The sequence below is a fragment of the Culex pipiens genome, chromosome 2 (assembly GCF_016801865.2).
Source record: "Culex pipiens pallens isolate TS chromosome 2, TS_CPP_V2, whole genome shotgun sequence".
Classification (NCBI taxonomy): Eukaryota; Metazoa; Arthropoda; class Insecta; order Diptera; family Culicidae; genus Culex; species Culex pipiens.
In genome coordinates, this window is record NC_068938.1 from 149,735,327 (window position 1) to 149,801,964 (window position 66,638).

General features: G+C 41.4%; 1 protein-coding gene across 5 annotated transcripts; it reads left to right on the forward strand.

The window, feature by feature from the left end:
• The first annotated feature begins 9,171 nt into the window (after nt 1–9,171).
• LOC120421448 (uncharacterized) lies at nt 9,172–60,299 on the forward strand. Of its 5 annotated transcripts, XM_039584654.2 has the most exons (21): nt 9,172–9,553; nt 25,673–27,266; nt 27,366–27,609; nt 30,797–30,851; nt 30,962–31,852; nt 39,210–39,392; nt 39,451–39,609; nt 39,671–39,880; nt 39,946–40,099; nt 40,163–40,333; nt 40,422–40,599; nt 40,657–40,822; nt 44,310–44,741; nt 45,893–46,874; nt 46,981–47,294; nt 47,353–47,468; nt 47,822–47,909; nt 52,707–53,457; nt 53,522–53,654; nt 58,751–58,895; nt 58,964–60,299. In XM_039584654.2, exons 2-21 carry the CDS (start codon nt 25,685–25,687, stop codon nt 59,048–59,050), a joined length of 7,041 nt encoding a protein of 2,346 aa, XP_039440588.1. In that variant the 5' UTR covers nt 9,172–9,553; nt 25,673–25,684; the 3' UTR covers nt 59,051–60,299. The 5 variants fall into 5 exon arrangements, with proteins under 5 accessions (XP_039440588.1, XP_039440590.1, XP_052565002.1 ...); XM_039584656.2 differs by lacking the exons at nt 53,522–53,654; nt 58,751–58,895; nt 58,964–60,299 and adding an exon at nt 52,042–52,072 and having other exon boundaries at nt 52,707–52,832; XM_052709042.1 differs by lacking the exons at nt 52,707–53,457; nt 53,522–53,654; nt 58,751–58,895; nt 58,964–60,299 and adding exons at nt 52,042–52,072; nt 52,185–52,552.
• Nucleotides 60,300–66,638: the final 6,339 nt, after the last annotated feature.

The following is a 66,638-nucleotide window of genomic DNA, read 5'->3' on the forward strand; positions in this document are numbered from 1 at the left end:
TTATCACAATAAAGGCGGAATCTAAATACTTCACTCTTTAAAACTGATCATTTTTTAAATAAAGTACATTCATAATAAAAATAAAACTTTTCTGGGGAATGGGTCTTTCTGGGGAATGAGTTTCTGGGGAATGGACCATTCTGGATTTCTGGGGAATGGCATTCTGGGGAATGGAATCCTGGGGAATGGTGATAGAACCTTTTCGAAAATATGAAGTATTTGAAAATTTTGAGTGCTTTCAATAAAAAATTGTATTTTATTCGAAATGTATGGAGAAATTCCGATCATTTGATACCCATATTGCAATAACAGTAATTTTGAGTATTTTTTCGAGAAACATGGCATTTTCAAAATAATTTTAAATGCAATGAATAGACATGACATCATCCCGATTCCAAAACACTATATTTTTTTCATGTTTGCATGATTTTTCATACGATTATAGCCAATGTCTCTCATATAGAAAAAATCCCATAAGCTCTGTGCTTCAGTTAAGCACTGGACGGTGCTTAACCGAGGCAGCTGAACGAATCAAAACCGGGGCATGACGTTCACACAAATCACACTAAAATCAGTTAAAATTTTGCTGATATTTTTCTCATTTCGGTTCAATGTTTAAATTAATATGCAATTCTTTCAGAAATTCAAATAAATCGCTGAGTAGACATGATTTTTTTGTAGTATAATATTTAATTAAAATTAATATTAAACATAAATTAAGGATTCAATTTCAAAGAAAATCAGTTACCTCATTGTATTTGGGAAAATGACAACCAGTTCAGTCTTCCTACAGTTCAACTGAATCGATAGATCTTGGCCCAAGTATTTCCTGAACAAATTAATCATTCAAAATAGAAGCATAATTGTCATTGCATTGTCATTTTCATGATGCACCCTCGCTCATTTGGATGCACTTTTTTGCTCCTGAACCGGAGCAATTCCCCAGAAAACCTCGAGCGCACCCAAAATTCCAAATCCCGGAAGACATCCGGGACGACAACAACAACGGTGACCCGCTAATGATGCCTAAGGATGATTAATAGATATTTGTAATCAAAATAGACGACAACAGTCACATGTGGTTTTTTTTCGGGTGTCCGGGTGATTCGGGTTCAACGAAACTTGAACTTCCAGGGCCAAACAGGCAAAAGCGTAGGAAGAAGGACCTGGTGACGATTTTCTGACGGCGATGTTTGCGCTACCGTTCGACACCGTCAAGCAAAACAGACAGCAAGAATTTTAATGGGACACGAAAGGCACTTCCTCCTTTATAGCCCAACCGTACAGGGCGGCTATAGGGCTAATTATGTTGTGCATTCTCACCTGTTTCTGTTTTTCGATGAATTTTCGTTGAGCCCTTGCTGGCTGGAAGGTGGATTCACGGTTCTTCTTCAAGATTTCTCAGTTAATTAAGCGCGGCTGAGCTCACCATAGTCTGTAGTCTATATAGGGCATAGTTCAAAGGAGAGAGAGATTGTTCAGCGATTAGAAACGGCTTGTTTTATTTTCTGATGTTACTATGTGGCAATTAATTGAAGCAATTTTAATTAATAGGCGATGAGGTCATGATTTCACAGGGTTTTATGTGAAGGAACCAGAGTAAAACGTGGTTGTATCCAAGGAGAATTTCTTAAAAAGCAAAACAAATGGAAGACGATAACTTTACCTGTAGACTAGAGGGTGACGAGCGGGAATTCCCGGGAAAAATTCCACGGGAAATCGACCATTTTTGGACCTCTCGTTTCCCGGGAAATTTGGTCGAGAGTCCCGGGAAATTGTATACTTATAAATATCGAAGCAAAACTTTATAAAATAATTAGAAAAACATTCGAAAAATTTGAAATGGTTTAAAACATTGGATGTTAACTTGTCGAATGTTCCAATTACTTAAATTGAGAGAAGCCCAAAACATGTAAACCCGAAAATTTATCTAAAAGCATACTTAACAGTTACATCATTATAAAGCCTTTTTTATTATTATTTGTAATAGAAAAAAAAACCCTTTACTTAAAGTTCAATTTCCATATCCTCTCTCGAGCATAGCAATTTCATTTTTGATGTCAATAAGTCATGTGATGTTTCGCATCAACCTCAATATTAGAATATATTTTGGAAGAGAAATCTCTGGCAATTTGTAAAGATGGCCCTTTGTTAAGGTCCGCCAATTGTGAACATTCGGGTTTTCCTGATAAATGTAAATATTTCTTCAATGAATATTTTCAGTTGACCTTAAAAAAAGAAACAAATCAATTTCAATTGTTGTTTTGAGTTGTTATGTAACATTTTGCAAAAATCCCGATACTGGGAAATAATATATTTGCTTTTTTTTACTTCACAAAAATCTAATAACAAGTTCATGCAACAAGCTTGTGCAAATTTTGAAAAATCACTCTTTGCGAATTAAGACTCGTAAACATTTTAAACTACAATTTTGAGTCCCAAAAAGCTCAAAAAACGATCTTGTATTTGCAGATTAGAAAAAAATCTAAAGGTTGAAATAGTTCCTTGAAATAATGAGACTACTAAAATAAACGTTTCTTTTAATAAGTATGAATGAATTGTAACAGAATTCATCGTAAAGAAACAAATTTATGACCTTTCCCTTTTAAATTGTTAGCACTATTGGCACACTAAAAAACTCCCGGGTCCCAGGAATTCCCGGGAAATGGCCAAATTCAACTCTCGATTCCCGGGAAATTCAAAATCTCGAGAATCGTAACCCTCTACTGTAGACTGAACAGACCTTCCTCGCAAAATGATTAGTGTTTTCACTTATTCAAGAAAAAGAATTATTTTCTTCAATGTGTTTGTATGATGGATTTATTGTTAAATAAATTAAGCATTTTTATTTTACTAAATTTTGAATTAAACAAAAACAACAAATTATTTACGATTGGTCAGATTGGATAGATTCAAAGATGAATTGTAGGCCGTTTTGTCAATCGAGAATTGTAGGAAAAATAAGTAATTTCCCAACGAAAATGTGAAACAATGTTTCGATTCAATTGTTGTATAGATGTTATTATTCCATTTTTTCGAAGAGTTTTTTGAACGTTGCTTGGTTTGTTTAATTTGACCAAAAATCATCGCTGTAGTTTGATTTTACCTGTTATGGAACTTATTACTCTTCTTTCTGACCTTTTTTTTATATCGAAGGTTGTTCCAGACTCGTTAACACCAATTTAATTCCATTCTGTTTGCTCGAAAATAAGCTGGAACCGAATTGAAAAAAGTCTTTAAATTGTAGCTCAATTTGGCCCAGTACAGCCCGATGTCGTTATTCTCTCCAGAGCTAATTAAATCAGTTTCGCCAAAACACACACTCTAAACATTGCCAAAAAAAGAAACCAGTTTCGGGCTTTCGTTCTATGGCCACACTAGGCATTTCGGCCAACGACACAAACATTCTCAAAAGTTTTGAATTTTTTATGCCCGCAGGGTCCACCGATAGTCTCCGCGTAGAAGAAAGAAGAACCCCAAACACAACCGCGAACTCGCGCGACCGCGCCTAATTTCGTCGGTTGTCTCCTCTTTCGTTGTATCTCTTTTCTTGAGCGTTTCAAGGCCATGTTGCGCCAAATTCTTGCCAGATTCCGACGCGTTCTTCTCGGCGTCCACCGATTTTACCTGTCTGTATACCTGTACGGCTAGCACTAACATTACCGGAATATTTTTTTTTCTAAAATGGTAGAGTAGATGGTCAAATATTTGACCAATATTTTCAAAGTATATTTTTCGTATTTTTATCTTCTTTGATTAAAGAAATTGCGAAATAATTAAAAAGAAAATTGAATCGATCAAACATGACATTAAGTTCATATATTTAAACAGTTACCCTAATTGAATAATACAACTTCTTAAATTTTGACTGTGGCATACAAATAATTACAGTGCGAATGTGTTACTGGAGAGGGTCACCACACTTGAGTTCGTCTCTTGCTCTTCAGTAGCACACATATTCAAACAAAAAAACGAAGCATAAAGCATAAATCGGAAGAATCGCGTGAACTTGTTCCGTTGCCGTCGAAATTTGAATTATTAAAATTCATTTATCAAAATCTTACCCTTTGTGAAAAAGCCCTACATTGCTGCTTTGAATGTTATGCTATGCTCGACGAGTACAATACCGTCAAGAAATATGTATGCAAGCACAGTGCACAGAGGAGGATCCTTGCGGAAACCGCGCGGACATATTGTTTCCACCATGAGGATTATGTTTTTTACGGGTGTACTTTATGTTTCGCAAAAATATTGTACGCTCGATGATTTTTCAGGCTGCAAAAAGTGGATTTTTTCAGCACGAGTCGTACATTTATCCAACGAGGTTCACCGAGTTGGATAAATACGAAGAGTGCTGAAAAAATCAAGTTTTGCCACGAGTTCCATACAACATTTTTTGCAATTCCAAAAAACACACACTGAGTGAAATTTTATGTCAAATTTTCATGTATTTTGTCAATAAATCGATCAAATCAAAAAAATGTTGAAAAGTGTTACTTTTTGAAACACGCATTAGAGTGCTGAAAAGTATAACTTTTCAGCATTTATTTTGAAAAGTGTTGCTATTCGATTCTGTTATTTTTGGTACAGAAAAGTAGGCTATTTCGTCCTTCAAGAATGACAGGATAAGTAAGTAGTTTCACGACGGAATTGCAAAAAAAAATATATGACACAAAACTTTAAATAATAGGGAAAATTCTTGATAGTTTTGCAGGTGAACGATTCAGTCCTAATTCCGTTCAATCACCGATTTTCACTATTTAGAAAACCAGTTTTAAAAAAACTATTGAGATAAAGTGACTTGATCACTTCCCTTTCAAGCTATTTACTATTTCTATTTCTCGTTGATTTGTTTTTCTATATTTGATAAAAGTTGAAAGTCATATTCAAGGTATCATGTTTAATAAAAGTTGGGAAAGTAAACAATCTGTTTTTCATAAATTTATTTTTACTGGGTTCTTATAAAAAATTATATGTACAGCAATTCCATTTGAAATGGGCATGAGCCAAAAAAAAGTTCGCGTATTCCTCGGAAATTTTTACGTAACATGAGCATGAGCATGAGCATGAGCATGGTTGACTGCCAATGAGCTGCTACTCCGTTATTGACAGATCAGCTGAAGTTAAACAATGAATCAAAAATGATCAGTGGGAGCCAACCATCCGTTCACTGTTTAACCCCTGAAGACCCCGACTTTATTAGTCAATACCGGCGCCCTCCCAAGAAGCCTGCAGTTCAACAAAAGGGAGGAATGTTAGTCCGATAGTTGAAGTTGCAGACTCATCAAGCACATAGTTTTTCGCTATATACTTGTTGATACCGCTTGAGACCGTTGAATTCACAGCATCTCCTTCAAGCATCACGTGATTTTTTTTTTGGGTTAGTGGGATAAGGTATTGGCTTTTCGATGCCTCCCGAGCTACGACGCTATGGGGAGGACTTTCATAACAGACCCGTCGGCGAGCCTTCCGAGCAACGATGCTATGGGAAAGTCTTTCTAATTAGCACACCAAAACACTCGCGCACAGGTATTTAAATACTGAATAAATGTAATTTTTTATCACGATTACCCAGACGACATTGATGATATAGGAAGAACTTTTTTACAGTCATTTACAGTAATACTTAAACTTATTTTAATGCAACAATTCACACGACGTCGTGCCTCCCGATCAACGATGATGTAGGAAGGACTTGAGCAAGCCAATCAGGATGAAACACGAAATAAAATTCTTTTCTTTTCACACACAATGCCACATAATTGGCCGCGCGTCACCACCCAACAAATTGAACTGATTTTCTTCTGCTTGTGGGCAAGCCAACCAGGATGAAACACGAAATAAAATTCTTTTCTTTTCACACACAATGCCACATAATTGACCGCGCGTCACCACCCAACTAATTGAACTGATTTCTCGTAAATTTTTACGTAACATACTCTAAAACTGGAGGCTTTCATAAACAGGATATGATTTTTTGAAAGTTAAAACTGAGCTTTCGGCGCGGCGCGCGCTGAAACAGAAAAATGACGAAACGAAAAAAATCAGCTTTTTTTTTTTAAAACTACGATAACTTTAAAATGTTTGGTACCCAAACATGTATAGGTCATCGCTGAAATTTTCAAGTTATCGCAGTTTTAGTAAAAGGTGGATTTTTTTCCCCGTTTTCGTCATTTTCCTGATTTTGCGCGCGGTGCGCTGAAAATTCCAGTTTTTATTTTCAAAAAAATATTTCTCGGGATCCTGTAAATTACACCTCCAGTTTTTAAGTATGTTACGTAAAATTTTGCAACGATTTCGATAAACACTGTCAAAATGCAATTTTAATGTGCCATTCGAACTTTTTAGATGTTGGGCTGGATTTATCGGTCTAAAGGCTATTTTTCCTAGAAAGATCAACTTTTCACCTTTAATTTGCGTTCAAGAAATGGCGTGAAGTTATGATTTTTTGAAAAATGTGGTTTTTGCTAACAATGACGAGAATCACCATTTTTTGGACCTCCCTAGCACGATGTACGTCACCCTAATGGCCAAACAAAAAACACAGGTCTGATTATTTTGGCCCCACACAATTTTGAGCCCTATCGGAGAACCTTCTTTTCGGCTTGTGCCCTTTTCAAATGGAATTGCTAGTGTTGCAAATAATGTTTATATATCTTGATTTTTAGGAAGAAAATCAACGATTGCTTTCAAAAATGTGTTTATTTGGATTATTTTTATTTTGCTCTGAATTGTATTTTAATTATTAATAACGATTGTAGTTGAAAACCTTGATATCATCTACATTCAAATATCATTGGTCGTTACAAGTTATCTAGGGGAAATATACCCATTTTAATCACTCTAAGCCGTTCGACCAATTCTCATCACTTTGCCGTTTTCCGCTATTAAATCAACATTTACAGATATTTCAACAATGGAGAGTTGCTTGCTCACTTTAAATCGAGCTATTTATCACTTTGGAACAGTCAAAAACACTTTTTGAAAGCCGTAATTCATGAACAAAGTGCTGATAGGCCGATAATAGAAATAGGCTGAAAAAGGGTATAGTTCCCCTATATATAAAAAAAATGAGGCATGATTTCATTTATTGAAATGAAATTCGAATTAAAATCTTTTTTACATTAAAACACTTTGTTGTTGTTGTTGTTGTGCATTTTTATTTTTAAACATTTACATAATGTTTTGAAATGATTTTAAATAAAATTAAATCAAAATTAATTGTATTGAAAAGTTTCCAATTCGTCTTTTATCGATTTTTTTAAACTATTGATGTTCTAAAAAAATATAATATGAATGTCAAATTTCTTTGCTCAGTATTTGCAAGGATCTTTACTTTCAGTTTGAATAATTTGCTTTTTTCAAATAAAACTATATTACTAAAAAGTTGTCCTGAAGAAACACTATTTTTCTTACTCATTAAATAAAAATAATTCAAGTTTTTCAAACAAGAAAAATTCAATTTTAAGTATAGACAGTGAATACTATACGCAATTTATATTTAGTGTCTTTTTGTATATTTTTAGACAACAATGCAAGATTTTTCAAATTTTTAAAATATATACAGAGTGTTTATGTTTATTGTTGTTTATTTGTTTATTTTCGGCAGCTTTAACCTTCGCGGTCATTCGCTGCCATATACAGAGTGGTTATTTTTGTTTTCTTGAGCTATTTTTCAGTTTAACAATTGATTCTGAAAATGTTTGCGTTTGATACAAAACCATTAAAAAAAATACAAAGGCAAAGTCCAAATAAAACGCTTGATTAGAAACATTTTATTGAAAAACAAGCAACTAAATGTTCCTTATTAAATTATGTTATGTTTTGTGAAAATGTTATCTAAAGGTATTTTTTTTTTTCAATTTAAGCACTCAATTTATTTACTGAATATTTCATGAGCAGCCTTAAGGGCCGGTCAAAGTACTATTTTGAGAAGCCATTATTAACACTAATTAGCAAAAGCCTTGAAAAAAATCAAACCAATCCTGGAGGTTTATAGCACATTTTGAAGTGCTTTAAAAGACCTTTCGAATGCAACTAAGAGAGTTCGAATTGATGAAGTTTTACGCAAATGCGAGCAATTTGCAGATTTTTGATCTTTTTTGGACCTTAAACTTCAAAGACCGTAGGGCTTTTGTTAATTTGATTTGGTTAACCGCGGTGGATTTTCTTGAAATAATTCGAACTGTCAAAAATCCACCAGAGCATCTACCGGTGGATACTTCTCTACCACAGATTTTTGTGCGATCAATGTGGTAGATGCTTTGGTGGATTTTTGACAGTTCGAATTATTTCAAGAAAATCCACCGCGATTAACCAAATCAAATTAACAAAAGCCCTCGTTTTACCCCACTTCCCTTTGTAGTAGAGGGCTCATACTTGGCATGAGTTCATCTCATATATAGACAAACAAACGCTGAAAGTTTCATCCAAATCGAAAATCTCGATCTTAATAATCTTTTTGGTTACAAAATGATTTGAAAAATTGACAATTTGGATGGCAATAGCACCAATTCCTTAGCCGGTGAACTCGTAGATTTCAGAAATATGAAAATTTGCCTTCAATTGCAACAGTCTAACCTTTTGAAATCAAATCCTCCCCCACCCCATCGACAGCGATCTTTGCCAATTTCAATAACTACATGCTTCCCCTTCCCACATTTCCTTGACTCTTTTCCTCTCGTGCGCGCTAGCGCACCTCTTCCTAAAAAAACACGTGGTCGCGCAACTCAGCACTCGTAACATCTTCCCATTCCTTACCCCGTATCGTCCCAGCATGTCTGATAGGAACCGACGACTGACTGCACATCGCAACTACCTCTGCCCCATCTTCGTCGCACTTCTTGCGCCGTGTTCTGCGCAAACGGGCAGAACAACCCGGAATACCTGCGCGCAAAAAGCAACACAAACCCAAAGCCTTGCGCGCGCACACAGGAACCTCTACGCTTCAAGTATGCGTGCGTGCGCACCAAACTCGGAAGCAAGCAAACGGGAAATGCAATACGACGACGAACCCCTCCGAGAGGTCCTTGCCACCACACACCACTACACCGTCAGCTGCGGACGCACAGCTACAGCGTTGAGTGTGAGTGTGCGAGGTGAGGCGCGCGCGAACCGGCTCGGAACAGAACCTGAAATCGGTCAGCTCACCTTTCATACGAGTACGAACCGTCAGAGCGTGCGGACGTGTGTCGAGAGAGAGAGAGCAGAACCAGCTCCGAAGCGAGAGATATTATTTCGAAGAGGTTAGAAAATTGACCGTTTGAAGTGAAGTGTGTGGGGAGTTCGTCGAAACCTTTTGGATTATCAAAATTTTGGGTTTGCGAAAAAAATAAAGTGCGTGCGAAGAACTGTGAGAACCAGCAATATCTGAGACAGTGAAGAAGTGCTACTGAAGAGGTTCAACACGCCACAGGATTAAGTGCAACTACTAAACCAAGTGCAAAGGACAGAACTCTATGGAACCCAGTGTGTAACCCGGCGGTCGGAGCAGTTTGCAGATTACCACATGTGCGGGATACACGCACCGGACAACTTCTAGCCAAAGCCAAAGGTAGGTGTAGACCCCAAGTTGCGTGTCGAATCAAATATTTGCGAAACGAAACCCTTTCTTGGTAATTACGGGGATCCCAAAGTACCTCGCGCGTAATTAACGATAATTTGTGCGCGAGCACACATAACACGGAACTGCTCAACCAGCAGTTCCTGACGTTCTCGGATCTTCTTGGTAGAAAGTCCGACGTCTGGATGGCTCGTAGAGGTGCGCGCAACCATCTGTTAAAGGCTCGCACGCAGTGCGGTTCGTTTCGCATAAATTTATGGAATATTTACTCTCTGTATTAAATGGGCCCCCATAACTTCAAGTCTCCTCTGGATAACTCGTACCGACACGTTAATGGAAATGTAATGCTGAACCCTTCTCCGGCAGACGCAGACTTCCGGTGTTACCACGCTGCGCTGCGGGTTGACGCGAAAAAGTTCCAAGTCATTTGGCGGTCATTAGTGAACGTCCTCCCTCTCAATAGCTGCCGATCCGATCGAATCGAATCTTCCCTCGATCCGCTAAGCGGATTAGAGTCGGATTAATTGGGTTTGTTTTGATTGCGCTGGCGATTCCGGGCCAGAGTTGTCTCCAAGGATTAATTGAATAAATTGAACAGCGGGTGGTCCCCGACCGGGACCGGCTCAAATCTTCATATTTATCTAATGGGTTCGTGCAGGATACACAGGACCAACGTGTGGCGGTGAAAGCAACAGCGGTTTGCCGGTGATGAGTTCGCTTTTTTTGTTGGTCGGGGAACCCCTACCGGGACGGATTTGACAGCGTCCCGGGACCAAACAACAACAAACGCATAGACAAAGTATCATTAGCTGCGCTAATCTGATGGTCCCGTAGATTTTTTGCTTGTACGCCACCAAACTAACGGACCACTATGCAAAACAAAGATTTCAAAAACAAATTTTGTGCGTAAAAAATGTCATAAAAAAAGTAACGAACCCTCATTGATACCGGCGCAGTGGTACTCGAGGACTCTCGAGTGGTTCCAACCGCCTCGTACTCACAGGTGTGACTCCGCATCTGTCAATCCTGCGAACACTACTTTTTTACGACCTGCCGATCGGACCGACTACCTAACGAGATAACACGCAAGTTTTACAACACTCACTCGGTAAACCACCACCGCTGTGGAGAGTGTCCCACCCCTTCGGTTATCCCTTTTTCCCGAAGTAACAACACATGTAATCTCCGGGGCGAAAGAGTCCTCGCGATGACCAACTCTCGCCACGGTCGATGAAAGTCGGGCGATAAAAATGGAATTAGATTCGCGTTGCCCACCGCTGTCGGGTGAAAGTCAGCTGACCATATGGTCTCCTGGAACCTCCGGTGTCCATTTCCATCGAGGGGTGAAACCGAGGATAATAAATATTCCGAGACTTTGCGCGCAGCGAAAGACTTCAACTTTCTCCGGCGATATCAAGAACTTAGGGAGGGAAGAAAAGTCGAAGGTCAAACCAGAAGTCGCGTTGGGAGATGCTGGAGACCCTCGAGGGAACAACATCTCAGCATGATTTGGATGGTCAGCGCGACTTGTTATCACGCGACTCTGTTGATTTATGGTAATTCCTCAAGACAGAGAGTTGAAGAGGTTAGGATGACGCGTGAAGAATCGCCTAATCTAAGCTAGAAAAAAAGGGAGCGGAGCGTGGGTCGAGGAGTTCAACGACGCGCGATAAGCGGTTATGCAAACCCTTGCGACGACGACGACTTCCCCCTTCAATTGTTTCACCGGTGTCATGTTCCGTTCAAATTTTATTACTTTACGGTATGGCCATTGTTTTTGACCCCAATTGTGCCAAAAAATGAGAGCGAGGGGAACGACACTTTTAATGATCGATAAATTTCCAGATTAGGCAAATTCCGGCTGGTGGAACGTGCAGCGGAATAGAGCAGGATTAAAAACTGGTCGCGCTCGGTGTTTGCCCAAGGACTTTTTTAACCAGAGCAGGACGGAGAAAAAAAATCAATTCACTCGACGACAACAATTGAGAGAAACTGTTTCAATTTAATTGAAATATTGCCGCACGTTGACGCACTGGTGCGCGTTTATTATGATTAATAATCGTTTTATTGTCCCGCGCGAAGCACTAATGGACCGATTAGGAACGCAGGACGGTGTTCCGTGCAGGGAACCACCACCCGAATTAGCATACAAATGACTCATGAGTGCGCGTCAATGTTCGATGCAATTGATTTTGATGCGTTTGACATTTGACAGCTGCGAAGCAGCCGCAGGTCACCTGTGGAAACCGTTGCGTTTTTCACGGGTTTGACGTTTTCTAAGGGTACTGAAAAGTGAGGTTAATTCCACTCCAGGCCACATCCTGCGCTTTCGGCGATGAAAGTTTTTAATCACAAATGTAAACAACGCGCTCGCTCCCTTTCCAACTGACAGTTCACGTCCGTGTTTACCTTTCGCGCAGATTTGCCCACGCGCGCTCCTGTCATCGCTACCAATCGAATGCGCTATCAAGCGTGAAAATTCATCAAAAATGTGCTACTTTTACGCAATTTCAGTACCCCGAGGGCGCACTTTCACGGGTTCCCTAATCTGGCCCGGAGGCGAAAACTGTTGCAACTCCGTCCCTTCGACCTTCGGCAAAATAAAGAACGTAAAAAACAACATAAATTGCGAGCACAATAAATACATTACGCACAATTATATCCCGGCTTTGGGTCCCCTTTGTTCTTCACCAATCATGGCTTGCTTTGTGCACGTCAAACAAGCAAGCTGCGCTAGCGATTGATTCAATCACTTTCTTTTGTGACGCGCCATTGTTTCATCTCGCCACCACTTGTTGGTGTTGGTCGGTTTTCGGCAGTTGTTTGACAGTTATTTATCGCCCAAGCAGGCCACTTTTCCGAAGTGATTTATCGCAAGGGGGCAGACAACCCTTTTACCCTTCGTCCGGGTACCGGGAAATTATGTCATTTAGCGCGATCGCGGGACCATGCGGGACAGGTTTCGCAACCGGCTCTCGACGGGACACTACCCTCGAGAGGGTGACAAATGAGTCGGTAAACACTGGAGGCCGATTCTCCGCTTCGACGCTTCTTCAGTGTCCGGTTTCTGTCGGAAAAATTGATCGCTACGGTAAACACCGGGCGTGCCGCTAGCCGGACAAAACAACAAACAGTAACCGGTCCGGTCGGCATTTCGGCAAAGAAAATCGGCACCCAAATCGGCCTCAGGTGTCCCATAACCTTAAGGAGAGGCCCCGATTTGCATATCGGGTCTTGCGAAGGGATTACGGCGTGTTTTACACGTGGTGTCCCGGGATAAGCTACCGCCATTTGCGATCCGATCGGATCGGCAACAATTTGTAGTGGCCCAAAAATCCGACCCAAATCTGGTTCTCAAGAACCAGTCCAATCAAAATTCGCTCTACGACACCCCTCGTAAGATTTCGCACACTAACAGCGTTGTGGTTTTCCACTCGTCCGTTCTCAGGATGAGACTCTATCAAAAACTAAAATTTTCGGTTTCCGCATTGTGCGTTTCTTCCCGAGGCGCTTGTTAACCTCTCGGGGTCTCCTCCGGAAAGACAATGGGCCCGTAATTAGGCTACTCTTTGAGGTTAGGCATGTGTAACAAACGACACAATCCTCGGAAGATTGCGGGGCCAATTTTCCCAAGACTTCGGAAGCTTAATTTATGCGACCGTTCGGAAAATTGAATCATTAGCTCCGTACGCCCTCCTCCGGAACCTGGAAATTCAAAAGTCGGTTTGTAACCTATAATTTGCACCCATTTCTCTTGCTTTCTCCGGCATAATTCTGCCTGGTTTGTTCCGCACAAAGCCCGGCAGAAGTAAATAAATAATCAATATGCAACTTTACGCTTGAGTTGCCAGAATTATTAAATTTTGGGCACACACTGAATGTGCCTACATCTTTCGAAAAGGTTAGAAATTCGATATTTCGCCCATTGATCGAGCTGAATGCGTGGTGTGATATTGAAACCGACCATCACCCCGGTGCTAAATCGAACCTAGAAACGTCAGTCAAACGTCACGCTGCAACCCTTTTTGCTCTCCCAGAAAGTAAATCTAAAATTACAACCCTTTCTCCTTTTGACATTTCTTGGGGGGGTTAAATTTTGCATGCTGGTGCGCAAAGTTGGCTATTATTTATTATTTCCAATTCTATTTGCGACACAAATGTCTTTCGTGTCACCCCGAAGAGTGCGAAAACGTGACGAAAAAAAAACATAAACACTCCTCCTCATTACACGGTGCATTTTTGCGATAGGAAGGGGCGAAGCGCCCCTCGCGCTCCGTACTGACTGACAGGAAAGTGACATTTCGACTGTTGGTGAATGGGCGCCCCTAAACGGAACGCCAGGGTTGAGGGCTGCATTTATGAATTAAAGAGTTAATTCTTTAATCATTATCATTCTGGAGTGCGGCGGCCCAGTGACAACCTGGTCATAAATTGGTCGGAGGTGCGGCGGTCAGGATTAGGAGCCGGGATTTGGGTTGGTGCGCGAGCATGAATATTTTCTGAGGGCGATTTGTGGTAATGGCCAATAATTTACTCCAAGCGGCAGCAATTAAGTGCACTTTAGACAATTGTAGGCATTAAGGACGGAGAAGGTTGGAGGAAGGGCTAGCCGTGTCACAACGGTTGTCAGTCGCAAATTATACGGACTTACGTAAATTTACAAGCCGAAATCAGAATTTAAAGCAGTTTTGATAAAATGGGAGTGTCATTACCCTTGGTCGACGTTCCCCGTGGTCGCCAACTGTCAAAAAAAAGCGCGCAGTTTGACAGAACCAAGGGGGAAGACACTCTACAAAAGCGTTGGCGCCCATTAGAAAGCGTTTAGACGATGAGCTCGCAGCGCATAAACCAGATTAGCCAAAGTACATAAATTCCCAATGTAAACAAACCCGTACCGTGCCGGCGAACGGGTTGTCCGCTACATCATTAGGATAAGCCCAGAAATTGAGGATTGTAGATGTTGTGTTTCTAAATATTGAAAGTAATTTATTAGCTATAAATTGTCCCTTCCAGCAGTGAAAGTAGAGCATCTCTCCCTGCTAAGACGCCCTAATGATGCTGCCTGAAGATTTATCTCCAAGATGCCATCGTCCCAGGGATAAAGGTTACTCTTGTATCCTGATTTTTTCTTCACGCAATCGACATACCACGTTCGGGACGCAGAAGTGCAGTGCTTAAATTAAATTAAAATTATAATATTTGAATAAACATATCTCGATTCGGGACCTACCCCTTTCTCGGCATGGTCCATGCCCTACTTTTGAACCCCTTTTCTAGGACAAACAGTGTAACGTCTTATCGGAGATGAACCCCGGCTTCGGCCGTCCCAGATTGTCACAATATCCGATACGACTTTCGGGAGGGAAAATTTATGATCTTCCGCCAGAGAAAGTAAGGGCCGCGGCCTAAGAGTCAACAGGATGCTGCCTCATTTGAATATTTCATACCGATCGATAAATTTTCACAAGTACTTTCCCGCTGGAAGGATTTATTTTCTTCTGGAGATTGAGATTTTGCCGATTTTCTTTCTTGTGCGACCAAAATCGCTTCGGAAATTATTAAGAGCATTATCGGGCCTTCATCGGATTGAAATTTGTAAAGCAAACTCTGTTGCGAGACCGAAAACCCAAAAAACAGGCTGACGCAAAACAAAAGGGGGCTTCCTTAAGGCTATTAACAAAACCTAAACTGTTTTCTTTACGCTCGCCATGCCCATTCAGTGGGACTTACGAGGACCACTGCAAGGGGCAGGTGCGAGAGCAGGACGGGCGGTCACCGCAAGCCTAAAACCGTCCTAAACAGCGACAATCCCGAAACGGGACCAGCAGCAGCAGCAGGCATAAAAGCCATTAATATAACGAACTATTTTTTAAAGGGTCATCCCTTCTTCAGGACGATAAACCCTTTACCGGTTACACTCTCCCTTTCTCCGTCTTCTTTCAATGGACCGAAGGTGTCCCGTGACGACCTGCACACAGGAAGATCGCCTATCGGACCTTCATTCAATATTTGTTCGCCGTGTCGAGTCGCAACACTAAACAAACATCCGTGAACAAAGACGGGGACCCGGGCGCGATGCACTTCGAGATGAATGGCCGCGCGAGATGGTCTTGGGATTACAAGGCGCGCTGTGGTCCCTTAACGGGTCGCCGCGACTTGGGAGTTATCAACCGGAACGCGCGGCTCTTACGACGACCCGCCACTTGTGGAAGGATATTAATTTCCGAGGACCGCGCTCGCGAAGACGAGGTGTGAACACTTGAAGGTCAAAGAAAGTGGTGGACCCCTCCGGGTAAACAATACTGTAAGGAAGAGGTCGCGGCACCGCGTGATACCCATTAAGTGGATTAGCGGTGGTTGCATTTCACAGCCACTAAATGATTATGGGCCGTGTTGGATTCGGTACTTGAGGAATGGTGCGGAAGACGCGGTTTGCGCTGAGGGGACCCAGGCCAAGATTTTGACAGGTCGCGCTACTGGACAGTGATTGTTTGCGGTCATTAGTTGACCCTTTCCGCGGGTCAACCTGTAATTGATGTCCTGCCACGTGGGCACTTTGCACCGCGTGATTTTCATCAGCGCAGTGGTGAATACACTCAGGTGTGTCAGTGTTGTTTACATCTTCTGAGTTTTAGAACAAACCAGAGCTTAGTCTTGGTAGCTTCAAAATGGCAAAAACAACTCAAATCTGCTTTCTACTTAAATCTAGAAATAAATTAGTTGGACCAGCCCGAAAGCTCGGTCAGTGCAGTCAAACTGCCAAAACCCAAGAAACTCAAGAAGTGCTGCCGACAGGGCAATAAAATTTATTGCACTAATTTCGATTGCCAATCAATGCCGGTCTGGGTCCTGCCCCTGCCATTAGAAGCTGCAGTTATTGCATAACATTACCGCCTAATTGACCTGCAAATAAACATCGCCGCCGGATGCGGACCCATGCAAAATTTAATCGAAATCTGCACAGAGCAATTACGTCACAGCGCTGCAACCCAAGAAGGGGTTCACCAATCCTCTTATCGTGCCCCGTCATCATTGCGTAGCACAAATTAATTCCTCGAACCGAGACCGGCAACGACGACGATGGCGTCCAAAACGTGGGAAATCCTTCCGCACCAACACATCGAACGCCTAGACAACTTGGCATGTTCAACCGTGTTCCGTGGTGGTGGTCTTCTTCGTCGTCCTTCTTCAAGCAACCGTCTGTTTTCCGTCCGTTTGTTCCCCCTTTCAGGATCTTCTTCCCGATACGGGACAGTCTGAGCAAGCTGATGTCGGGTTCTTGGCGAAAACATTTCTCCCTTTTTCCCTCCTAGGAAGATGATGTCCCCTTCGGTTACACTTTCCAAGGTTCGGAAATCTAGATCACTCGTACACACTCGCTCTCTCCGAGAGTTGCCGGGCCTGACGTGAGTGACGTGACGGGAGCATGTCAAGAAAAATGATTTTCTTCCGACGACGGTTGAGCCCAACTCGAATTGCCCCGAGGAGAATGTTGTTTTTAATTAATTGAACATGATACGGATAAAATTATGTATCTAAATATTATCCATGCTTCGGGAAAGGGGTTCCGGATTGCTTTCCCAAACGTATCAAAATAAATGTATCGGATTTCCGAATCGATCCCGCACCGCGGGATCGAATCCAATGTGTCACAAATCCCAGTTTTGTTAATCCGCATAATTTGAGGTAGATTCGAGAGCTATTCCATCAAGCTAGGATTTGTAATTCAAATTAGCCGTGCTTGACGAGCTCTTGACGTTTTCCGAGGTGTCCGGAATCCCACGAAGATTCGCTCCGTAAGAGAACCCAATACTGGGAACCGATTGTCACGCGGCGAACTGTTTGGCAACACACCTCGCAGGAAGTCATAAATTTCGGCACTTTTGCTCCGCAAAAATCTTCCAAACCCCGCACAGTAGGTGTCATTCCCCTTGGTTCGGCCAGATCCCGGCAGGGAGTCTTGTCTCCGGGAACTTTCTCCAAACCTTTTCGCAAGTGATTTCTTACGACCAACCCGGCAGCTCAGTAATTATCGATGGCCATAAAAACATTACTTCCTCCGTCGTGGACGCAAGAGTGACGACCCCCTCGCTCGCTGTCACTTTTGTTCTTCCTGGTAGCCGACTCTATTGTCTCGAATTTATTACGATAAATACGGTGCGCGCACCCTGGCAATAAAAAGAAAAGATGCACTTTTTGCGTCTTCCTGTGTTTCTATTCTTTTTTTTTTCAGAACAAAAAAAGAAATAATACAAAAAACCTCTGATTTAAGTGCATTTAGTCCTATTACGGAATTAGCTACGGACAAGTTTTTTTTTCAAACTTTTTTTTCTCGAATCTTGCCTTCCGTGGGACACCCTGTCCCTTTCCCGGCAGGGGTATAATTTATAAACTTCGCCTCTTCCGATGCAATTTGAGACAAAACAAAAAAAAAAGACAACGGTGACATTAACTCTTCCGACACTTCCGGAGAATGAAGTGACACGATATTCTAATGTCAAGAGCGTTCGCGCGCGTTTTTTTTCGTCAAACTTCTTCAACCCTGGGAATCTTCAGGGGGTAGCGTTTTTTTTTTGCTCTAATCCGGGTTGTTTTTTATCTTGTCAAATGTCATCCCAGCGGGACTGCTCGCGAGATGCGCCTGATTTGCATTCGAAACTAATTATAATAAAATAAATTTTCGTCAAACCCTTCGAACCCTTTTCCGAAGATTAGGCGCATCTTCAGATTAGTTGGTACAAGCAAAAAAAAATGTCACTCTGACCTCTTTTTTCGGTCCTTGACTGCAAAAAAAAGAGTGTACACGAACGTCAACAGCTCTTCGCGGTTCCCGCGAAGGGGCGGCGACGCCTATCGGTAAAGTAGATCTCTCCGGGGGCAATTTCTCACCGACAGACAAATGGCTTCGAGATTGATGATGCGACGCGACCACGTGGTTCGTCTGGATCGCAACTCGATAACGGTTCGGTCCGAAGGGTCTAATCGCACCGTAATATGTTTCCAATTGCAAATATCTTGGCCGCCGGGGACAATGGACGCCAGGGTAATGCAAATTCATGCGATTGTTAATTTTCTGTGTACGACACGGCTAAGCAGAAACTGGATTCGGAAGGAACAGGATTCGCCCGGGTAGTCGGTGCCTGACGCGCATAAATCATGATTTTCGCGGCGATCCCCAGCGGATACACCGGGAGATCCGAAAGATCCGGCGCGGTGGCCGCATGGATATGTAAATTAGGGGCTCCGATTGTGTGCGCTCTTTGTAATTTGATATATTTTGCTTGCCGGACAGGCTGGCCGCCGTTCTGGACGAACGATTCCTCGCGAAATTAAGTCAGCCCAAGATTTGCTCCTTTTGTGCTGGCGAAACCTGTTTCCACCAGTCTACAATGTATTCTCGACGTTCGTCTTGCGCTGCAGAAACGAGATTTGCGCTAGAACTAGTTTCCCGCGCATTGCACATCTTGATTTGGATCTGACAGCCGACATCTTCGTAATCAAGGCCGGGAAATCACTTTCTCCTGCCCGGCACCCTCGGTCATCTCGCAATTTACCAGCCAATTGTTGTGTTTTGCCTCGTATTTTCCGGCCCAATTTGTAGCCACTTTTTTAAGGTCGCTCGCCCAAAATCGGCCTCAAATGAAGTCTATTCATTGAACAGGCGTGAAGCTTCTACGGCCTGGTGGGAACGATCACTTCCGTGTGTTACAGATTTCGAAGGATTCCCCCTCGGTAATGCAATTTTTAATTTCCGAAGAAAAAGTCTGCTCTACTTCTCCACCTTTCCCCGGCACAGATCTCCGACCTTCTCAGCTGGTTTTTGCCAGTGCAAAAAATACCTCACCAATACTGCCTCGTTCGGGAAGGTCTTGCTCTTCCTCCTCTTCGACTCATTCCGACGGGAGCGCAGCTGCTTTTTACGCAACGTCTACGACGACGTCTTGCCATTTCTTCCGCCGCGCACACCCGGTGGTTTGCATGGTAGACGTTCCTGTTCTGAACTTCGCGAGATACCTGACAGTTGACAGCTTTCGTGCGCGCACAGCGCGAATCTTCGCGTTAACGGATTCTGGTCTTCGTTGTGACAGGAACTCGTCGAGACGAAGTCTTCGCCGAGACGGCGTCCTCATAGATAAGGCGTATTAGTAGGTATGAGGTCTCCGGTCTCCGTTAAAATGCAATCTTCAGGTCGAATTCCTGCGCTGTCAGGACCTGCACGACCCCCGGGTCTGTGGAACTAATCAAATAAATTAGGGGTTTGAATGGAATGTTTCCTATTTTCTCTTCTGCTACGTCCAGCTCAATGAATGGACACGGTCCTGAGGCCAGCTGACTCGGGTGAAATTTTGTGCAAAACACTTCGTCCTTCTTGCGTTCCCTGCTTCTTGCGCAAACAATCAAGTGATAAATTTCATCCTATTTATCTTTTCTCCCCGTCTACGGATGCTGTCCTTGGGACACGAAGCTTGCCAAAGGAAGAAATCGATTCGGCGCGTAACTCGATAGTTCAGCTGCACCAAGTCCTAACCGTCTTCGAGTGTTCATAAATTTCTCACCGACGAAGCCAACACACTTTCCGTGTTCTCCCGCGTTTAATTTGCATTTTACAAGGCGCTTCCTGCGCGTAGCGCAGTGCAAATTGTGAGTTACAACCTCGCGAGGAGAGTTTCAGCTTTCGCCGCGCACCAATTTATTGAACTCCGGGCGTCGTAACTCAAGTCTACGATGACGTCTGCAAGGTTTCGTCTTCCCGTAGGTACAAAGAGCTGCCGCAAAAATATTGATATATCGCATCCCTTTGGGTGCGCTTTATCATGCAAAACTCTGCGAATCGTCGACTTCTTTTTTCTTGTATTTCTCAAAGGGGGTAGGTAATGTGATCCTTTTAGCTATGAAAAACTTATCTTTTGCGAGCGCCATTGTCTGTCTCAAGTGGTTCGCTGATGGGATATGGATGAAGGGGCTTGAGCTGCGCTGCGATACGATTTCATCGGAAGAACCCACTTTAATTGGATTTAAAGTTCGCCTTTTTTGCGCGCTCCCTGGGAAGATTTTCCCCGAGAGCATCCTTTTCTCCATTCATGCGTAATCAATTTTTGCTCTTGTGCTACTCCGTACAATTGCAACACTGATTTCGCTGCAGAGATGCTGCACCTTTTCTGGGCCCAAAAAAAGGAAAAAAAGGTGCACCTTTTAGCCTTGGGAAAGGTGTTCAACTAGAGCTAAGACGGCGAGGCGCCTTTGTGTTCCAGGGTATGGAGGAGGGGTGCGTCCCGAAAATTGGATCAGAATCTTAGACAAACAAACGGAACTCTACCTTCTTCGGGGAACATCTGCTCCTGCTTCCACAATCCGAGTTTCAACCGAGTTTCTGAAATGTGTCAAACGAAAACAAACCGCGTCAAAGATCAACTCCCCGGAAGGCACTTCTTCTCGTCGTTGGCGCGCCCTCGAAGGGCGCTTTTGTTTTTAAAAGATCTCTCGCCTAAACGTCAAGAGATTGTGCAGAAACAAAAGGCGTTTACTGCTGAAAGGCCCACTCGTCGTAATCGCGCGCGCGGCGCGCTGAAAAGTCAAGAGTCTCGTACTCACACTGTGGGGAGGATCCATCCCTTTTGTTCTTACGAGAAGCTCGCCTTTTATAATGAATATGTGTGTGCGCGCGCTCTCTTGTACGAAAGGGTGCACTCGCTTGCGCGCCTATTGTTCCCCACACTCTCGTTCTGTTGTTTTTCTTTTGTTCTCCGTCCGTGTTTCTTTCTGTTGTTTTTTCAAGGTTAATCGATCGAAACCGGACTGAAGATGTGGCGCAAAGAAAACAGTTTATCAGCTGAATCGTCCCTTCCTTGCTGCACTCACCTCTACAGACGAAAGTCCGAAAAAAAAGTTTAAAAGTCCTGTTGCATACAGCGAATCTTCTTCGTCCTCTCGCTCTCCTTCGGTCGATTTCGGGTTTACCGAAAAACGACTCACGTAACGTGCTGCCTCTCTCCATCTTCCGCTTCCTTTCCAAATTTCCTCCGGCTATTTTCCTTTGTTATTATCGCCAAGTCGCTCCGATGTCCATCGTGTGTGTGCGTGATTTCAACCTTATTTAAATTACCGGGTCGCCTTCTCGCTTTTGGCAGCTCCGGCTGTGAACGAATTTAATCCGCAGCAAGGAGCGCCCGACTAGACGCCGTTTGTTCCTTAGAATTTGGCCTCTCGTTGCGCCAAATCGCCCGAAGGCAATTGCCTGCCTCATTTGCGTGCGTACGTTGTTCGGGGGTTCCTCTGCGGTATTGTTTCCTTCCGCGAATATTTTCAATTATGATTCCCGTTTTCGCCGGAGGCACCGTTCCAACCGCAGCGTCAGCGGTCTTCCAGACGATTTCAGGTTACTGCAGTGCGAGACGCCAAGCTTTGGCGTCTCCGGCTGAGGAGGTCAAGTTCGCGCTGCCTCGCTGAACGTTTTGACCTATTTTTAGCGTAATGTTTGATTAGACCTGTCAAATTGACGTTCAAGAGCCTACAACTTCGGTGTTTACAACTCCCAACTTGACACTGCGCAACCTCTAGACCAAAACAAACCAGCAAAAAAAGCATGCAATTCCGTCAACAAAACGCCACTAATTGGTGCTACTTGTAAACAACCAACCCGGGTGCCAAACCCCGTCCAATTTCCGCCCGCTCGCTACGAGTGACGTGCCCCTCGTGTGCAACTGTCGCGTAACAAAGGTTGCAATTTGCAACGGTCAGTTCCGCTCGATTTTTGCGAGGGTGTCCCACCCAAAATTACACGCTTGCACCCGAATCAGAGTCGCGTGGATTGAAACTGTTTCCTTTCGGTGAGCAAGTTGAGTCGGTAGACCCCTCGTCACCGCTGACCCTTCACGCACATTTCTTGAAGGCGATCGTAAGCGCGCGATAGCGTCAAAAATTACAATAATATGTTTTATTATTTAAATTTGTACCTCAGGGTAGGCCGGCGAGCAGGGTCTGGATTCTGGTAAACCACACGGTTTTGTTTCGAGGGAGGCGCCATCTGTGACCTCCTCGGCAGATCGATCCGTCCGATAAAGCGCGCCGCAGGAGGTCGCCAGCGCGGGTTTCTTCCCTGCAAGGACAAAAAGACATTAAAAAGGCGGAAAAAGAGCGAAAGCGGTGAGCGCGGCGAGCAGCTCGTCGTAATTACAGGATGCGGTATCGATGTCAACCCGCTGAACCGTATGACATGTGTGTGCGCGCTCCCGGCTGATTACACTCCTACGGGGCAGATGTAACGCGTCACCTTGGACTAGTTTGCCGCAAATCGATTCGCGATGAACTGGGAAAGGGTTAGAATTTCCCACCGCGGGGACCGGAATCTACAAATTGAATTATTCCATAATAACAGGCCTTGCGGGGGCATCAAATTAAAAACTAATTACGGAACAAGCTCGCGTGATTTTTCCCTGTTCCATTTTGTAGCGTTAGCACCTGCTAACGCTAGAAAATAGAGCTTGTTACCGCTTCTATCGGGTCGCCGCAATCAGGGTTTGTGGACGACTCCGGAAGCAGGATCTCGTTGCCAGTAATTACCCAATTTGTCCGTTTCCGCGATTGAGTCGGCACGATAATGGCTTCATTCTCTCACGCCACAGTTTTGAGAGGTAACGGCCGCTTCGTAACGACTTGGGCGCCTTCAGGCGCTGACAGTTTTGATCTGCGGAACAAACAAATATTAATTCGTCCAAAAACTTCATTGAAATTCACTTGAACCAGCTGGTTCTGCCATAACCAAATCCATCCACCTTCAAGGACACTAGCCCCGAACGGAGGCATAAGTCTCCCCAAACGCCGCAGACACAACACAACAGCTGACCGAGGTGATTTGAATTTCAAATTTCTTTAAAAGACCCGCAACAATACCGGGAACGGGAAACAATTAAACGGACGGAATTTTATATGAGCAACCGTTATAAATTGTGAGACGAAGGCGGCGTCACAATGTCGACCAGGAGTTGTTGAAAGGACGATTGGCATCGCTGCGGAGCAGCGGCAGGTCCTGGCCGATTACGTAACAGACAGTTGGTTGGTACTCATCGCCGGAAACATAACTTCCTACTCTCGCTGCCTGACCCCGAAGGACCTCGTAATCGATAATAAACACTTGTTTATTCGAAACCCGAACGACTTTTACGGCCGTCAATAAATAATCAATTAGGAGTTGTTTTGCTACGTTCTTCGACCTCTCTCTCTGTGTGCTTCGTGTCCTTCTCCGGATCTGTTCCAGGGCGCCTACGCGCGCCTCAGGGCTGATAAACAAAACAGAGAGCCCAAAACAACCTCTTCGGGCACGCTTTTCACACTTGTTTCGACGAGGATAACCCCGGGAAGAGGAGAAATCGATAAACGAGGACACCTGCTACCCGACGGAGTCGGGCAGCAGCCGGGTAGCGACTTGTCTTGCGTTTTTCCTTTTTTTCGGGGCTCTCGACAACAGTTGGTTCTGTTTATTTACGCTAAGCTCCTTCACGGGTCAACGTTGAGACGGTGTTGACGGCCAAATTGGCCGAGTCATGGCGAGTCAACTTGTAACGGCTTGCAACAAGTGTGAAAATCGATTAATTAGAGCTTGAAATGTCGTCGCGTTGCGACGACTCAATCCGAGTCCGGAATCTCCTGCAGAGTGTGCGTGGCCACCTGGCGTGAACCTGGAGTCGTCGTAGACGACGACGCGTCTCACTTTGGTTTTGTGTAAATATTGACGCACGAAACGTTTGGCACTTAACCTTTCGGGGGCACTTAACCTCACTTTTTCGATTTTCTTCAATGACGGGGAGTGTAGAGCCCCTCGGGCCGCATGCTGGCAGTCATTTGAATACAGTGCCGAACGGCGCACTGTTGCAACTGCCTCACAATACCTAGTGCAACATTCTCGGTTCTACCCGAGGGACCGAGTCCACATCGTCCTGCGAGACCTTCAACAGCTGACAAACGAGCGCGCGCGCTTGCAACAACATCACACTCCAAGCGATGTTTATTTACCACTTGAGCCCCTCGAGTTGTTCAGCGCAAAACTAAGCCAACACCGCCTCATTCCGGGGCGGAATTCCAGGTGAGGGCGCTCTCCGTCAAAAAAGTCAACGACGAGCGCGCTGCTGACACTCGACGCCCACTTGGGCCCAAAGTTGGTCCTAAATAAGGCACACAACACACGAGAGGAGCTCCGAAAAATGGGCACGTGCGGAGTCCTAATCGTGGTGTACCGCAAAAATTATGACCTCTCCCCGTTGAAGAGGATTCGTGAACAGTAAAAAAAGAAGTTCATGAGCGGGGCGGATAGAGCACGACATAGAGCTGGAATTAAGACGAGATACGGAACAACTTTGGTTAAGGCGCCTTTCAAAATCTGTCATCCCAAATTTTTGAAGGCGCCTTTCAAGAATTGGTCTGCCAACGCCTTTTAAAGCTATTTTCATATTTAGAAACATTTACCTTTTGTTTACTAAGGGCGTCAGACCTCGTCTTCAACTCCACCCTATGCCACCCCGCCACAAATTCGCGCTGAATAATAAAAGCGCCCTCGTGCTTCCCCCCTCTTGGACGCACACGTCGTCGTCCTTCACGAAAGAAAATGAGAGAGCCCACAAAAACGGTCTGCCGGCACGTCGTTGTTCTAAATATTTCAATCCAACACATCATCGTAATCATCCTTTCGGCTCGACCACAAAACCTAACCTCACTTCGTGAGCAGCGCCCGCGTGGTTAGCCTCAAATTTGCTCTTTATTTTTGTTGGTCTCCGTCACTTCGTACGCGCGCGGGCTTATGAATGTAGATCACGTTTCGTTGATACGTTTTTTGCGCCTCTCTTCGTATACGTTCTTCCTTCCGAAATGACCGTGGGACTTGCTCCTGAATCCTGCAAGGGCCAAGCAAAAGCGCAGTCCAACGCGTTTGTCGCGAAGAACTTGTTCTGGGGGCTACCACTTTTGTGTTATCTTGATCCGAGAAAACGGAAACCGGATGAAACCTTCTCTCGCTGAGGACATTTCAGTTTAAATTAGTTTTAATTTCCGTCGTTGCCCTTTTGTTTCGTGTGAGCAAACACACTAACGCGTCTTGCGTCTCTTCCGCCCTCATTACAGAACCCCATCAAGATGTTGAAGTGGACCGTTACGAAACGCCCAGAGGGCGCTACAGCAGCCCTGGTTGCGCAGCGACAGCACGGTCACCTTAGGACGCACGCACGCAGATCACTGGGCGCGCTGAACGAGCGGGTCGTCCCGAATGACAGCACCAACACCACCGCAGCAGTTCACAAAGTTAGGGCGCGCCGGTCGTTGGGCGCCACCATGCACCGTCACGCCCACGTAGATAAGGAGAATCAGTGCGTCACGTCGACGCCACACCACGTCGCGGGAGGAAAGACGGCGTCACCGTACTCGATGGCGCTGCGAGATGTAAGCAATATCACACCCAACAGCACACCTCGGCGGTTGTCGTCAACTCCACAGAGTCGTAAGCGGGCGTTTCCATCGTCTCCGACGACGGTGACGTCTACGGCGAAGAAGGACGTGCCGTACGCGACGACGTTGCCGACTTTTGACATTGAGTACTCTCCATGCGGGATCAAGAACGTGCCGTTCTTGGCGTTGAGAGGGCTGGGACTTGGGGATTCGTACTTTGACAACCCCGGTCGGTACTTCCACGATGAACAGCCGGCTTCGAAGAGGCCAAAGCCGTTCGCAGAACCCGCCCCGGTTGACAAACCCGTTGAACCGGGCATGACGCCGCTGTCTTCGCGACTATCCGAACTGCGGTTCAGCAAGCTTAGCTTCAAGCGCCACGAACCTAAAACTGTAAATAATAACCAAATCTTCAAGGACGACGACGAGCGCTCGCTCAACTCGTCCGAAATGGGTGATATTACGCTAGATAAGATGATCGATGCAATCCTGGAGAGTGCAAAGAAAGACCCGCGGCCGAAGCGTAGCTCCAGCGTCAAGTCCAAGCAGGTCAAAATTCCGTCCCCAACGTACACCCCGGCGGATGATCCCGCCTCGGATCTGTACAAAGACACGTTGATTCACCAGTTACCGCCAAAACTGATCGAGCAAGCGGAAACCACCATCATCCTGGAGGAGAGCACGGTGGTGAACGAGCGCGAGGTCAAGACCCCGGAACCCATCAAAACCACCAAGTCCCTGCGGCAATCGCTGAGCCGGTTCGTGCTGGCAAGCCCGCTTGACGCGTGTCACCTTCGTCGGCAAAAAGCCGTCCGTCGAAAAAACAAAGCCGACGGCCCGGAAGAGAAGAAACCCTGCCGCATCGGGCTAACCCTCCCCAACGGTATCCCCAGCCCGGAAACCCCCAAAACCATCACCCACAGCCAGTCCAAGCTGGAGCAGCTGGCACAGCTGCAAACCCCAACCGAACTCGCCATCATCGTCGACTCCGACATCACCGCCGCCAAACCTCCACAAGACGAGATGACCCCAAGCATCCGCTCGATCGACCTGCAGGGAACCTCCACCCCGACCTGCATGGAAGCGGTTTCGTTCGACAAGACGCGCAAGTGCCTCGCCTTCTCGCCAACGCTCAGCGAAGACTCGCTGGAGAAGCGCCGCTCAGTCGCTTCTTCCACCACTTCGCGCTGCTCGCGGGGCGTCTCCATCGTCAAGGGTTCGCTGGATCTTGCGCTGAACCTGGAACCGGACACCAACCGACTGCACGTTCACGGTGAGTGGTGGATGGTATGACGTCGTCATTTAGGGTTTTAGCAGCGCGTGCGGTCTTCAAGCGGACAAATCTAACCTCAATCCCATTTTTTGCTTACAGTCATTCGCTGCAAGGATCTCCAGCGTGCCAGCGGCAACACGATCAACGCGTACGTCAAGGTCGCCGTAGTGAACCCAGCCACCAATCCGGCCGACGGCTTCCAGCGCACGGCCGTGCACCGGAACTCGAACCGACCACAGTTCGACCATCGCTTCCAGTTCGAGCTGGACCCGGTTGGTGACGACGACTCGAAGGAGGTTCGCCGCATTCAGCTGGCCGTTTGGCACCGGGACCGCGAGTGCAAGTAAGTAGCCACCATTGACGTACCCCTCGTAACGTAAACATTCCGGAACAGGCAAGCAACAACGTGCTCGGTCGCGTCCCCGTCGGCGGGTTCTCACGCCGAAGCTGGCCAGCGCTAGTGCGCATGACCGGTGCAGGTCGGGACGCTGAGTGTCTCGCGAGGCAGATTTTCTCCCCAATCGTGTCGCAGTTCTGCTCGAGGAAGGTCCCGTTTTTCGTCCGCGCGTCGTCATTCGAGGGTCCTGAAGTTAGGGGGAAGAAAATTTTCCTGCTGCAGTCTTGGCTGGTTTTTGTGTGCCAGGTCGCGTCCAATTAAGCTGCTTTATTAGCTAGTTAGTCGGTGTTTTTAGATAGTTTATCTTGGGCGTCGTGAGCTGGAGACCTCCGGAAGTCGGGTTTTGTCAGCGTCCCCGTGGAAAGTTGGTCTTTTTTCAGAAGTGCGTGCGCGTGTGTGTGTGCTCAATCGATTCAGCCATTTTGAAACCAGAGGAATCTGGTGGAGTCAACGGTTGAAAATTGTGCTGTACGGTGAAGAAACGGGTCAGCAAGTCGACGAGCTTGGATTACTCTGCTGGCGAAATTGATTAGCTTGGTGGGGGGAAGCAAGCATGAAGGAGTGAAAAATCAATCACTGAAGGATTAATTTGCTGTGTGTGTGAGAGTAAGTGGCCCTGCTACTGCTGCTGCTGCTGGTTGGTTCCTGTGGCCTGGTGGTACACTTTATATAACCGAAACCGTGTGGATAAGGCAGGTCGAGCCGCCCTTGTGAAGGAAGAAGAGTGGCGGTGAGTGCGTCGTCGTGCTGAGTGGTTCTGCACGAAGAAGTGTGCACGAAGTGCTATCAGTCTGGAATATCTGGCGCGTCAAGTTCCTCAGTTTCCCGCATTAATCACTGTGCATGCACACGAGACTCGACTGGTCTCCGTGGTCAGCGGCCTTGGTAGTGACGACGCTGGGGTCGTGAATAATTGATCTAGTGTGAGGATTAGCCGTGCTCCAGATGAACGCCTGTGGATTACCGTCGGCTTGCCGTACCTAGGAAGACCCCCACGGACAGAAGTAAACCATTTCCTCCTTCATTTCCGGTACTACCGTTAAGCACTCGTTCCGCTCTGCACTGCGATCCTTGTTCGCGGAGCGGCTTAGTTTGCAACGAAAATGGCCAAATTCTGAACTCTCTTCCGTGCACTGTGCTGTGGTGTAATTACGTGCAAGACTCTTACCGTCTGCTTGCATTCGCCTTTCCTGTACTTGAGATAAATTGCGCCGCTTTTCACCGTTGGCTGCACTTTCGAAGACTCCCCTTGCTTCACAGGAAAACTCCATTACGTAACACACGCTATCAGTTTGGGGAACAGCAATTGGGGCACCTCTCCCATTCCACCTCCTTCCAATAGTTTGTTTTATTGCTTCGATAACGCTGTGTTCTTACTTCAGCCCTGCCGGGCAAAGGTTGAAAGGTCATTGAAACCTGTGCTGCAGCACGCGAGGACCAACCAACCAACTTCTACGAACCTACTTTCCATTACTTATTGGGAACACTCGCGTGATTACTTTTCCTCCCTTTGGTCGGTACGCCGAAAAAATGTATCTCGACAGCTTGCTGCAGCTTTTTTGTACTGATTTTCTGTAGAATTACGTGTTTCGAATTACTTACCACTGATGTAAAAGCAGTCTTCTTCGTTTTGACGTTAGCGATAGCGCGCTAACGCTTCCCACTCACTTGACGATTTCTTCAAAGCAGTCGTTTCAGAAATGTTATTAGCAAAACAAAATACGTTGTCATTCGCTGTCGTCGACCAGTCGGTCGGCATAATCCAATTGAGGGCAAAAACAATTCCCACTTGCGGTTTGCTGGACGCTTGCCAGATTCCTGGTTCCCGTAGTCCGTTTGGCAACGAAGAGCTGTGCTCTGTATCAATGCATCGTACAGCTCCATAAACAGCGAGGCTTTGCATTTCAATTTCCGTTTTATGGACTGTGTATTGATTTGGGCGCGCATCTGCATCGGTTCGGAATTTGGCCATCCTTCTCGATTACCCTCGTTTTGTTTTTGTTCCGTTTAGTTGTGCATGAGCGTTAACTCACCCTTTAGCGTTGCTTTCCTAGCGAGCGTTTGCCGACTGCTTTGCACAAACACTCTGCCCACACCCACACAATACACATTGTAGTACAACTAGGCACTAGAAACAAAAAAAAACACTAGAGCAATGTCATTCGTGCTGCAAACGGTGGCCGGAATCTTGCGGGGTTCGACCGGCGGTACGCCGGGTCGCCCCGGCAAGAAAAAGGTAAACTTTGACAACAAATGCTGCAAAAAGGGCGCCGACTGCTGTCACCGGCTGTACCTGGAAGAGATCCAGCGTAAGGAGGGCTTCCGGATCTGCCAGCAGCTGCTGCAGAGTGTTGAGATTGCCGAGTCGATCGGGCGACCCCAGGAATCGCTGAGTGACGCTAGCGACGCTGGATGACAGTTGGCGTCACGTGGTGACGGCAGTGCTGCCAGTAGTGGCGGCGCCGACGACGACGACGACAGCAAGTGAGTGCCTTCGTCTCGGTGTCACTCTCTGTGTGTACTCACACACACTCGCGTGTGTGTGTATTTGTGTTTTGATGTTTATCTGTGTATGAAATCAAAAGCGTGCTCGATTTGATTACCGATAATGACGATGATTACGGCGATGTGAATCGCAAAGGTCGCACACACGCAAAGCGGGGTAATTCAATTTCAAGAAACTTAATCAACTGTTTTGGGAGCACTGTCCAGCTCCGCTACGAATATGTCGTTAAGGGTCCACTACATCCCGGCAGTGTGCCCAACCAGCAGTGGACCATTAAAGATTCACGAACCTCCCTGGAGGATGCTCGTCGCCGGCTGCTGGATAAACAAACAGAAGCAAAAAGAGATTTCTGACTCCCACGTGGTCCGACGGAAAGTCAGGTGGACGATTCCCCCTCTAGTAAATCCGTCAACACGCACTCTTGCGCTTCTTTCCAGAACATCGGACAGAGGAGCTTATTAAATATGGAATATTAAAGTGCTTTTCCTCTTCCACGTTGACTCTTGCCGTTGTGTTGCTTGCTTGTTTTCCGTACATGTTGCAGGTTCCTCGTTCCGTTGCGAGCATGATTAATTGAGTTTTTCCTGGCACATTTCTTACGTTCTTGCTTCTTTCCTCTCTTTTCAGGCGCAGCGAGTTCTTAGGATGCATGTCATTTCCACTTAGGAATGTTATCAAACAGGTTAGTATTCTCACTCTTTTTGGTTCTTCGCTTCGCGTAGATTGCCAGACTAACAAGTTAAGCACTCTTATCTGACGAAATTTTACTTTTCTCTCGTTCCTTTTCCGCAGGAAATTAATGGCTCCTACAAGCTGCAGCCACAGTCGTGTCTGACGAATCCTACCCCACCGATACCCGACATGTGTGAAAACTCGCAGTCCAGCGTTGACGAGATAGTCAGCGTAGAGGACGCCAGTGCGACGACAACGACGGTGGCCATTGGCACGGCCGCCGCTCCGGAACCGATCAGTCTGAGCAAGAAGGCCCTGCACCAGCGGGATGCCGACGAGAATCTGTTCCTGCGCTTCCTGGAGTTGGACCCGCCGCTGGAGAGTGCAACCACCGCCAACAACACGAGCGGTGGCGGTGGTTCTGCACCTCCGGCCATGCCGGCCACTCCACGCCGTAACTCAATTAGCTCCAACAAACCAAACGCGGGCCGAACGCCGTTCACGATAACCAAGCGACTGACGCGTTTCGCCGACAAGGGCTTCGGCTTCTCGATCGTGTGGACTCATCCGCCACGCGTCGAGAAGGTCGAAGCGGGTCTTTCCGCAGAAAAAGCCGGCATCCTCCCCGGCGATTACGTGGTCTTCGTCGACAAACACAACGTGGTCACGATGCCCGAGCTGGACGTGCTGAATCTGATCAAAACTCAGGGCAACACGTTGCTGCTGGAAATCTTCCGCCGGCCGCAGCGACCCACCAACGGGATGCGACCGGGCAGTGCTGCCAGCGCAACCGTCTCCACCGGAAACCTCATCAACTTTGCCCCGTTCAGCGCCCAAATGAACAACGTTCAACAGCCCTCCTCGTTACCGCAGCCGCTCCTCCTCCACGACGAGGAACCCTCGCTCAAACCCTCCATCGCGCCGGCCCGCTCCTCGACGGCCTGCTCGAACATCTCGATCGAGACCGCCAAGCGGAAACTGAACCTGCCCCAAGTGACGTTCAGCAAAGAGGTAGGCAAGGGAGTTCTGGTCTGAGACCCTTCGTTGACCGCCAGACAAACAGACATGAAGCTTGCCAAGGTTTGGTTGGAGATTTTAACCACATTTGTACACTATTGTTTACAAAAGTTATGTACCCTTTTGAAATGTTAGGCTCCAATTCACGTGAACTGTCAAATGTCTATCCACAAAAATGGATCAGTGTTCAACCTGATTTCAAAATGACAGTTTTTCAACCACATTCCAATGCGAATCATATCTGTTTGTCTGAGCCCATCTATAATACCAAATAAAAATCGCAAGCTTCTAAGCGCGTCCTCTAGTGAAATTTCTGTCAAACAGATCCACTCTCGAAAAATAATGCATAAGATTCTGTACATATAACAAACCTCGTGACAAACACACCCCAGTTCCAGAGAACGCATCGATTCTCTTCTTTTCAAATCTATAAACGCTAACAAAAAAATGTCCTGTAAATAAAAAAACTCATTTAAAACCACTCCACACTCTTCATGGAAAAAAAAACCACTCGGAAAGTTACGCTTCATTTTACTTTTAATTTCACCTCTTTTTCCTCCCACCCAACACCTATTCTCGACCGTTTAGAGTGACTCAAAACGGGGGTTCCAGTCCCTAGCTACTTGAAGTCAACCCATTTTTTTCGGAGCATTGCAATAAATTAGGCGCTAGAAATTATTTTCGTTTTTCTTCTAAGTTGTTTGTTAGGCACCAAACAAAACTCGAATCGGCTAGTAAATTTCTAAAATTAATACGTGTAAATATACTTTGGAGCTAAGCGTAAGGCACAAAACAACCTCAAAAAACCAATCAAAATTAATTGCTAAGTTTGTGTGATTCTTTAGGGTTTCGAAAACGAAATTGTTTCAGCGGTTGACTGCAGCGTGCAAAGAACTGGTTCCCCGAAAGGTCACTAACGATGAGATTGTAAATAGCTAGGAAAAATTGTAGACTTTAAGCTTATCATTTTAAGTTATTAGTTTGTAAGACGAGCAAATTAGTTTTCGGCTAGTTAATTTGGCGATACCATGGCTTTGCAGATTTTTCAAACAAAACTTGCATCGCAACATTTTTTTATGTTTTAATTATCTGTTTCAGTTTTATTCGCGATCGTTTCCTCTTTTTTTAGTTATTATTTAAAAAATCACTCGTTAATATATTATACTGTTTCTTTTTTTACGAATCATTAGTTTTCGCGTCGTCGCATTATATCATTGTCCTTTGTCCGTGTTATCGATTTTATTGTATTAATTTATTGTAATGATTACGCGTTTTTTATTGCCTCGAAAATCGTATATTTATTTTGCGCTCGAATCCGAACCGATATTATATATTATTTGTAAGTGTAAATAAAATTGACAGCATCGTTGTTTATTGAATAAATACTTTTGTTGTTTTATTTTTTTTAAAACCTTGTTCCCTGCATATATCAACTCCACAGAAAAAAATTGCTACCATTTATTTGCTAGTTGTCTTGTTTATTTCGAACGCAATAAAATCTCATCCCTCATATTCGGAACAGTTTACAGATCGGCCAATGTTAACAAAATCATAGTAAATCGATAATTGAACTTAATGATTCGCTTTTACCTTCATTTGAAAGCTTTTCTTGCGATCTTTCGAATGCTGTAGCGAACAACTGCAAATTTTAACTTTTATATCAAGTTTTTGAAGAAAAACTTTGACCCTTGAAATCCACAAATTCGGAACACTTTTTTCTTATGGATGTAAACAAACTTTGGATCTCTCCAGGAGTACAGATTTGTAACAAAATAATGACTTTACACACTGCAACCAGTGAAACTCGAGCTTAGTGATGTTTTATCCATGGTCTGATAACTTTTTTTTTGTGAAAATATCAGTCAAATTTAGATGTTCCACAATTGTGGGAGGCACAATAACATCCCACAATCATGAAACAGGCAATTTGGAGGCAGTGTTTTGCTGCTCAGGATAAAATAGTCTTGAAATGAAGTGTTTCGTTCAAAAAGTTCTACTTTTACTAGTGAAATAGCAAGAAAATGTTCAAATAAAGGTCCTAAAAATAAAAGGGTCGAGAGAAAAGCTGCATTTGGCATGCTATTGACAAATTATCACAAAAGTGTTCTGAATTTGTGGGTGTTCCGAATATGTGGGATGACTGTATATCAACTCCACAGAAAAAAATGCTGCCATTTATTTGCTAGTTGTCTTTTTTATTTCAACGCAATAAAATCTCATTTCACTATTCCTTTGTTCACCTTTGATTTTACTCCAACATTTTAAAATAGAATCGAAAAACGACACAATTTTAATAGGAGGAAACATGGTATTGCCTTGACTTGCGAATAAACCTATCGTACGCATTACCAAGGATTTTGTTAATTCGTTCAATTCAACAGTTCATCCAATTGACAAATTACTAAATTATATATGTAACACCGTGGTGGCCAATTCGTCAAGGGCGCGTATTAGATATCTATAAGATTTGGGTTCGATTTTCGATATCGGCATATTTTTTGCTGGATTTTTTTTAAATAACCCATGATAACAACACTCTCGACAATCTCAGAATATTCACCTCTCCGTCCGTTCACAGTACCTTTTTTCTACCACATCATTTGCGCGAAAGGATGTAAAATAGACTGAAAAATCATCTTTGATTCAGAATGTCCATCATATACTATTAGCATTTAAAAAGTTAAGGTAGGCCAAATCCGGGTTTCCCTCTTATTTGGTTGCCTATCAATAATACCACTGCGACCAATTATAGGAATATTGTGGTGATGGGTTCCCACTTGCTACCCCATGAAAACATAGATTAACCCATCACTAGGCCTAATTCCAAATTTAAGCTCATTGACAATCTGAGAACCTTTTTCAGAAGCTGAAACACTCTTAAGTCGATACAGTCAAGACGCGATAATCTGATGTATCGATTGGGGACCATCCATAAACCACGTGGACACTTTTTTAGGAATCTGTTACAATGGCAATGACTGTCAATGATGAAATCAAAAAAAAAAGTCAAAGTAGTTATGTCACATACATAACCGGAATGGCGTAGACTACGTAAAGTTTTGAGATGTGTACATTGAGTTTTCCATATCTTAATTTTGAAGAATTAGCTAGATACATGAAATACATTAACGGAATAAGATCGTAAATGGGAGATGGACCCCCCGACAAAACAGAACTTAACACTCCAGTCAACTCAACTGTCATGTAACCATACTTTGAATGTGTTGGTAAATCTTTGACTAGAAAGCCTTATTTAAACAATGGAATCATCGAATGGAGGAGAGAAAAACGAAAAACGATTTTTTCGCGAACCGAATGAAAATTTGGTACCAACATGTGGGGGAGAGAGGGGTTCAGAAAGCTGTGCAATCCGTCACCCCCGAAGACCAACACTAGTTCCTGAAAGGCATTTCACCGACTCATCACGGGTGGGACGAGAGACGGGGAGTTAGGCAACTCTTTCAACAGTTTGGAATTGGACACGACGCAATTCTTTCAGAAGCGCTCGCCGCAAATGCGACGAGCTAGTTGTTGTTTCACAACCACGGCTTGACCAACGAGAGGCTCTTCAGCAGAAGGCAGCAGGCGCGCGCCTCATCTCGTTGATGCCTCGTCCCGGGTGGGACGAGGGACGGGAAGTGAGGCAACTCCGAACCACGGCAACCACGAAAGATCCAAACGGTCCGGCCATCGAGAGGCAACTGGCTGACGGTGACGACGAGAAGGCGATGCGCTCTTCTTTTCCAGTTCTGGTCCCTCTCTCCTGCTGCTGCTGCTCTGGTCTCTCTCCTGCTGCTGCTGCTCTGGGCTGAGCTTTCCTGCTGCTGCTGCCGGTCCGACGTCTGAGACGTGAATGATAGAATGGGCTCTGGCGCGCGTTCTTATATAGCCTTTCGGCCCGCTACTTCCCTTCCTTTTCGCGACCGACACTCGGTCGCGTTGCTCGGATAATTTTCCCCTCAAAATAGGTACTTGACATTCCCGTCCGTGAGTGGGAAGCGCTCATTTTGCTTACAAAATCTGTGCATTTTGAAAACATTTTAAAACATTCAATTGTTTCAATAGTTAAACTATTTTTCCAACAATGAAAGTTTTATAGCAAATTGCTGAATAATTTTCGAATCGAATGGAACATAAATCGTGTCGATTCAATTAGAGGGAAGGAAGATATAAGCGTTTGACGGATGACACCCCGGTACCTTCGACAAAGACGTAAGTCTACGTCAATATCACAATACAGCAATTCCATTTAAAAAGAGCCTAAATCGAGAAAAAAGTTCTCCGATCGGACTCAAATTTTTTCTTGGGTTTCCTTGGCCGAAACAATTAGACCCGTATTTTTTTTTTTTTTGTTTGGTCAAAGTGTTTTTAAAAAGGATTTTACCATTTCCCAGATTCTTCTCTATTTAACTAAATTCTGTTTATATTTAATATGTATAATATTTTTGTTAGAATTGCTCAAAATGTAGGCGCTTTTTTAATTCAAACTCAGCGCGCGAGTTGCAAACTATTCTTGGGAATTTGTTGTTGTATGGAAGCATGGTTCCTGATATCCTAATCTATCATTCTAGGGGTGAGCACAAAAGGTTTGATATCTATTTACAGGTTTTTGACATGGACGCTCTACTGACGACCTTTGAATTGCGAGTCGAACTGCCGACCAGTGACTTTAACAAAGCCGACATTTTTGTTGTTGTTTTTGTTCTAGACCTAAGAGACGACTCCTACACCGTGATTGCTTCAATGAACGATTTGTGTGAGCAGTTTTATCAATACCTTCATACAAAAATTTGATGACCCAATCTCACCCCCCAGATCCAATGTCACCCCTGATGACGGAATGATTTCGAATGAATTTTGAACCACTTATGACTATTCCATAACATCTATTCCCTCTATTACTGCTCCCAAATCCGTTAGATCTCAATAAGCATCAATAAAAAAAACTCCTTTATTCTGTTAGGTATTATGTTTGCCCTTCGAAAGGATGAGCAAACAAGCGAGCAAGGAATCTCGGTGGCAATCAATTCCGCCCAATCAACGCGTGTAAACACGGATATAATGAATTTGTTTACATTTCCCGTTCGGTTCGGTTTCGATTTCCTTGTTCCGACGACTTCGACTTTGAACTACTGACTACTGACTGCTCTATAATGCAAATAGCTCGGGCTTCCTAAGGAAAATGTCGATATAGGTATATTCTTTGAGGGAGTTGAAGGCGAGTATGAGGGAGGCCAACAAGACAGGTGATAAATCGAGTGTAAAGCTTTTTTGAGAGCATTGGTTCGATACGTTGAACGTACAATTTGTAAAGTGAATTTGTATGGGACAGTTATCGAATGCGGACAACATAATTTAAAAAAAAGTATTTAGATGTTGGCGAGCAGATATTGAATTTGTAAATTTATCGAACAACTTAACAAACAATTATTAAAATCTTCACAAAACAATTTAAGATGTGTGTGAGTATTATTTAAGAATCTGTTTAAATTTAATATTGATGATTTTTCCAAAGAATTGATTTATGTTAACGAAGATTTAATTTTTACATTATTTTCGTATTGTACAACTTCCTAAAACATTTCCAATATGAAAACGTTTAATGTGAATGGATAAAATACCCTCATACAACATTAGTTGCGCGTATGTAGCATAATTTCCAATAGGAATTATGCGGAAACATAACGCCTTGTTGGATGCAATATTGTATGCAGCCGAATGCATCCGTGAAACGAACTCAGAAATTTAGTACAGTTGTCTTCTATCAGTCTAGATCACAAAGCGGTAGAATATCTATTTAGAATAACTTAAATTGTTTATTTACGAGTGTAAGAAATATTTTGTCAGATGCTGTGCTTTTCAATTTTATTTTATTTATTTTTTTTTTTGGTAATTGTCTAATGTCAAGATTTTCTACAGTACAAATGAAAAAATGAGCCAGTTTTCAAAGAAAATATTTTATTATTAAAGGCCACCAATATTTCTGGTACGGTTATTCTATAAAGTAGTTTTTAAATTTGTTTCGATCATATTCTTTTTCACTATAATTTGTTTGCAGTTGGAAATATTTTTATGGGTGTATTTTCACAAAACCTTATTGAGAGCTGTTTTAATGAGTTAATATGTTTGTATCATGAGTTTGGGCCATTTTAATGAAATGAAAAAACTAAAAAAGAGAGAGATACAGAGCATACTAAACAAAAAAGAACGCGAATGTGGTTTCAAAACTTATTATTTTTATCGTTGAATAAATGTAGAAACATTTTGCTCTAATGATTTATGATTTATGATTTATGATTTATGATTTATGATTTATGATTTATGATTTATGATTTATGATTTATGATTTATGATTTATGATTTATGATTTATGATTTATGATTTATGATTTATGATTTATGATTTATGATTTATGATTTATGATTTATGATTTATGATTTATGATTTATGATTTATGATTTATGATTTATGATTTATGATTTATGATTTATGATTTATGATTTATGATTTATGATTTATGATTTATGATTTATGATTTATGATTTATGATTTATGATTTATGATTTATGATTTATGATTTATGATTTATGATTTATGATTTATGATTTATGATTTATGATTTATGATTTATGATTTATGATTTATGATTTATGATTTATGATTTATGATTTATGATTTATGATTTATGATTTATGATTTATGATTTATGATTTATGATTTATGATTTATGATTTATGATTTATGATTTATGATTTATGATTTATGATTTATGATTTATGATTTATGATTTATGATTTATGATTTATGATTTATGATTTATGATTTATGATTTATGATTTATGATTTATGATTTATGATTTATGAGTTATGAGTTATGATTTATGATTTATGATTTATGATTTAAGATTTATGATTTAAGATTTATGATTTATGATTTATGATTTATGATTTATGATTTATGATTTATGATTTATGATTTATGATTTATGATTTATGATTTATGATTTATGATTTATGATTTATGATTTATGATTTATGATTTATGATTTATGATTTATGATTTATGATTTATGATTTATGATTTATGATTTATGATTTATGATTTATGATTTATGATTTATGATTTATGATTTGTGATTTATGATTTATGACTCTGACCTATTGGTCATTCGCTGCGCTGGATAGGAATATCTTTGGGACTCCTGTGATCGAACTAAAACTTGCAATAGAGACCGTTTGTTGATTGTTTCAAGAATTGCCTAAACCATTAGAACACATACAAAATTTCACAAAGGACGTTCTCTAAATTTTTATTTCTGCTTTTCTAACAATTTTTCAACTCTCGTTCCAGTCAATTCTGCAACAGCTGCCTGACGACCATCGGCGAAAGTTCCTGTACCAGCTGATCAGCCGTGAGCAGCACTTTGTGACGGCTATCAACTTTGGCATCGATCGGTTCGTGAATCCGCTACGCGAACGCAAGGATCTCATCTCGCCGAACGACCACAAAACGCTCTTTCAGAACATCGACGAGGTTTGTACTGATTAGTGTATTTTCGAGAAAGATATTTTTATAAAATTTAGTATTACAGCTTTCGCGGATATCGGAGGACATCCTAGAGCAAATCATCCAAGATGAAACCGAGCCTCAAATCCACTTCGCTTCCCGCGTCTACGTGTCCAAGTGTACGGCCCTGTGTGCGGCCTACAAAAAGTACTGCAATGGCCTGAAGAAAGCGGACTGCGTGCTGGTTGGTTTGAACATTTGTTTCAAAATTATGGTAAAAGTAATTGCTGACTTTTAATCAACAGGTGAACAAATCTAGAAATTCGAGCTGTGATTTTATGAGTTTTATTACGGAGCCACCGGTGCCACGGAAGCGTCCGGACCTAACCACCTTCATACATCGACCGTTGCAGCATTTTAGGGAAATCTTAAAGTTAGTCCAAATGATCGCGTCCAATTGCCGTGTAGATAGTGAAGAGCATAACAATTTTAACAGCATCATCAACGAGTTGCAGGTATTTTAACGGAAATAAAAATGCTTAAAAATTTAAATTTAATTAAAATTTCTATAAATTACTAGGCGGCGTATCGAGAGATCACCGTCGGCGGTGGACTGATGGAACCCATCGGAGAGGGTCGTCCACTGTTGACGTTACAAGACTTGGAAGCTAGGATGGTGTTCACCAAGTGCAAACCATTCCAGCTCGCATCCCATGGAAGGCAGTGGATTTTTGGTAATTTCTGCGAATCTTTTCAAAATAAAACTCTATTCTAATGGTTTTCTAAACCGTCACCAGGGGGCGACTTGTCCAGGGTCGAGGGTCGGTCGGTGAAACCGTACTGGACGCTGCTGTTTAGTGATATTCTGCTGTTCGCCAAAGTGAGCCGGGACCGGGTGTTGTTCATCACGGAGGAACCGATCGCGCTTACGAACATTACGGATTCGTGCTTTAACATACGGAAAAAGAGTGAGTGGATTTGATCAAAAGAGGTTTATGAATCGGATCACTAACTTGGAAGTATTTTTTTCTTGTTTTTCATTTAATGCCCTCCCAGACACCGAGTTTCGGATAACGATCGACCCGAACGGGCGCCAAATCGAAAGCCCGACCGTCCATTGCGCCCCGGACCTGACCCGGACGCCCAAGCGCAACTCTAAGAAGCGTTACATTGTGCTGCGAGCACCGTCGGCTGAGCTGAAAGCCGTCTGGCAGAACCTGCTGACCCGGCAGATGTGAGTCATGAAGAATTTGAAGAAAATTGTTAGAATCTCTAAGTTGGTTCTTTGCAGATTCCTCGTCAATGCCACCTTGGGGTCGACGCCGTTGAGCAGTCCACTGGACTCCCCAGACATCCTGCAGACGCTGGTGCCCATCGGAGACATCGGTACGACGGCGGCCTCGATGGCATCAGTGAAGATCCCTTCGCTGGACAGCATTCATCTGAAGAATCAACAGGTGTGTTCTAGTTTAGGGTTAGCGTCCTCTTACAGTAGTGTTTCCTCGTTGCAAAACAACTTGCCGGTGAATTCGGTGTCCAGCACCAACACCACGTTAGGGTATAGCACTAAGAAGTACACTAGCATGTCATCGGCGGCTCGCAGCATCACGCTGGAGAACAGGAGCTACCGGTCGTTGTCGACCGTTCCGGGATCGATTTCGGAACTGCCCGAACTAGCGTTGAACAATGGTACAAACTATGACTTCCACAAATCACAACCCACAACCCAGATCGACGACGTGAACAGTAACTATCTCCCAAAAGTACCAAACAATCCAACCGAGAGCTCCAGCGAGGACACTTCCTCGGAACAACCCGCGAAGCAGGTTCAATCGACCCGGGAACGCATCCTGAACAGTTTCTCGCGCGGATCTCGTGACAACATGCGTTCCGTGGTAGAGTTCAGCCTGAGTTCGGTGGGCCGCTCGTTCATCGACAGTGCCGAAGATTCCGAAGACAATCACTCGCTCAGTGGAGACTACGTCAACACGCCAGACACTCCTCCGCCTAACGTGTCGCCATCCTCTTCCCACCGGAACTCGGAAACCTTCTCGAACGACTTCAAGACGTCCTCCGCGCCAAGCGCCGCCGTTTCTCCAATTGAAGATGACTGCAGTAAGTACCTGCTGGCAAGCGGATACGGCGGATCCTGGGATCTGCTCGAGCTCGATCTGGACTTTCACCAGGTCAACTGTGACCCGTCGTTCGGGAACGACGTAACGGAGACCGAATTTATGGGAGATGACGAAGATCCGTTTGGGATGCTACCGTCGCAGCCGACGCCACCCAACTTGCTGGATCTATAGTTATTCTTGCAAATCTGCTTCAATAGCAACGAGATCTGGGCCGGTTGTGCGCTGCTGCTGGAAGAGCAGCAGCAGCAGCAGCAGGTGACCGAGAACGTGTAACCAAGTGGCAATCAGCAGTGCAGTGGTTTTTGCTGTCAAGTAACTTTGTGCAATCGAAATTGAACTTTTGGAATACTTTGAAGACTTTAAAACATCTCATGCATCATCCACCATCACATAACATCGTCAAATTGCTGATTCTACACTCAAACATACTCGATTTGGTTGAAACGTTGGGCAAATAACCTTCAAGGATAAGGTTTTTATCATACAATGATTTTTTTTCAATTTAACATACCTCAATCAACACATATTTTTTTATTGGGGCGGATCATTTTTCAAGGAACATTTTTCGTTCCAAGTATTAGAAATCATTGACTCAGTGCTGATTAAAGCGCGCGACCAATCATGATTCACATACAGCCAACGATTGGTCTGATTGCTATCGGCATGGCACTCGTTTTGCTTGTGTTTCAAAGTTTGCAGTCAACTTGAACTTTTCGTAGTGAAAGTTACCGCAAATGTGTCAAAGAAACGCAATGCAGTTACAATACAGCCGATCGATATTTAATCTACTTGGAGTGACAGGGCCTGTCGACTACAGACTGTCCAGGGGAAACTGTCCTAGACAAACTGTACTGTCGACCTGTCTGAGCCATTCGAATACCATCCAACAAAGTGGATGAAGAACAGAAGAAAACAAGCAAAACAATGTAAATGGGCCAAAGTCAAAGTATAAACAAAGAGTCTATCCTGCTCATGTCAGTTGATGTTTATATTAGGAACGAGCAGGATAGACTCTTTGTTTACCCTTCGGCTTCGGCCCTATTGCAATGTTTAGCTAGAAAAAGTCTTCAAAAGCAAAAAAGAGAGAAAAAAGACAAAAAAGAGAGAAAAAAGACAAAATTAGAACTCTTAAGTGTTCAACTCAGCATTCGTTCGGTTTGAGTTCGTGTGCGTTCACTGGCGACTCTTCGTCATGAAGATTATAACAGGCGCGCTCAGTCAGCATTCAACGGTCGAGTCGATGGTGAGAGTCGAACTAGTCGTTCAAATTTCGGACAATCACTGTCATAGAGTTATCTACGTACGCATGTATTGCGTGTACGTACACGCAATACATGCGCACGTAGATAGCTCTATTGACCGTTTCCCTTTTTTGCCTGATTTGACTGAAAAAAGAGCCTGTTATAAAGAAACGTGTCTTGAAATATCAACCAAGGTTTCAATCAAATCTGAGAATTAGTCCAATCTAGTTGCTCATTGAAGTAGAATTGCTCATCAAATCATGATCATTCATAAAGTATAACTTATATGTTAAATATATCAAATAACAAAAAAACACATATTTTTTGTGTTTATCAGTAGACAGTTTGTTTTACATCATTTTATTAAGGATTTCAAAATTATAATGTTATTTAATACTAAGCGAATTCGATAAAAAAAAGTCTTAGTTGCAACCTCATCGAAATGACGTAAATCAACGAATTTAAGGCATTGAAAGCAAAACAATATTGTAGAAATTTCACTTCGTCCATTTTATGATTTAAATATTCAAACAGTTATAGTTTAATCATAAGATTACAGATTCAAGAACGCATGTTTGCAAATCAAACCAAACCCGAGAACTCTAGTTACAAAGTAACAACGCTGAGGTGAAACTGCACTTGCCAAAGTATTTTGATTAATCTAAATAACTCAACCGAAAGTCCAAAAGCAAAATTTATACCATACTGTGTAGCGTGGTAAGGATTTAGAGAAAAATACGATATGTGGTCAAATTTGCTTAAAAAATCTAACCGTCTATTACACGAAATGGAATTTAAACCTACACTGATTACAGCAAAATGTCCAGGAGATTGTTACTCAATTAAGGTGAAACACTTAGAACAGCAAACTTTTACTACAATTATACATGTCGTTCCAGCTTTCATCGGGTCAAAATACGTATGATTTTACACAAACACACACACAAAGTTAGTATAGATAGAGCAAAACACAATACTAGCGTACCAGGTGAATATCATTAAGTGTTTGCTACTCGAAGCGCCAATCATTCAAAAGTGAAAACAAATTAATAGAAAAAAAAATCGACAACCTGAGTGTGACCTCTTCCGGTTAAGGTAGCTTATGAAAAATCACATTTTTAGCAAGGAACCCCAAACTAGGCCATACAATTTAAGTGCAGAAGCGTGGAAATAAATCTATTTTACCTAAAAATTAAACGCTTGTTGGTTTCATTCGTTATGGGCGAAAAGAGTTTAAAAGCCAAACTAAACTAAGGTCGATCAGCTTCCCTACGGACCACGACTTGTGAGCAGCGATTTCATTGGGCAACATCGTTTTTTTTTGGACCACTTTGCGTAAATTTTGAGGTTAGGATTTGCTTAGGAGAGAGTCCTTTTGCTCAGTAAGACCGACAAGCGTTCAATTTTGGGCATCACACCCACAGTTCACAACCCTTTTTCAACTCTGTCTCATCTTGTCTCACCACTCTGTCTCACTCTCTCTCTATGTCTCTCTTCCACATGCATTCCAAAAAAAACAAAAACATGTCGATGTCGCGATGTCCCCCGCCCAATGTGATCGCCCACAGTCGAGGTCGAGTAAGGTCCCGAAGCAGGTCGAGGAGTTGATCGATGAAAAGTGTAGAAGCCTGAACAAGACCGGTGTGCCGAAGGGCAGTGCCCTACATCTGGCCCAGTGGATGAAGGGTCAGCTGGACAAGCAGGTCGTCGAGTCCGATCCGATTGACTCGGATCCGGAGCTGGCGATCGAGGAGTGGTCCCTCGAGCAGGTCACCAACCGGTCCAAGGAGCTGAAGCTGGTCGACCCGGATGGAAATCTGTGCCGAACGACGACGACGACGGCGGCGGTCAAGGTCAATGGGATCGGGGCGTCGTCGGTGGCGGGTGGAAGTGGGTCGACATCGAAGCTCACTGATGGGGGTCATACCGAGGACAGTTCCACGTTCGATGGGGAGGATGATAATAGGAGCGTGTCCAAGAGTACGACTTCGGATAGTCAGGTGAGTACAGCAAATGGGAGAAAAATTGTTTAACATATTTCTTAAATTTAGCTGAACATGTGTTCTTCCTTTTACAATTTATCATCCATTGTTTCCTTGAAACTATCAATCCAAAAAGTTTAACAATATTTCAACTATCTATTGCTTAAAATAAGTTAAAGTTTCTAATCTCGGATTAGTTTTCAAAAAGACGTAAGAGCCAATGGTAAACGAAGCCTTCTTTGAATCGGTATTCGACCTACTTACGAAAAACCAATTTCAAAAATTCATAAGATTGTTCATCTACACGTCTTTCAAGTGCACCAAACCATAAATAAATGAAATTTTATTACAATTTGGAGAAAAATAAACATTAGTGTCAGAGGTCACGGTGGCTCTTACGGCTTTTTGAAAACTCACCCGAGTAATATTTTTAAATAATTTTAAAAAATGCAGTATTTTGAAATTTTGCTCATTTAATCCATATTATTATGTATTATACAAGTTTGATTTGGTAGCATCTCGTCGTTGTCGTGCTATCTTGTCGCACGTGCATTCTGGACCAAATTGAGTTAAGAACGCCATTTTGTGGCGCTTTGACCTTCGCGGATTCCCAACAATTCGATTTCAATCCTTAGATAATAAAAACCGAACAAACTTCGTGCATTGTTGTCACTACGAAAGAAGTTTCTATCTTGTCGTGCTATGTTAACACACTCTGAAAATTGCTTTCAGTGCGACAACTGGCCAAAAGGATTTCAGGTTAGAACGCGTTTGACACACGTACATGCCCGACTACCGTAAACATTAGTTATTATAACTCGGGACTCCAGCAACCAACTTCAACCAAACTTCGGGACAATGCACATAATGGTCAGCCAAACAAAACGTGTTTGCTATTGTTTACATTGCGTGCTCTATTTTTTGTTTGTTCAAGGACAAACATTAAAACGCGTTTTTCTCGTAACGTCAAAAAGCGACGTGCGACAAGAAAGCACGACAACGTCAATCTACTGTTAAATTTAGACTTGATCGGATAAAGATGACTTTATTTGCCGATACGATCGAGTTGGAATGACCCACATAATGATTGCTCAACGAATGTTTCATCTAAATCAAATAAAAAAATAGATTTAAAGGAAGAAACATGTTAAACATCGCTATTCCAACAGATCACGGTCCGATCGAGCCCGCTAAGCAACAAAGTCGACACCATATCCGTGTGCCGGCAGTGCCACAAAAACTGCAAAAGTCGCCTAAACTCCCCGAGTAACAACTCCCTCACGGTTCAGCACAGCCAAGCTTCGTCCACGCGGTGCTGTGTATCGGCCTCGACGACCGGCAGCAGTCTCAACAAGAGTCCCTCGAGCATTTCTTCCACGAGCACGCTGACGATCAACAGCAAATCCCCGACGAAACCGGACGAATGCAGTCCTAGCGAAGGACCGCAAACTCAGCCGGAAGTGCCGACGTCACCGACCCCGCCACCACACCACCGTCCTCATCGAGCGAATCCGCCGCCGGCTCTAGGCATTAGTAGCTACAAGTCCAAGTGCCAAACTCCCTGCCACTGCAAGTGTACCCCGAAAGACTTCGAAAAAACCACGCTCAGTCCGGACGAGCTGCTGCACGAGCGCGTCAAAATCCTGAAGAACGTCAACGAAGTTAACGCTAACACGACCGAGTCACCCAAGGTCAACGGGTATCCGAGCGCTACCGAGCTGCGAACTAGTCGATGTGACGCAGATCCCACCACCGATAACAACAACGTTGAAGACTGGTCGCTGATGCTGATCGGGCTAGCGCAGATCCATCCGGCGGCACACCTCGTCCACATGGACCCCTTTGAGGCGGTTCCCACGATAGCGGTTGTGCCACCGACGCCGGATGCCCTGAACAGTAACTGCAAGCAGAACATGACTCTGAATTGGAACGACTCCAACCGACTCAATCTGGGGTCGATCAACGAAAGTCACGACGCGGACGGCGATGAGTACTCGCCGGACAATTCGCCGGAAGATGAGATCGCTGAGCCGCCGTATCGGGCGCTGAGCACCGGGATGAAACGGTACGGAACGATGTCCAGTTTGGAGCGGGTGCCGTCCGATGAGACGGACAAGACGTACAACTCGTCGGAAGAGGACTCGGAGGGAGGTGAGTGATAACTTCTTTATAATTATTTCATTAGATGTTCGGGAATTCGCTGCGCGGTTACCACCGCAGTTTGCGCACTTAACACTTAACCTTGTGTAACTTTTAGACATCAAAATCATCACCAAGGAGGTATACGACGGCAACGCCCAGCCCTTCATGAACTGGACGGCTCGGGCAGGGAATTTTATCGAAGAGTCGCGGGCGTTCATCGATCGCTATTTGGGCCGGGGCAACACAGCCGATGACGAAGACGAAGTTGATTGCGGGGAGGGCGTTGGCAACGTCAAGGACGCCGAAGTGGCCGGTGATGTCGAGGGTGAAACTTCGGTCACTTCGGGCGAGGAGGTTTGGGGCACGCCCACGAGTGGGGGTGAAAACGATGACATGCAAATCTTCGGCAGCATCGAACAAACGCACTCGGTAAGTTGAATCTGTTTGTTTAAGCTGTGTTAGTTCATTATTTCTTCCCTGCCACAAGTCACCGACCAAGTCCTCGTCCTCGTACACCGGAGATGATGATACCGAGCTGATGATGGACGAACTGCTGATGGCACCGCCGATGACCGCGAGTGCCGTGAGGGGACTCTTGCCAAGGTACCTGTAGATTGTTTCTCTAATATCTAGACTACAAAGCTTAAGAGGCCAGTTCTACCTTGCTTAATAAAGATCACGATCAGTGAATCGAGCAGAACCCTTTTGAGCTTGGTAGTCTAGATCTACGTAGCGTGAACTGGTTTTACATTAAAAGGTTGCTCCTAGAACTAGACTAGACACAAATAGTCTACCTTTAGGTGCGCTAGGAATAGAATTTTGAACTTCAACAACCACAAAAAAAACTAGTTTACATAGTATATAGTCTTAGAAAACACTAGACTAGTCCATGTTAATTCCAATTGTTTCTTTTTATTCTGCGTGTGTGTTGATTTTATCTTGAATTGATCCATTAGACGAAAGCTAGAACCGTTGTTTGAGGAGGATAGTGAAAGTTGCGAATCGGATGATGACAGTAAGCCCCTGAGTGGACGTGACAAACAGGTAGGATGTGAAAAATACAGTCTGTAATGCCAGTTCCTTCACCCTTTTATATATTTTTTACGTTATGAGTTTCGTAGTATCCAATATCAATGATACGATGTATGCGCCCTATTGTTTGAACTTCATATGGATATCGGGCTACATCACATTTTTAACCCCGTTCGTAGAGCTTTGATTCGTTACTGTTTACTACGTATTGATGGCACGTTTCAGAGGTTCTTGCCAAGTTACTGACTTGTTTCCGTTGAACTTTTGCATCCGAGTTGCGAGCTTGAGAATCGTAAAACGCTTTGCTTTTTATGAAAATTTTGCGGAATTTTTGGTTTTTGCTAATAATTTATACACCAAATTTATCATAATGTCTAGTATAGTCATCTTACAATTTTGAAACAGTTTTTTTTTTCAAATATTTCAAAAACCTTAGATAATTAAATAACGAAAATGTTGAAGTAAAACATTGACACTTGGAACCATCCAACTTTGAAATTCCATTATTTATTTCGAAAATTTTGGAATGGTCTGAACAAAACATAAAAATTATAAAATAAAACATAAACTTGCATTGTGCTTGATAAACAAACTTTCATAACAGTATTCCCAATTAGCGGATTGATAAATATTAAAATATTAAAATTAAGTATTAAAATGGTAATCCGGACTGCACTCCATTTCCATTTATTGATCAAATTTTGGACCTTGTACCTATTTTGGACCTATTTCCTCAAATTGAGTTAATATTGGTTTTAAAAGTAGGATTTTACTGAATCCAACGAAAAGAAAGTTTTAGCAGGATCGTTTTCTAGCTTACCGCTTCAAAAAATGTTTACAATTTTAATAATTTTCGCCACATTTCCAATGCCATTTGTATTTCCTAGCATATCAATTGGGTAGAAAAATTACGGCCTCCTTGCTTATCCTATATGGCTCGCGATATCTTGTAGTATTTTCTGTTTTGAACTGACACCAAGCTATTTACATCCGGGTTCAAAGCAATGTAAGTGCTGTTTATTTAATACTTCATGGGTTTTCGTCACTAAGCCATTGAAATAACTATTCTATTGTTTAAAAGAACTCAATTTAAATTTGTCATATTTTCAAATCTCGGTTTCAATGCTGAGAAATAAAATAAAATTTTACAAAGTTTTCAATATACACATAAATTTTACCGCTCAATTTTAACAGGAAACACAACACTCTCTTGAATTTAGTAATAAAAAAAATGATTTCATATGCTTTGATTTAGATAAAATTATGTGTAGGGGAGAGTGGGGAGACTTGATCCCCGGGGACACTTGATCCCAAGCCTGTATCTCGTCAGCATGTGGGTAAAACAATTAGCTTTGTTCTAGAAAGTTGTGTGAAATTGACTAAAACTCATTGTAGAAAACAAAGAAAAAAAAATGTTTCGATTGAGTTACACACATTTTTCTAAAAAGTGCTGCAAAAAACTTCCAAGAGATCTTTTTTCTTTGTTTTGATAAGTATAGAAAACACACAAAAATTATTCAAAAAAATATTTTTTTTACATGAATTGTTTGATAAACTTATAAACTACGAAACCCTTAGGCGTCATCCATAAAGTATGTCACGCTAAAATCGGCCAAAATTAACCCCCCCTCCCCCCTATGTCACACTTTGTCACGCTGGCTCTGACCCCCCTTCAGAAAGTACGTCACGTTTTGTCGGATCCCCCCCCCCCCTCCGCACTATCTTGTTTTTTGTACAATTTTACACAGTAAAAAAAATCATGGTAATATTACATCTGAAAGGGGTACATCTTTTATGTCAGAAAAAATGTGTAATTTTACCTCTGAAAATGAGTAATTTTACCACTTTTCTGGTGTAATGACACTTTTTGAGTCTAAATTGAGGTAAATTTACATCAATAAATCTGTAAAATTCAACCTTCAGAAATCACAGCTTCGAAATTTACACATTTTTTTACTGTGTGGCATGATTTATAAAAAGGATGATTTTGAAATTCGGAATTCATTCGAGAATGTCTTTAATTTTTACAGGTTGCGTTTGGATTTTTTAAATTTTGTTCAATGTTGTAGTGATAAAAATCACCATCACAGTTTTTTTAAGCATATTAAATCTATTATCAAAAACTCTGTTTCTTAAAGCCTTGAATCGTGTTTGATTTATGAGTAAAAGTTATCAAACATTAAATTTTTAAAGCTATATTTAAGAAAAAAAATTCAATATTAAATAAATAGTCTAGCGTGACGTCACAGTCTCACGTACCCCCCCTCTCCCCCTTGTCACACTTTGTCACACTTGCGACAACCCCCCCTCCCCCCCTAGAGCGTGACGTACTTTATGGATGACGCCTTACACATTTGACGTTAAATTTATCGTCAAACTATTTTTACAATCAATTGTTTAAAAAAGTGCGTTTAGGGAGACTTGATCCCTGCATTTTTACAGTCACTGGAATCAACCTCAAGATTAAATAATTGGGCTGGGTTTTCGTACATAGCTTCCTTTAGTATAGTTGTACATAACTCACTGCAGTTTGAACCATTTGTCAAAAGTTTTGTGAACAAAATTACCAGCTTTTGTAAACATGCTCAATTTTGGTCTAAACAAGAAAATTTTAAGTTTTCAAATATTTTGAATGCTAAACTTGTTATATTTTGAACACTAACGTATAGGTTTAATGTAAAATTGCTGTAACTTATAGAAAATTAAAAGTTTGGATGAATAAGAAACATTTTGCTTAAGATTTCTTCAAAATGTTGAAAGGGGGATCAAATTACCCCCAACTTTTTGAAATGCCGGTTTAAAATATTTTTTAAAAACGCTTGACATGATTCGAAGAGTTTATCTGATTAAATACCCTTATCAGCCAAACATAGTTAACTGTTTAAGCTTTCAATTCATGCAAAAAGTTCATAGTTTTGTGAGAAATTGACATAGTTATGTGCGATACAAAAAAAGGGGATCAAGTCTCCCCATTCTCCCCTATGCAATTCCTAAGTCAAAAGAAGCCATTTTACGGAATCAAATTTGCAATCGAAAATGTCTTAACAATGATTTTGATGATGCTTGCAGTTTTCAAATTTAATGCATAAATTGGTAACAATTCCACAAAAGATGTTTTTATGCAATCAAAAATAATATTTATTACAATTGAAAATTAAAAATTAATGCAATTTAAAATAAAAAAAATATATGAAGAAAAATCCTAGGCAAAACACAGTTAGTTAGTGAGATACAGCCTTATAAAGGTCAAATTGAGCAAAACATTAGTTTTGTTTAGTGTCAAAGTAGAAGCGGATAGAAGTGGAAGATATCTCAGAAAATGTTAGTTTAATTTTCAATCCTAATTAATCAACCTCTTGTGAAATTTTCTGTTCTTTTCAATAAAGCTTGTACATTTTTAAGTGGTTACTTGTAGAACTTGTAGAAAATCTCGAAAAAAAATTATTTTTTTTTGGTTTTTTGTTTTGTTAAATCAGCTCAAAACATTATTTTTTCATCACTCCCGCAAGAAACAGAGAAGTGCAGAATGTTTCACGGAAGTGACCTCATCTTACATCCCTGCCCAATGTCACCCATGTGTTTACAAATCCTTTTTTATTATCATTATGTAAAATTGTATGGAGATTGTATGGCAAAGCTAATGATGAAAAATGGCTTCTTTTGACATTGGAAAAGCAAAGAAAAATTTAAAAATATGCAACAAAAATTTGTCAAATCGCCCTCTTTTCCTAAGAGTGGCCACGGTATTTGAATGAGCCATATTTCATGACATGACATGACATTTCAATTTAAAGTTTTCATATCGTCGTTCTGCATCTGTACTAAGATGTGTTTCGAATCTCTGGTGAATTACTGATGCTCAATTTTGATATTCTTATATTTGAATAAGTTTGCATTGATAGTAATTATTTTCGCGTCGTGCCAATAATCGTGCTAATAATTCAATATCAATGCCTTGAAATTTCAATTATATGCTAATTCAATTTCTTTACATTTCTTTAGTCTGTTCTACTCTGAATGCATTTCAAACCTTCTCTTAAATCATTCCCAAAAATATGCCCTCGCAGCATCAAATCATTGACATATTTCGTTTATCTATATTTTCACCCCTCTCATTTTACTACAAAAAAAAACTAAAACATAGTCACAAATGCACTCAAACACTAAAAAATGACGTGAGTAGTTATCATTCATTCGACTTTCGATTGCTCCTTTTGAGAGAGTTCCATGTTGTTCCATCAAATTCATCTTAATTTTTTTCAATATTTCTACTCTAACTTCAAACAGCTTTTTGGTCTGCAATTTTCCCTTCGAAAAAAGCAAGTTTCTTCTTGGATCTTCTCCCTAGAGTGTTTCTGATCTCTTTACTTTTATTAAATTTGAACGATTTCTTAATTGGCGATTGAAATTGCACTCTGTAAATAATGCTGCAAATTGAAAACTATCATGATTTTCTGTACATTACTAACAAGTATCTTATTTTTTCTACAGTTTTGCCAAAATACTTAAGTTAGCGCGCCTGTTATTCTTTACGAAACAAACAGCATAAAACAGTCATGACCAATTCTTTCCAGTACAACCTCTAGATGTGTGATATGTGTGTGTGTTACAGCGCGTTGTTCGTTGTTTTACGATTCTGAAACCCAAAAAAACAAGTTTGAACCCAAAAAAAAATCGGTACCGATCTGACCTATAGATTGCTGTGTTACTACCGTTGCAACCCCCCACTTCTTCTTCTTCATGTAACCGTTTGTTGATTCCGTAGATATTTTATAATTAGCGGGTAATTTACTTTCGAAAAATTGGCAGGGGCAAGCGGCGGCAGCGGAAAGAAATCTTCATCCTCATCGACTGGACTATGTGGACTTAAGAGGTTCCACCGGCTCCGACTCAGTAAGTACCACGCCGTTGTCGACTCCCCTGGCCGAGCGAGCGCCGGAGACGGTGAAGACGACCACGCCCGACGAAAGCTATGGGAGTGTTGCTGACAGATGCTCTGCATCTGTGCCGCACCTGAACATCGGGATGCCCTCTGCAAGCGGTACCGATCGTTCCGGGGTGGGTTCCGGTGCGCCGGGGCCGATCCTCACGTTGCCTCCTCCGCCGTCTACCGCCCCACCACCACCCCTATTCTACGGGCTGAGTCCGAAGCTGGAGATGCGGCTAGCCCTCAATCACGACATTCTCGGGGACGAGGATCTGATCAGCTACAACCCTGGCCCGGATCATCTGACTTCGATTCTCGGGCCCGACCTCTCCACATACCACCGGATCAGTGGGAAGGACGTGATTATGAACCGGATCATCTCGCGGGTCAACAGCTACAACAGCATTCCGGTGGCTCTGGCCAAGCATACGGCGGCGCAGGAGGCAGCGGCGGCGGCGGCTTCCAGCAACAATCCCAGCACTTCCAATCTCATCACCAGCAGCGATCACCCGCTGAAAAACGGAACGAGCTCATCATATCAGCAAAACAATTCAAAGATGGATACTCCTACTCCCAATCGCCGAAAAGCGCAAAGCCCAGCTACCTGGAACAGTTCTGGGTCTGTGGAGCGAGGTAGGTTCCCAACATGTCCGTACTTTTAGATCTTGTCTTGACTCCGTGTCACTGTGAATTGCAGAAGAAAAGACTCTGTCGGACCTGGAACGTTTGGCGAGGCGGGAGAAAGTCTACTGCATGACGCAGCTGAATCAAAACGGTTCCCCCCATCTGAAGCATACAGCTAGTTTCAACAAAAGCAAATCGTCCAAACTGTAAGTAAGATATAGATTGGCCCAGCCCGGGCAGACGGTCATAACAAAATGCATGCCATTTCAATAACAAATAATGTTTAAATAACAGAAAGTGTTATGGAATCTTCTTGAATAATCCATTTTTGCATAAGCGTTTTATAACAGTTTATGTTATCATAACAAAAATTGTTATTGATCTGATATTGGTTGAAGGCCAAACCAACTTTGGAATAACTTTTTATGTTATGGAAAAATACCTCCAACTGTTATTGAGATGATCGGATTAGTTGTTAAAATAACAAAAAATAATAACAAAGATTTGTTCGAAGAACAACTAAAAATGTTATTAGTTTGTTATTAAAATAACAATCCAATAACAAAAAATTCATAACGACGAATAACAAATCTTGTTATAAATAACCAAAAATGTTATTGGCCAAGTATTTTCAAATATCGAAAAATGTTATTCCCACGTTATTTCCGTCTGCTCGGGAGGTACAAACAACATAAAGTCCCGATCAGACGGTAATAACTAAATTCATGCCATTTCAATAACAAATACTGTTAAAATAACAGAAAGTGTTATGGAATATTCTTGCAAAATCCATTTTTGCATCAAAGTTCAATAACAGTTTATGTTATTTTAACAAAATTTGTTATCGGTCTGTTATTGATTGAAAGCCAGAACAGCTTGGGAATAACATTTTTTGTTTTGGGAGAATACCTCCAACTGTTATTGGGATGATCGGATTAGTTGTTAAAATAACAAAAAATATTAACAAAGATTTGTTTTGAAGAATAACTTGAAATGTTATAAGACTGTTATTAGGGGGAGAGGGGGTAATATGCACCCCCTAAGGGAAAACTGTGATTTCTCAACCATTACAGCATTACTGTGGAAGAATTTTGTTCGATGTTCTAAAACAACTATTATACTTCGTCACCTATGTGAAAAAAGTCTTAAAAACCTCAGTTGTTCGAAAATATCATATTTCTAAAAACATTTTTGATTCATTTCAAACAACCATGCGGGGCAATATGCACCGCAACATTGGGGCAAAATGCACTACAACAACGGGGCAAAATGCACCACAACATGGGGCAAAATGCACCGGGTAAAATCAGTTTTCACTAGTCACCACTAGATGACACCGCTGTTTTTATAAAGGAGCATCACAGCGGTGCATTTTGCCCCGACTACGCTTTTTGCAGAAAATTTAATTAAAAATGGATTTTTTTTATGTTTTTGGACTCATCTTTCTATAGAATAATGAAGATTATGGCAAAAAATTTATACCTCAACATAGGGCGTCCCAAAAAAATGAAAAGTTGTCAAATCTTTGGTGCTCACCCCTAGAATGATAGATTAGGATGTCAGGAACAATGTTTTCATACAACAAAAAATTCCCAAAAATGGTTTACAACTCGCGCGCGGAGCTTGAATGAATAAAGTGCTTTTTTCGAGTATTTTTCAGAAATGCGCGTAAAAATCATACTAAAATCATTCAAATTTGGTCGCCGTGGTTTTCAAGTTATAGTTTAATGTCCCCTGAACAAATGCCTGTACAAACATGGTCCATAAAAGCTTGTGTTTGAGCATGGCAGGGCGTTTTAGGGAGAAAAAATTGTATTTTTTAGCTAAAAAATTTCAAAAATCACTCCCCAAAACGAGCCAAAAAATTTTGCAGCCAAAACTAACGCATTCAGCTTATAGGAAATTTTACGAGGATCATTTTGCTTTTTTTAACATTCAATTTATGTCCACGCAAAGCCGAGATATTTGCATTTTAGTTAACAAAAAGTAACGAATTTTCAAAATTCTTAGTATATAAGCGTTTTTAACACAAAACATGGGCTACTATGATTACAAACGAGAAGGCATATATTTTGAAGATTTTTATTTTGCTCTCTCAAAAACGATATTTGTTCATAAAATTTCATGAAAAAACATGAGATTTTCTCACAATGTGACGTAAACGACTTATTTATTAATACTACTCTGTAATCTTCTCGATATGAACAAAAAAAGCTTTTATGGGCAACTACAGTCGACTCTCTGGTTGTCAATATCCAAGGGACCGTCGAGGAAGAGAAGCATCAGTTTACAGAACGATGCAAAATGAAGACTCGATTGAAATTTGGTTTTTCTTGCTAACCAGCTATGGGAGAGAATCATGGCAACGTCCAGCAAACACAAACAAAGAAATGTCAAACACCCTTCAAAGCATGGTTTTTCAAAGAAGCCATGGAAAGGTAAAATTATTGACAACCGGAATAGATGTTTAAAGTAAATTGAATCCAAGGGACCGTCGAGGAAAAGATCCTTCAAGCAAGAGAAAATATCGAGGAATAAAGACAATCGAAGTATGCAGCTTGAAGGGACTGAAGAATTCATCGGTACATGGAGCAATATTGATATCAAGAAGATCGACAGCCAGAGAGTCGACTGTATTTTTGAAAAAAAAAAGGTTTTTTTTAAATGAATTTGTTTAACTCGAATTTACATGCAAAAAAATCACGTCCACAGCTTGGAGATATGTACTTTAATGAAATTAATTTTGATTTATGATTATTTGTCGTTTACGTCACATTGTAAGAAAATCTCATGTTTTTTCATGTAATTTTATGAACAAATATCGTTTTTGAGCGAGCAAAATAAAAATATTCAAAATATATGCCTTCTCGTTTGTAATCATAGTAGTCCATGTTTTGTGTTAAAAACGCTTATATACCAAGAATTTTGAAAATTCGTTACTTTTTGTTCACTAAAATGCAAATATCTCGGCTTTGCGTGGACATAAATTGAATGTTAAAAAAAGCAAAATGATCCTCGTAAAATTTCCTAAAAGCTGAATGCGTTAATTTTGGCTGCACAATTTTTTGGCTCGTTTTGGGGAGTGATTTTTGAAATTTTTTAGCTAAAAAATACAATTTTTTTCTCCCTAAAACGCTCTGCCATGCTCAAACACAAGCTTTTATGGACCATGTCTGTACAGGCATTTGTTCAGGGGACATTAAACTATAACTTGAAGACCACGGCGATCAAATTTGAATGATTTTAGTATGATTTGTACGCGCATTTCTGAAAAATACTCGAAAAAAGCACTTTTTTCATTCAAGCTCCGCGCGCGAGTTGTAAACCATTTTTGGGAATTTTTTGTTGTATGAAAACATTGATCCTGACATCCTAATCTATCATTCTAGGGGTGAGCACCAAAGATTTGACAACTTTTCATTTTTTTGGGACGGCCTACTCAACACTTACAATATCAATAAATGCTTTTTATATTGTCCAAAAATCATAATGAAAGTACAATGAAAATTAGATGAAAACACAACATTTTAAAGTTTTGCAAATAACTTAAGCTGTTTTTATAATGCGTAGCTCAAATTTTTCCTGCATGGTTTAGCAATGTTAAGCTTCCAATTTCTATGATTTTTTTTCCTGGAAAATTATTTTAAATACCGAGAAAAGCAGGAGGTGCATTTTGCCCCGGGGGTGCATTTTGCCCCCTCTCCCCCGTAATTCCAATACAATTTAAGGTGATTAAAACAATTTGGGTAAATAAACAATCAGTCCCAATACTGAACAAATCTTGTTATAAATAACGCAAAATGTTATTGGCTTAGTATTTTCAAATATCAAAAAAGGTTATTCCCAAGTTATTACCGTCTGCTCGGGGTTGCTCAGATTCAAAATTGTATGTGGGTAATTCTCTACCAACTCACACGAAATCGGGAAAAGTTGCCCCGACCCCACTTCGATTTGCGTGAAACTTTGTCCTAAGAGGTAACTTTTGTTCCTGATCACGAATCCTAGGTCCGTTTTTTGTTATCTCGTGACGGTGGGGCGGTACGACCCCTTCCATTTTTGAACATGCGAAAAATAGACGTTTTCAATAATTTGCAGCCTGAAACGATGAGATAGAAATTTGGTGTCAAAAGGACTTTTATGTAAAATTGGACGCCCGATTTGATGGCGTACTGAAAGAAAATGGCAGAGTTTTTAAAACTTTTTAAGTGTTTTTTCGATGGAAAATACGTTTTTTTCGGAATTTTGAGTACGCTATCAATCGGGCGTCCAATTTTACATAAAAGTCCCTTTGACACTAAATTTCTATCTCTTCACAGTTTCAGGGCTGCAAATTGTTGAAAAACATGTCTTTATTCGCATGTTCAAAAATGGAAGGGGTCCTACTGCCCCTCCGTCATGAGATATCAAAAAAGAACCTCGAATTCGTGATCAGAAACAAAATTGACCCCTTAGGACAAAGTTTCACGCAAATCGAAGAGGGGTCGGAGCAACTGCTGTGTGAGTTGGCGGAGAATTACCAATGTACCACGTAATCGTACCACGTGATAGGAAAGTATCTTAAAATTCGATTAAAAAATTACTCTCCATGTTAATCAATAAATAGTTCGAAAATTTGTAAATTGTCAATAACCGAACCTGCTTTTATTTTTTGTTTTGCTCAAATTGATTAAAACTATGGCTTAATAATGACCAATTTTGTTAAAGCAATTATTTCGGCCATTTCGGTCTTTAAAGGTACACATCAACCAGATCTTTTGCACCAAGATTTTTGTTACAGACTTTTTAATATCTTCAAAACTACGGGAACTATCAATATGATATTTTATTCATTCCCTAAAGTTCTGTCATCAAAGTTATTCACAACAAAGTTTGACTCTTTTTACCATCAGATTTTTGCAGGATCGTTTGACAATGTTGAAATAAGAAGACAACTTCCTTGGTTGCTGCGCACCCTTAAACCAAAATATTTATAAAATGTTGAAAATTTTTAAAGTTAATTTTTGTTAAATTATCCTGCAATCGAGAATATGTCTGAATTCAAGAAAAATCAGGTTCACTATCTTAGATCTCACTTTGATCATTTGTCTGGTTTCTGTAAAATTTTACATTTTTCAAATGTTGAACAAAGTTTGTAAGCCGTCTGCCAATGTTTTCTGATTTTATTCTGCATTGGAAACTATATTATATCAAACACACAAATTATTAAATTTCAATTTTGAAAATGGTAATTAAAATGCCTTCAAAACAGATTTGAAAAAAATTCGGAAAGAAATTCGTTTAAAGTTCTCCACTTTCGTCCCAGATTCACCTTCCTCTCGCGGCGCAACTCGGAGAACCAGCTGCACCGGTTCTTCAGCACGTCCAAAGACAGCGGTGACGGCGTCGGTGGCGACGTTCCTACTTCGCATTCGGACTCGAGCCGGATGAACTCGCCCCGGAAGGACAATGTGAGCATATTTCGAAAGGTAGCGGAGTGGTATTATAACGAGTTAAAGTTTCGTTTCCCCCTCTGCAGGACAAATCACTCGATCGACGGTTCTGGAAGCAGCTTACCAAACGACGACGTAACAGCCTAAATGAGCTTTCGGCTAGCGAATCCTAGACTTAGTGGACTTTATCGATTTTTGACTACTCAAAACTCAAAACCTACCTACCTACAGTTTAGCTATACCGCGTACTATCGGCAGATTAGTTTGTTCTTAGATAGATAGAAAAACCAAAAATATCGTTCGTTATGATAAATCGTCTTCTTCGTCTCCCTATAATGTCCAGAGTGTTGTTTCTTCTTGGTAGTATAATTAGCTGAAAGTAAAGCATTTGGAAAATCGCCAGTTTGAGCAAATTGTAACTACTGATAATCAAGCAAAGGAGTACCGATCTATCGAAATAAAAAGTTCTACTTCTGGAATAGGATTCTAAGACACAATAATTAGGGCATAATTTAAAACAGTGTTTTGGGTGCAGCAACAGTGCTAAGTCATTCGACGGTGAAAACAACAACAATTAAGCGAATCAATTCGTGATAGTAGTTAATAAAAATCTTTTAAAAAAAACATAATTGGCAGTAACAATTTGAAGAAGCTAATCATAACATTTTTATGATACGGTAGTCCGTAGGTAGTGAACCTTCTCCAGTGTAAATATTTTAGCATCTTTTTTAAAACAAAAAAAAACACAACACAATTTATAACTAACGCGAGAATCAAATTTTGCGAATAATTGTGAAAGGGACAAATGTGTTGCCACACACCGTGATAATTAAAAGGAGGAAATGTAGTTGTTTTTTGGAGCATCCACTGAAAATATTTTCGATACTTTGTAAAACGTTTGACTGTGTTTAGTGCAAGGCAATAGTAACTAATAAGAATGTGTTTTTTCACTGTTGACTAGTGTAACTTCGAGCCCTTAGTTTTTCTTTCCAAAACAATACGATGTAGCATTTCAGAACAGGTCAATTCGATGCCAGCAGAAATATAAGAGAAAAAAACGGGTCCCGTCCTAACTTTTTGTAACGCCGACAACGCAATGCCAAAATCTCTCAGTTTCATTCAAACACGTCCAGCATAACAGAAACAAACAAACAAAATCTTCAAATTCCGTCGAACTCAACCGAATCCATCTCACATTTGTGTAAATAGAAGCCAGATTTTAACACCACAAACTCACACATAGATTTTCAAACAATTTCAACTTGGATCAAACATTATAAAACACATAACTGAAACGCCAAATAAACAGCTTTATATAAAAGAAAGAATGAAATAACGAGAAACCAGATCGTAATGAGGGCGAAACAGCATTTTAGCTATTTATAATCTCACTAACGTACATTAAACTAACAAAAAAAATCATACGAGCAAAGTCTTACAATTTTAGCAAAAACAAATTACCCCATCGTCCGAAATATCAACTGGGAATGAAAAGAAAAATGGAATTTGAGATAGAAGAACAAAACTTGAGCATGAGATTTCAAAGTGTCTGACTAAAAGCGTGTGCACGGCAGAGCAGAGTTATTTCTTCTTTCTTACAGAGAGTATTTTGCCTTACGATAAAGAAAGATTACCATTGTAAAGCACACATTTGGCGGAAAATAATGCATACTTAACAGGAATACGCGAGCAGTAGATGGCATCGAAGCGGAAGGAGGAACTTTCACAGAGTAGTAGCGAAAGTATAACGAACATTGTATCAAAAGTTGGAAAACAAAAAATAAAATTCACTTTCATTAGACAAAAAAGTAAGCGTGATTCAAATTAAATATCACATTTCAGGTGGCAGTGCGTGGCCGAATGGTTACGCTGTTCCTGTAAGCGGATGATTCTGGGTTCGATTCCCATCTGCTCCAACCTTCCATCGGATGAGGAAGTAAAATGTCGGTCCCGGCCATGGTTGTTAGTCCGTTAAGTCATTCCAGGTGTAGGAGTCGTCTCCATGCCATAAGTACAAGCAACACACCAAACCAAGCCTTCTCCGGTGGAATCGCTGGCGACGGTTGGACTCGGGTCGTCAGTTCAAACACTGGGGTAGAAGGTTCCTTGGAGTAGAAAGAGGTTTGGGTGCTATCAGGGTAGGTAAACCATCACCATTGCACTATCATTGATGCATATTTCGGTGCGTTCCTCGTCTCTTAAAATTTCTCTTCTCTTTCGCAGCCGAGTGATGGTCGGCTTGCTATCGCGAATATCGAAAGCCCAACGAACCGACGAGAAATACCGTATCGCTGGCTCCGATGGAACTATCGTTCCAACCGGAGAGACACGCACACGAAATTGCTGTATACGTACACTGGAGCTCACGCACACAAATGAACTCATTTCTACAGCGCTTACGGGCGAGAGAATTTCACGATTGCTCTTTCTCTTGCTTTTTGAGCGAGGGGACTGGCCGTGTGAGAGATTTTTTTCCGTCTTACGCATCGGTTTGTTCGTTGCTCGCTATTTCATCGGCGTCGTTTTCGCTTCGCTCTCTTGATGTAGTTTTGGGAGAACGCCGAAAATTTGATGATTTGAGCGAGGGACGATATTTAAAAGCCCTCGCCATCGGCGAGGAAACGAGAAAATACCATCCCTGGGTGCTATACCCATTCAAGCCTTCGGACTTCTATGTTCGAGCAGAAACTTGCAATAGAGACCACAAAAGACCCGGGGGTTGTTAATGTGGATGGTTTGATTTTTTTTTATTTGATTTGATCACATTTCAGAAAAAGTTTTTATTTAATATCGACAAATTTATAAGTATTAGGATTAAAGGCTCTTATTGTGAAATTGAAATTTTGTTGTATGAAAGAAGTCCTTAACTTAAATTACTTATCTTTCATCTAATTATGTGAAAAATGAAATTATTAGTAGAGCAATTCCAGCTCAAATCAGGATTTTTTCTGGTGCTTTTGTACCCTACTCCTTCCGATTTCAATGAAACTTTGTAGACATGTTATCTTAGGCTTATATATCCCGGGCAGACGGTAATAACAAAAATCATGCCATTTCAATAACAAATACTGTTAAAATAACAGAAAATGTTATGGAATCTTCTTGAAAAATCCATTTTTGCATAATGGTATAAAAACAGTTTACGTTATCATAACAAAATTTGTTATTGGTCTGTATTGGTTGAAATCCAAAACAACTTTGGAATAACATTTTTTGTTATGGGAGAATACTTCAAACTGTTATTGGGATGATCGGATTAGTTGTTAAAATAACAAAATATAATAACAAAGATTGAGCATGAGCATGAGCATGAGCATGAGCATGAGCATGAGCATGGTTGACTGCCAATGAGCTGCTACTCCGTTATTGACAGATCAGCTGAAGTTAAACAATGAATCAAAAATGATCAGTGGGAGCCAGCCATCACTTTATTAGTCAATACCGGTGCCCTCCCAAGAAGCCTACAGTTCAACGAAAGGGAGGAATGTTAGTCCGATAATTGAAGTTGCAGATTCATCAAGCATACAGTTTTTCGCTATATACCTGTTGATATCGCATGATACCGTTGAATCCACAGCATCTCCTTCAAGCATCATGTGATTAATATTTTTTTGGGTTAGTAGGATAAGGTATTGGCTTTTCGATGCCTCCCGAGCTACGATGCTATGAGGAGGACTTTCATAACAGACCCGTTGGCGAGCCTTCCGAGCAACGATGCTATGGGAAGGTCTTTCTGGTTAACACACAAAATCACTCACACACAGTTATTTTGCTCCACTATTATCTCGACGTTCCAAAATGTCAGCGCGTCTTTCGATAATTATATAGAAATGGCTTTTTCATCGTAAAAAATAAAACATTATTCAAAAATTGTATACACAATTTAACTTGATATACAAAGGGCTTTGAAAATCACAAAACAGTTAATTAAGATTACACAAGCACATAAATCACAAATTACTCAACGAAAATGATGCTCAAGACGCAAAAAATTCAGTAAGGCAAGCGCGTGGACACGTCGCAGCACACAATTCACGACAAAAATGCGAAACAAAAGGCACACACAAAAAAAAACAATTTTCACTCCGAATAGGGTAATTCTCTACCAACTCACACGAAATCGGGAAAAGTTGCCCCGACCCCTCTTCGATTTGCGTGAAACTTTGTCCTAAGGGTAACTTTTGTCCCTGATCACGAATCCGAGGTCCGTTTTTGATATCTCGTGACGGAGGGGCGGTACGACCCCTTCCATTTTTGAACATGCGAAAAAAGAGGTGTTTTTCAATAATTTGCAGCCTGAAACGGTGATGAGATAGAAATTTGGTGTCCAAGGGACTTTTATGTAAAATTAGACGCCCGATTTGATGGCGTACTCAGAATTCCGAAAAAACGTATTTTTCATCGAAAAAAACACTAAAAAAGTTTTAAAAATTCTCCCATTTTCCGTTACTCGACTGTAAAAATTTTTGGAACATGTCATTTTATGGGAAATTTAATGTTCTTTTCGAATCTACATTGACCCAGAAGGGTAATTTTTTCATTTAGAACAAAATTTTTCATTTTAAAATTTCGTGTTTTTTCTAACTTTGCAGGGTTATTTTTTAGAGTGTAACAATGTTCTACAAAGTTGTAGAGCAGACAATTACAAAAATTTTGATATATAGACATAAGGGGTTTGCTTATAAACATCACGAGTTATCGCGATTTTACGAAAAAAAGTTTTGAAAAAGTTACTTTTTGCGTTTCTCTTTGTTTCGTCGTCCGTGTCTGTTGCGGGTGACCATGAACGGCCATGATCGATGACGACCAACTTTTTCAAAACTTTTTTTCGTAAAATCGTGATAACTCGTGATGTTTATAAGCAAACCCCTTATGTCTATATATCAAAATTTTTGTAATTGTCTGCTCTACAACTTTGTAGAACATTGTTACACTCTTAAAAATAACCCTGCAAAGTTAGAAAAAACACGAAATTTTTAAATGAAAAATTTTGTTCTAAATGAAAAAATTACCCTTCTGGGTCAATGTAGATTCGAAAAGAACATTAAATTTCCCATAAAATGACATGTTCCAAAATTTTTTACAGTCGAGTAACGGAAAATGGGAGAATTTTTAAAACTTTTTTAGTGTTTTTTTGGATGAAAAATACGTTTTTTCGGAATTCTGAGTACGCCATCAAATCGGGCGTCTAATTTTACATAAAAGTCCCTTTGACACCAAATTTCTATCTCATCACCGTTTCAGGCTGCAAATTATTGAAAAACACCTCTTTTTTCGCATGTTAAAAAATAGAAGGGGTCGTACCGCCCCTCCGTCACGAGATATCAAAAAACGGACCTCGGATTCGTGATCAGGGACAAAAGTTACCCCTTAGGACAAAGTTTCACGCAAATCGAAGAGGGGTCGGGGCAACTGCTGTGTGAGTTGGCGGAGAATTACCCAATATTTTTACGACAACGCGCTCCCATTGCCAATTATGCACTCTGATTCGATTACCACAATCACTCACCCCATACAAACAGCGACACAAAAGCACACGCAAAAATTAAACTGAATAATCACGACATCGCGTCCCCACTTCCAGCGCACAACTCTAAACAAAGTCCTTTAGGGGGTATATCAAATAATAAAAAAAAATCAACTCTCAAAATTTCAACTTTTTCGAATAATTTTAGATTAGGGTCCCCGTTTCATGGCAAAAATAATGACCCCGATGAAAATGGTCAAAATTATCCCATAGTTCTAGCCCATTTTTAGCAAAGTCCCTTAGAGGGTATATCAAATATTTAAAAAAATCAACTTTAAATTTTTCAACTTTTTAGAATAATTTTAGCTTAAGGACCCCATTTCATGATCAAATTGATGACACTGACGAAATTGGTCAAAATTATCCCATAGTTCCAGCCAATTTTAGCAAAGTCCCTTAGGGGGTATATCAAATAATTAAAAAAAAAATCAACTTTAAAATTTTCAACTTTTTAGAATAATTTTAGCTTAAGGACCCCATTTCATGGTCAAATTAATGACCCTGACGAAATTGGTCAAAATTATCCCATAGTATTAGCCATTTTAAACAAAGTCCCTAAAGGGGTATATCAAATAATTTAAAAAAAAAACAACTCTCAAAATTTCAACTTTTTAAAATAATTTTAGCTTAAGGACCCCGTTTCATGGCCAAAATAATGACCCCGACGAAATTGGACAAAATTATCCCAAAGATCTAAACATATTTAACAAAAGAAAAAATAATAACAGATTGTGTTATGGACACTTAAAAACTTTTCCATTTGTGCGATTTATGGTAATTTTATTTCTAAGTCAGAATACCAAACGAATAACAAATCTTGTTATTAGGAGAGTTTTTGAAATGTATAACATTTCCTCTTATTAGCGTGTTATTAAACATTTTCAATATAATATCACTTCAATACCAAATCTTGTTATTTTATCAGAAACTGTTATAATTTTTTAAACAGCTGCCAAATTGTATGGACACAAAAAGAAACAACTGTGGTCATTAGGCAGGCCCCGCAATGTTTGAGCTAGGCTGGCTGATTTCGTATTCCAATTATTTCGGTTGTGCTAGACAGTTTTATAAAGTTAAATTTCAGAAGATTAAGAATTTGATGGAAGAATATATATTACCTTTTGTATTTAAGAGTCGAAAAGAACATTATTTCTTGATTATTTTGAAGAAAAATATTTTTGTCTGATTTTCTTTTTTGCCAATTTTGCATAAAAGTTCCTTCTACAAAAAATGTCTATCTCTTCACAGCTTCGGGCTAGATATTATTTGAAAATGTTAAACGTGAAAATGCAGAAAAATGGAAGATCTCGTCACAAAATATCGAAAAATAAACTTCAAATTCGTGTTTAGGGACCAAAGCTATTGTAAGAGCAAAGTTCAATGAAAATCGAAGATGGGTTAGGACAATTTTTCCGATTTTGTGTGGGTTGGTGGAAAATCACAGAAGTGCAAAATTACACGGAAAGAAGGTTTATCGTGAATCTTACTAATTTTCGGTTAAAAACCCTAAAAAAATTGGTTGTTTTTCCAACCACGATTTTTTTTAGCTGGAAATCCTAAAAAAAATTCCTGGATTTGACAGCTGGATCCAGGTCCTAAAAATGATAAATCCAGCTAAATTTTTAGTAAATTTTACTAATTTGCAAGCTGGAAAAATGCTGTCAGTCTCAAAAGCTGTATGTTTTGAGAAGATCTGTTAGCTATTTTAGCTAGATTTTATGGTATTCTAGGAAGTTTTATAGTAAGCCCAGCGAGTTTTTAGGCTGTTTCAACTAGTTTTTTTGGAATCATTCTCAAAATTTTCCATTGATGGCTGCGAAGCCAGGTATTTTCACACATCTTTTTAGCTAGTTTAGCTAACTTTGCCACTATTCTTGGTAGGTGTTTTGGTTGGAATAGCTAATTTTTCCACAATTTCTACAAGTTTTCTTTCAAAAGCCTTCGTTGCTGCCTGCAAAGCACGCATTATTCACCCAGCCTTTTGGCTGATTTAGCTCGTTTCTTTTTTGTTCTTGCTTCGTTTTTCGGTAAGTCCAGCTAATTTTTCGACTGTTTTAACTGGTAATTTCGAAATCATTTTAAAAATCCCTTGCTGCCTGTAAAGTTGTTTTTTAATTTTCAAAAACACTTTTTGCTACATGCTACAACAGTTTTTTTGGTAGAGTAAGTTCTTTGGATGTTTCAATAGTTTCCAGGCTTTTTAAACTACGTTATAGTTGATCATCCTAATAGTA

What these genes read in the sequence shown, in the direction of transcription:
- LOC120421448 (XM_039584654.2), top strand. Translation starts at nt 25,685, where the DNA reads ATGTTGAAGTGGACCGTTACGAAACGCCCAGAGGGCGCTACAGCAGCC. An exon ending in AAGTGACGTTCAGCAAAGAG is followed by an intron (nt 31,853 to 39,209) that starts GTAGGCAAGGGA and finishes CTCTCGTTCCAG; the next exon opens with TCAATTCTGCAACAGCTGCC. An exon ending in GTGAGGGGACTCTTGCCAAG is followed by an intron (nt 47,469 to 47,821) that starts GTACCTGTAGAT and finishes TTGATCCATTAG; the next exon opens with ACGAAAGCTAGAACCGTTGT.